The 72,089-nt window shown below is 45.0% G+C and overlaps 2 long non-coding RNA genes across 2 annotated transcripts; both read left to right on the forward strand.

The window, feature by feature from the left end:
• Nucleotides 1-11,555: 11,555 nt before the first annotated feature.
• Nucleotides 11,556-17,926, forward strand: LOC146784485 (uncharacterized). The gene is made up of 3 exons (XR_014970871.1): nt 11,556-11,999; nt 17,312-17,355; nt 17,439-17,926. It is a non-coding gene; the product is annotated as an uncharacterized LOC146784485 (long non-coding RNA).
• Nucleotides 17,927-22,420: 4,494 nt separating this feature from the next.
• LOC146784486 (uncharacterized) lies at nt 22,421-25,230 on the forward strand. The gene is made up of 3 exons (XR_014970907.1): nt 22,421-22,510; nt 22,603-22,646; nt 24,206-25,230. It is a non-coding gene; the product is annotated as an uncharacterized LOC146784486 (long non-coding RNA).
• The last annotated feature ends 46,859 nt before the right edge of the window (nt 25,231-72,089 follow it).

The raw sequence follows: 72,089 nt of genomic DNA on the forward strand, positions 1-72,089 counted from the left end.
CACCGCCGCAACAGCAGAAGGCTGTTAATCCACAGAATCAGGTGCCAAAACCGCCACTACCGCAAAGCAGGAACACCCAAAGATATAGCAAGGAAGCGGGATTCTACAATGAAGAACAGGTAAACAAATCGCAACGCGCGAGAGCTGTGTCACAATATTGGCTGCGGAATGACGAGAGGGAGTCAGAGGAGATTTATTGACGGTGCCGAAAAGAGGAAGAAGGGTGCGTACTTGGCGCAACTCTAGAAATAGATCAGACAGGGCCCTTTGGTGATGGGAAAGTTAATGATGAAAACATTACTTTTCTAGTAGACATTGGAGCTACGCGGTCTACTGTCAGATCAGCAGACGTGAAAAATCTTCCTCTTTTGGATGAAACAATTCAAGTAGTTGGTGTATCAAACATGCAGATTAGAACCTACCTTACCGAACCGGTAAAGGTTAAAATAGGGAAATTCTCAGTCATGCACCGATTTGTGGTGTGTGACACCAGTCCTGTGAATTTGTTAGGTAGGGATTTGTTGTGCAAAATGAATTGCAACATATTCTGTACACCAGACGGAATAGCTTTTGAAACACCAGATGAGGATGTTCTGTATAAAATGACCATAGCTAACAGAGAGAATGAGGTTGCTGGAACCTATGCCATATTCAATCCAGATGAATTGCCCCCAGAATTGAAACAGACAGTGAAGGCAGCAGTCTGGGATTTTACTGGAGAAGATATAGGCCTGATGAGAAATGTAGACTCAGTGAAAATCTCTGTAAAGGAAGGAGCAGTTTTCCCAAACGTTCCACAATACAGACTGACACCCGAAATAATTGCAGGAGTAACACCTTTAATTGAGAAAATGATCCAGCAAGGAGTGTTAAGAGAAATATTGAGCAGTCCATGTAACTCACCTATAATGGGACTGAAAAAGCCTAATGGGAAGTTCAGGATTGTACAAGATTTGAGAAAGATTAACCAGATTGTTGTGTCATGCTGTCCCATTGTTCCAAATCCATCAGTGATTCTGTATCAGATTCCCCATGATGCAGAATGGTACACAGTAATTGATTAATGTCATGCTTTCTTTTCCATTCCGTTGCATCATGACAGCCAGCCGATTTTTGCATTTCGGTTTGGAGAACATATTGTGGCATGGTGCCGAATCCCACAGGGGTACACAGAGAGCCCCTCCATTTTCAATCAGTTGCTAAAGAAATCTCTAGAAAGTCTTACCATGCCTGAGAATTCAGTTTTGGTCCAATATATTGACGACCTACTAGTGGCGTAAAAGACACGTGAGGCCTGTAAAATGGACACCATAGCTTTGCTGAATCATTTGGCAGATGGAGGACTAAAGGTATCTCCGACAAAATTGCAATACTGTAAAAAAGAAGTACAATATTTGGGTCATACTATTGAAAAAGGGCTGAGAAAAGTAACTATAGACAGGATCACAACCATTAGAGGAATGAGAGCTCCAATGACCCAAAGAGAGGTGAGAATGTTCCTCGGAATGGTTGGTTACTGTCATCAGTGGATAAGTAACTTTTCTCTGATTGCCAAACCAGTGGTAAAATTGACGAAAAGTGAGGTTAAAGACCCCCATGAACTGAACAAAGAAGAATTGGCAGCATTCAGACAGCTAAAGAACAGTCTTTGTGAAGACCCAGCTCTGGGAATGCCTGACTATGAGAAAGAGTTTGAGTTATACTGCAGTGAGAGAAACGTATGTGCACTCTCAGTATTAATACGGAAACATGGAAGGCAAAGGAGACCAGTGGCATATTTCTCGTCAATGTTAGATCCAGTGGCGGTAGATCTGCCAGGATGTCTGAAAGCAGTAGCTGCTACATGCTGAAGCCTAGAGCAGAGTGAAGGAATCGTGATGGGGTATCCAGTAAGAGTGTTTGTACCTCACAGTGTGGCGATCCTTTTAACAAGGAGTCGAACACAGTTCATGTCACATAGTCGGTTGACTAAGTATGAGAAGGTCATTCTAGGTGCAACCAATGTGAGTCTGGAAAGATGTGTGAATGTGAATCCAGCTACACTTTTGCCTGATGCAGAGAGAGTGGAGGTAAGAGATGATGTTGATCATGATTGTCTGGATTTGCTTGACTATTGCACGAAACCTCGACCTGACATAAGAGATCTGCCATTGCCAGAAAGGGATTATGTGTTTTTTGTGGATGGATCTTGTCTGAGAACAGATGAAGGAGTGTTGAGTGCAGCATATGCAGTATGCACAGTTTCAGCAGTTATAGAAGCATCACTTTTGAAAGGAGTTAAATCCGCTCAAGTAGCAGAAATAGTGGCATTGACAAAAGCATGCAAATTTGGGAGGAATGTGAGAGTGACTGTGATGACTGATAGCCAGTATGGCTTCGGAGTTGTCCACGACTTTGGCCAATTGTGGCTACAAAGAGGTTTCCTGACCTCAAGTGGAACTCCCATAAAGAATGCAGAAGTGGTTGGGAAATTGTTTGAGGCAATACAAATGCCCAAAGAACTGGCTGTGGTAAAATGTGCTGCTCATGTTCAAGGAAGTGAATACATCACTACAGGTTATCGCTTTGCAAATGACATGGCACAGTATTGTGCACGAAACCAGTATTCTATTAATCGGTCAAAGGAAAGGGAAATGTCTTCTTGCTCCTTAATGTTTACTAACGTTGTGGGAACATGGGATGAGGTGAGGCAGTTGCAGGATGAAGCAGGAGATGAAGAAATGAAGCAGTGGGTAAAAGCAGGTTGTGCACCAAGGGAGAAAGATCATGTGTGGGTCTATCGGGATGGAAGACCAGTAATGCCTGATAGCATGATGTCAACCATGGCACGGATGTATCATGGCCAAGGACATCTGGGAAGGGATGCCGTGATAAGGGCTTTTAAGCAGAGCTGGTACAATGCAAAATTCAGGTTAATAGCAGAGAGTCTCTGTCAAAGATGCCTGATATGTCAGCAGTACAATCCTGGAAGGAAAACCGTGGTGAGTCTGGGCACCATAGGCCGGGAGGGAGGACCTTTCACTAGGATGCAAATAGATTTCATTGAAATGCCACCTTGTAACAAGCTGAGGTATGTTCTGGTGGTGGTTTGTCTATTTTCCAGGTGGGTGGAGGCGTACCCAACGAGAAGAAATGATGGACTCACAGTAGCCAAGCTATTGTTAGGGGAATTTATCCCAAGATTCGGGTTCCCAGTGACCATTGAGTCAGACAGAGGAGGACATTTTTACAATGAGATCATGGGATTGATTTGTGAAGCATTAGACATACAACAGAAGCTACATTGTGCCTATCGACCAGAGGCTTCTGGTGTGGTTGAACAAATGAATGGTACAATCAAAAATAGAATAGGGAAAATGTGTTTAGCCACAGGAATGAAATGGCCTGATGTCTTGCCTCTAGTCTTGATGACCATCAGATCCACTCCAGACAGAACTACAGGTTTAATTCCGCACGAAATTATCATGGGACGCGCCATGAGACACACATTTGTTCCAGTCAACAAATTGATGACAATAACTGATGACATGATTTTGGATTATTGTAAAGGCCTGGCTGACGCAGTCCATTCTGTGTTTCACCAGGTTGGAGCGGATGCCACCACACTCGAAAAGAAACCAGCCCATGATTTGAGCCCAGGGGACTGGGTGAGAATAAAAGTCCACAGAAGACGGAATTGCTTGGTTCCAAGGTGGGGAAGGCCAAGGCAAGTCATCTTGATCACCACAACTGCCGTAAAGTGTGCTGGATTGAAAAATTGGATACATGCAAGTCACACTTTGAGAGTTCCAAATCCAGCAGATAGCATTGGGAAAGAATATTTCGATGATTCGGGATCAAGTGATGATTCAGGTGATGAGAATTCAAAGACAAAAGAAAATCCTGAAAGGGGGGAGAAGGAGCAGAGACTAGTTCAGACTCCAAGAGAAGAAATTCTGAGGAAAAGATTGCAGATTTCAGATGGATCAGATTCTGGAGGCGAACAGAACGCCAGTGGTGAGCACAGAAAGAAGAAAAGAATGTCCAGCCAGAAGTAACCTTTACACCAAATGAGAGAGTAGAAGAAGTTCCACCTGAGAAAAAACTGGAAGGAGAAGAAGGGATAGTCACAGAAAGAGAGGGACAGATTGCGGAAGACCCCCGAGGAGGTGTAGGGAAATGCAACACCCAGCTAGGTGAAGGGACAAGTAGTCAGCAGAAAAATTGTTTGCCGGAGACCCGAGGAGGGACAAAAGTAGGGCCAAAACAAGAGGTGGAAAAAGAGACTGTTGAAAAGGAAAAACCAAACGAGACAGAATCTGAAGACAGTGAGACTGAAATACCAGAGGGTCGAGTTCTAAGGAAGAGAACTTGGATTGAGGAAAGAAACAGTAAAGACGGCAAAACAAGAAGGAGTGCTAAAGGAGATCTTTGGCCAAACAAAATTAAGAGACTGAGATATCGATTGACACGAGTCAAACCCTCAGAAGCTGAACAAGTGAATGAAGTAACCAGTCAGCACAAAGAAAAGGAGGGAGAGACAGAAGTGTCTGAAGCGAACAAACGATCGAGAAAACCAAACCAGAAGTATAAGTCACCTGAATGAACGAACGTGGCACTGCCTGAACAAGGAGAAGAGGTAGATAGTCAAGGAAATCCAGAGGAGACTTTACTGAGAGTGGTGAAGGAAGAAGAAACAGCGGAAATCCTGAGAGTTATCCTATCCGATATCGGAGAAGAAGCGGAAGATCCGGAAATTCTGTATGTGGATGATGAGAAGGAAGTGAAAAACGACGAGAGGCCAAGCTGAGTAATTTCAAACAGGTCCTTGTAGAAAAAAGGATTGAATAAGAAATTGAAGTATTTGGATCACCTGATAAGGGCCTAGCTCTTGCAGGAAATTACAAGAAGTGGAATAGAAGAGGCTAAGTCAAAAGACACGGTTAATTTTAACAAGATGGCTAACATAGATGATAACAAGAGTAGATGTACCTTTATGAGAAGATGGTGCAAAGCATGTTGTTGTTGTACAGGACTATTAATGCTTCTTTGGAGCGTATTCGCTCTTTTGATCTCTTTCAAAGTAACCTTAGATACGCTAGAGGGACATACAGAGAATATGACTAATGTAATGAAGAGTTCACAAAAGGTAGTTCCATGTAGAACAAGCACTGAGCATATGCACAAGGATAGGTCAATGACTGATTTTTTCTAGCAATGTTTTTTCAAAATTATTGTATGAATATGTAAAAACAATGGACGTAAGGGATTGCTATGTATGCATGTAGTTACCTGCCTCTGTTTCAGAAGGGGTGACTTATCATCACCTCCCAGCAACTTGTGGAATAACATGTAGCGTTTTAACTAGTATATTTTATCAAGTAGGGAAATTAGAATATAATTTGTCTAATATAGATAATATTCTTGGACAATTGCCCATGAATAATGAATTGAATCCAGCTAAAACTGCTAATGTACTAGGTGAGATTTTTATAGAGACTAAAGAACTAACTTTAGAATATATTTTTAGAAACAATTTAACTTGCAGTTTGAAGACAGAGGAGAAAACATTTTTGGGTATGGTCAAGGAGAGGAGATTGAAATTACACCAGAATGCATAAGGACATAAAGAAGAGGAAAACCTTTGGGAAATAGATGGGAAAAAGGAGACACCGGGTGGAGTTAGACCAACAATAGCTATAGACTATACCCAGAAAGGCAAATTATGCATTATGAGGGAAAGATCCCAATATGATTATATCTATATAGGGACAAGTGAGTGTCATTATACATATTTTATTGCATCTGGATGGGGATTTAGAGGCGGAGAAGATCCAGTCTTTCCTGGATTGTACTACATTTGTGGGAACAAGGCTTATTACAGGTTGCCTGACCATTGGTATGGCACATGTTATGTTGGCCTGGTCTTTCCAAAGATCTTTCACATGGATAGAGTAGAAAATAGTGGATCACATAACATACTAATGCGTAGTAGAAGAGAAACTTGGTTAGAAATTGTAGGTGATATTTTTGGAGCCTTAATACCAGCAGTGGGAGTATCTTTGAATGCAAACAATATTTGGCAATTGTCAACCATAGTGGATCGCTTGTCAACAAGCACCGCTGGAGGATTTCTTTTGGTAAACACTGAAATGGTTGCCATGCGTGCTATGAATATGCAAAATCGACTTGCCCTTGATATCTTATTGGCAAAAGAGGGTGGAGTCTGTGGAATGCTGAAAGTCCAACAGTGTTGCACTTACATTCCTGATGAAAGCAAAGATCTAAAAGTATATATTAAAAATATTACAGAATTGCATGATGAAATAACACCACTGGAGGTTGAAAGTATCTGGGCTAGAATTAGTAATAAGATGGCTGCTATTAAAACTTTCTTAGGCAAATTAGGTAGTACTATATTAGGGAAAATATTATTTCCATTAACGTGTGTGATTTTCATATTATTAATACTTAGATTAGGATGTATGTGTTATAGACATAGAAGAAATAAAGAGACGGTTAAACAAGATATTTACAAAAAGAAAGAAAAGAAACAAGAAAGAGATTTTAATGAAATAGAATTGGAAGAATGGAAGGAGAGTATGTATGACAAAACCAAAAGAGAAGATGAAAAGGAAACAGAATTTTAATTGAGCAAGAAAACATTTCGAATTTCCATAAAAGGGGAAATAAAATTGATTTTTTGTGGGTATTGTTTGTGGTGATAAAATCACCAAAGGGGGGATTGATGGAGCGGGTAAAATGTTTTCTTTTTATACCCAATCCATTTATATAAGTTTATATTAAAATGATTAATAATTAATTTTAATAATTAATGTTTTTTTTGTTTGCTTTTTTTTTACTCATCTCATATGACCTCCGCAGCTATGGCACCATTCGATCCAGACCCTTCTTGTGCCGATAGCTTGATAAATTACTCTCAGCTGGTGTTCTTTATGAAGAATGAACCCATAACACCTTACTAGAGTACATTACTTCATCATTTGAACAATGAAGAAAGGCGCCTGCACTAACTTCATTCGTGTCCCTTGTGTGACCTGTCAGACCATGCCATGAAGACTACCCTGGGCGAGGCGCCAATGTCCCTGAACCTGAAGCAAAAAGGGAAAAAAGGGAACTGTCCAAACTCGAACTATTACCAACGAACTGATACATATTTGACCTGGGATTAGTCTTTCTCATACATCTACTTTGAGACATCTTCCACATGAGAAAATTTGAAAATGTTTCCTAATGTATTAAGATATATTTGAATTCAGCCAATCGTTGGCCTGGGAAATGAGAAAATGTAACTGTTATATGAAATTTTAGTATAAATATTAGTAGACTAGAGAGGGATGGGCTGCTGTTCTTCACTAGACGTCACTTTGTGCCGAAGCTATTGACGGAGAATCGATGATCAGAGATCTTTATGCTGACGGAAGAGGACGGAGACTTTAGAACTCTGATGAATATACTGAGGACCAGTTCTGACAGAGAACGACATTTAGCAAAGATAGGTAAATATGACAAAAGATAATATTACATTATCAGGATTTAACCTGCATTTTAATTAGATAAAGAAAATCATTATTTGAATTACATGTGTCGGGTGATTATTTCTTGAAATGTCTATTAAATCGTTAAGCAAGAGAAACAACTAAATGATCCGATTGACCTCCTGATAGAGGAATTGTTAGGGTGATTCAGGAAAAGTGGTTTCCTCTATCAAAGAATAGTTGTGGTTCGGAATTGATGTCTCTTTGTAGGCACGGATAGTTTGGGAGAATGAATGTTGGTGTTATGGGCCCCACCAGCGTGTGATGTGTGTATGTGCGTGTGACTGAGAAATCATTCTGTCCGTGGAAGCAAGGGGTAATTGAACAACCCGAACTGCACCACAACCACCCCTATGAATTAAAATCAGATCCAGATAGAGACATTTCTTTTATTTGGGTCTCTACGAACCCCCCGGTGCTCCAGATGCAAAAACTCTTCTTGTCACTATTGGTCCTGTGGTTCCCAGGGCCGGACTGGCCATAGCTTGCACCAGGTGTTTCTCCAGTAGGCCGCTAGGGTGTGGGCCAGTTTTGGGCCCCTGGGGGGCCGTTATTGTCACAGGGGGTCAGCAATATCGGCCCCTGTAACAAAATCGGCCGAAACCAGACCTCGCAAACTGCTTGGCTGCACTCCCCCTCACCCCAGGGGGGGGGGGGGAGGCGGCTGAGCAGTTTGCCAGGGCCGGTTTCTGTTCCCAGTCCGGCCCTGGTGGTTCCCATGTATAAACCAGCGTCATCTGGGGCTACAACCCATTCTTTGACAATACCTACTGGAGTAAATACTTCACCCAAAGTTCCTGCACCCCTGACCTAGGGAGTGATGTGAAGAACTCCTTTGGTTTTGACTAAGGTGATCCTGTTATATATTGCCTCTGCGTCTTCAATGTCAAGTGCATCAGGACTCATTCCTATAAAGGAGTTCGCCCCACTACCTAAAAATTTTCATATGTTAATTTGGAATTCACCACAACATATTTCGGCAAGAAGTTCAAGAGGGGGAATACAGTTTAACACACCTGGATGCAAAAATGGTGTTGATTCACAGGAAATAGGAAATCTGGTCAAATTCTTTAATGGGTCCCTGGAGGTTGTGAAATTTCAAAACCGAGAAGGGAAATCAAGCAACCAGAGAAAGCAGAGACCCATGGATGTGGTCAGATTAAGATTGGAATTAGATGAATTAATTTAAACCAATCTTGTTTTTTCAGCATAGACCCTTATCAAGAAAATGAGCTCATGTACACGTGCTAGGACGTTACACGACGTGCAGACCAGGCCCATGACAAACTTTCAGAGTTGGTGTGAGTGTATGAAATAGAGCTTAAGTAGACTAAATAGTTGCAAAAGAGTTATCACGTGTGTTTTGACACTGAAGTTGTAATGAGTATGAGAGTTTCAGGAATTAAACTGCAAATTCAGGAAACTGATAGGCAGCATATGGATCTTCCTGATTGAGAGCGAGTAGATCTATTATGTCTAATACCTCTAGAATGGTAATGATACATTATTTTTACTGGCAAAGACAAATTTATCATTTATATTTTTTAAATGCCACTTTTAGGGATATTTATAGGATTTCCCATGAGCTTGGCGTCAAACCCTTAAGGTTTTGGCGTAGGCTCTAGGTAACTCCTGAGTTAATAAATTACAGGTTGGAATTGGCAGAATTATTATGTATGCCCAAGATATGGAAAATACCCTGGCTTATGTATGTCAAGAGCGAATGTGGTAGGTTGGGCATTCCCGCTTTATGGGACGACCCTTTGAATAGTTCTAATGTGATCTCTCGCAAACACCTCTCCAGATTGTTTTATGATAGTAAGTTGGATTCTCTTCTCCATAATCAAGAGGTGGGCACTCTCACAGAATCCTTTTTAAAGATTAAACATGTATATAATTTTGAATTTTTTTTAGACGATATCTACCCCATTTTAGCCAGGAAACTGTATCTGCAATGGAGATATGGAACCCTACCGCTTAGAGCCTTTACGACTAGGTGGTCTACTTCTCTTCCAACTAATTGTCCCGGTTGCAATTGTGATAATGAAAATGAACTTCATGTTTTATTTTTTTGCCCGGCTTATAGTAAGCCTAGAAGGTATTGGCTCGTACCTTTGTGTAAAAATCTGGGGTTCACACACTGCATGCATGCATTCCGTATACTCAAATCAGATGTGACGAGATCTATTGTATTCGCTGTTTCAAAATTTCTGGCTGCTATGTGGTTCAAGCGACGAGTACTACTGAAATCTGCTGTTCCACATTTTTAACTGTTCTTAATATTATAACCAGTTTTGGGGCTTATTTTATATATGTTTTTCTTTTATGGCTACTATGGCGAAATAAAGATTTTACAGCAGCAGAGAGCGAGTAGATCTATTATGTCTAATACCTCTAGAATGGTAATGATACATTATTTTTACTGGCAAAGACAAATTTATCATTTATATTTTTTAAATGCCACTTTTAGGGATATTTATAGGATTTCAAGCTTGAAAGCAAAGGAAAGACTATCCGGAGCTCCCGCGTTTACTGTGAAGTAAGTCAGAAAATTGAATGCGCACAGATTCAATCAAAGAAACAGTCGAGATAACACGTAAATTAAACAAAACAGTCTGCCTTTCTGCCACAGACCTTCAAACTAGCATGGCGACTGCATTGCCTGTTAGCGAAGGAAATGACCGGGTATGAATACCGTGTCGAATTGCCAGTAAGTGGAGAGATACGATGGGGCAGATTTACGTTTCCTGGCGCATCCCTGCAAATCAGCAGGGATGCGCAAAGAAACGTGCGACACGCAATGCCATCGTTGCGCCACCACTGATGCGCCGAATTTACAATGCGGCGCACCATGGTGCAACGATAGGCAGATGCGTGTCACATCTGCCGGCGTAAGGTTGGCACAGTGCTGGAGTTGTGTCACGGGCGCGACGCAACTCCAGCACTATCTTTCACATGGTGTGTCACACCTTACGCCTGCTTCAAGCAGGCGCAAGGTTTTGACGCAGTGGGGTTGGAAAAGTGATTGAGTGAAATCTTGTAGATTTCACTCAGGCACTTTTCCAAGGCGTTCCTGCGCCGGAACGCCCACCCTGTGCCGGTACGCCCACATGAAACCTGACGCAGGTTTCATGTGGCGCAGGGCTTTACAACGTGACGCATCTCCCTAGATGCGTGACGTTGGAAATCCCCCCGCAGCATGGCGCTAGCTTTACACCGCCGCTGCGTCACAGAAGTGATGCAACGGCGGCGCAAAAGTGGCGCACGTGGCTTGTAAATCTGCCCCAATGTATCTTTATTAAGTGCAAACATGAAATGCCTAAGATATCAGGGAAAGTGACTAGAATATTTCTCCCCCTTTGTTACTTCAGATCGCAACACACAATTGCCTCATGTAGAGTCTAATGCCTTCCACATCTAGGGGCAGATTTACAAGCCCCTTGCGGCATGTTTGCGGCAATTTTCCCATGTTAAAAGTGACGCAGACGTGGCGCAAGGGGCTTGTATATCTGCCCCCTAATGCGGCAGCGGTCTCTGTGCAGCCTTCACGGCGAACTGAGTAAATGATAAATACGGAACAAGACTGCGAAAAGTAAGCTTCTCAAATTAAATCCAGCTAAAAACACCATTACGCTGTAACTTTACATAATACAGTAATGCTGCTTTTTTCTTTTTTGATTCACAGCAAACATCCTAAAGAGTAATAAAAAATGGCTCAAACCAACCACGAAACTTTGCATTAAACCAAGTCCAGGTACCTCATTTTTTTCGAAGAAAACAGTGTTTAAACTTTACAGAGAACGGAGTAAAAACACTGATGATATTTATATATTTCTTTTTTACAGATTACAACGTGTTATTGCCCTGAGGATAATTCCATGATAAATAAGGGAATTTGAAACGCGTCAGCACCTTACCATACAAATCCCATGATGGATATTGACTAGTTGTAGCCTAAAAGTCATTAAAGGGGGGGCGTGGCCTGGCGTCTGCCAAGATGGCCGTGTAGCAGGAGAGCTCTGCCGGGGCCGGGACGACAGCCTGAAATATCCTGTACTTATTCAAGAGTTGCAGCACTAAATTTGTCTGTACATTCGCAGGAAGCCTCCTGCTTTTATATGCGCTATCCCCAAGGAGCTGGGCCCTGGGAACGCCGAGATACACAATGACGAAGCCGGGAGAGCGGACATGCGCAGCATCCTCCGGGGCATGTGTGTGGTCTCCGGGCAGCACGTAGCGGCGATATCCAGGAGGTGGTAGTGCCGCCGCGCATATCCTGTGGGCACCAGAGCTAGGACCCTACTACTCTGATGCCGAGCTGCCATACCCGCCCGGTACAGATTTGGGAGCCAGTTGGTGTCGGGTGGGTGCGGACCGGCTGAGGGGGCGGCCAGGGAGTGATCGGTGATTGGGGTGGATTGGCCTCTGATATGAGCGGCGGACCCCCGGCGATGAGGAAAGGTGAGTGAGGGGTGGCCCTGTTGCTGTGGAGGTGTGGGGGGCCCACTCGCCACAGTGTAATCGCCTGTGTGTGTGGCCTGGGTGACGTTGCTGAACTTTGGCAGTGAGCGGCCGCACCCGCTCGAGGGCCTGGTATTCGCTGGGGTCCTGGATGGCCGTATATATCGTGGCGAGTATTGGCATTGGTGTTAGGCAGTCGGCCGGCCCCTCCTGATTGCTGTGGAACAAGGGTGGGGCGTGGGAGCCTCTCCCCGCCTGGATATTATTGACCCGGGCAGCGTGGGTATGACTGCCTGCATCTCTCAGTTGAGCACCACAGCTCTAGGCATTGAAAGTAGCTGGGATATTTTTTTCTAATAGACTTGGCTAAGTTCTCTGGGTCCCTGGTAGAGGGAGTGCGACCCCATACAGTGGACTGGGCCTACAGGATTGCAGAGCACGTCAGCAGCCTCCCCAACTGCGTCTGGCCACGGGGACTTGCTGTATAGGTGTGCCCCAGTATTGGACCATGGCCTTAACCTCTGGCTGGGGATTGCTTTGATCAACAGGGTGTTGGCCCCCTTCGAGAGACTGTGCACTGATGTGTCGTTTGGGGCCCACTGGCATAACGAAAATTGAGGGGTCCTCCCTGCAAGGAATGTGAAGGGGCCCCCTCCGAGCTCAATGAAGAGCTCTCCGGCAAGAGTGCGGTGCTGAGGTCCCTGGAGCTTGGGGCCCCCCGCTCCGAATGGGCTGCGGGGGCCTGTGTTACGCCCCTGTTGGGGCCCCTATATCCAGTGGAACCAGCTTGTCTGCTGTAAGGTCCTGTGGCTGAGCGGGATCCATTTGAGCGCTGGCCCATGGGACATACCCGTATTCTCGCCCTAGGTGCTCGCTTCTAGTTTAATAGCATTGATACTCCTGTGGGGCGCGTGGAGACTGCGACGACTCTTCTTCCAACCAGAGTATACGGGGCGGCCTACATGTGCGGCCAACGTCATTTGAAAGTGGCGGTGAGAGCCGGGCCGGGTTGGAGGCCTAGTGAGTACTGATTCTGCTGGTTCTGGGACTGCTACACAATGAAGCTGAAAGGGGCCCAATGGTCCAATCGAATAAGTTGGACAAGTATGCTGTCCCGAGGCAGCCACCCTTGGATGAGGCTGCTACGGGCGGTCCGGACGATGCTGCGGAACCATCTCTTAGCTCAATTATGGCTGCCATTCAAGTGCTGGGAACGACGCTAGAAATTAAATTTGACAAAGTCTCAATCGAAATGAATCTTCTCAGGGCCAATATGAGCAAAACTTCGGAGCGAGTCACAGTCACTGAGACGAATATTTCAGAGCTTCAATCTTCTACGCGTAAACTTGAGGAGAGAGTCCAACAGTTGGTTCATCAACACTGTCAGGTGGCTCTGAAGTTGGAGGATCAGGAAGGGCGGACCTGCCGGAACAACATCCATGTGATGGGGATCACGGAGGCCGTGGCATTGACCTTTTTCTTGAAGACTTAATATTGACCCTCTTAAAGCCCAAATGACTCTCCACCTTCTTCACAGTAGAAAGGGCTCACAGGGCCCCGGTGCCTCCTCCGAAGCCAGGGGTTCCCCCTAGAACAATCATTGCCAGGATCCTCAACTATAGGGATCGGGATGCCATCCTACAGGTGGCTCGACAACAGGGGGACCTCCCGTACGAAAACACAATGGTGCGGTTCTTCCCGGACTTTACTTTAAAAGTGCAACAGGAGCGACGTACCTTCGACAGAGTGAAGCGGGCCCTAACAGATAGGGGCATCAAGTATATGATGTTCTTTCCGGCTAAATTTAAGGTTATCGCTAATGGGAGGTCCTGGTTCTTTATGACTCCAACCGATGTGCAGGCTTGGCTGGATGAGGTGCGACCACAGAAAGACAGTCCACGAGTGGTGGACTGCTGGAGAGATACCCGGGAGCGCTCCTCCGGTTCTTCGTGTGTGCAAGAAGGATTGGACGTTCGGGATCAATGCTCCAGGCGCTCCAGATCAATGAGCCCAGTGTTTTCAGAGACTCACAGAAAATGATCCTGCTGCTAGAGAGGCCTGACTCTGGAACTCATTGCTGTTACACATAATGTATATTGCTGGGGATGGTAACTAGGTGTTCGCACTCTTCAAGGGGAGTGATTTTGTAGACCTTCTACTACACTGCAACACTTTCTCCTGGACTTGGGCTGGCATGGGGCCTCGCGGAGCCGTGTGTAGGCAACTCTCGGCAGCCTTTTTTTTTTTAGTTGACTGTTTTTTGGGCGACAGGGGCTCTGCTAGTTGGGGATGTGGGTAGTTTCAAGCATACGCAGCAGGGTAGCAGAAAGGGGGACAGGGCTGCAGGGGTGGGGGATATTTTTAGGGGTTATTTTCATTACATGTTTTGTTATTTGCCTAGCTACTGCTTCAGATGTAATGCTGCAACATTTATGTCAGATGACAATTTGCTGCGGGCGGGTGGTGCTGCGTGTGGGGGCATCCTGAATTGCTGGGTGGAGGGGGAGTTAGTACTGTCTGACTCTATGGCTGCATGACCCAGTAAGAAACTGACTATTCTTTCCTGGAATGTTAATGGTCTGGGGGACAAAATTAAAAGTACCATGGACCTTCAGTACTTGCACAGGCACTCCCCAGATATAGTCCTAATTCAGGAGACGCATCTCCGAGGCAATAGGTACTTGGCCCTGAATAGATATGGATATACACTACAGGCCCATGCTGGTTTTACGTCCGGGTCCAGGGGAGCGGCTGTACTCATCAAAAATGTGATCCCTCTAGTGATACAGCATACATGGTGTGACCCACTGGGGCAATATGCGGCCATATCAGGCATTTGTGAGGGTCAGGCGGTTAATATAAATTCAGTGTATATTTCCCCAAGATTGCACGACATAACTTTACCTGCCCTTAGCCAGCTTATGTTAGATTTCCCACCCGGACTGCTTATCATGGGGGGGACATGAATGACACTATGATGCCAGAACTAGATAGGGAGATTCTTCCCCCGGGAGTAAAGGAACCCCGTCTGTTGCTCTCTTTTGCTCGCGCTCTGGGTCTGGTGGAATTATGGAGATGCCACAACCCCGGCACTTAACAATATAATCATATGTCTGCGGCACTTAGCAGCGGAGCACGGCTGGACTATATTTTCACACACACTACTGCAGCAGGGCTTTTTCGGAATGGGCGTCATAGGGCGAGGGGTATCTCTGACCATTCTCCAGTGGAGGTACAATTACGGGGTCCAGTCAGTGATTGGTCTCTTCCCCCCCAGATTAGATCCCTTTATGTTCCGAGACCAGGAATTCCGGGAGCGTTTCGAGGAACGCATTGAATTATACCTTACCGAAAATGTTGGCTCCATTAGTTCCGCCGGTATTCTTTGGGAGGCCTATAAGGCGGTGGCAAGGGACTTTGTGCAGGTGGAACGCGGTGCGCAACGCAAAGAGAAACGGCACCAATTCGAAGATCTCAAACAAGACATACACTATAACCGAAGCCACGGGGAAGGTTAGTGTACTCAAGCATTCCCTCAAACTTAAATAATGATTCCCTACTTGACCTTGCCGAAAACACGTCTCGGGCTTCCGCGATTGCTACACAACGTAGTGTATATGATCTGGGGGATAAAGCCAACAAACTAATCGCTTGGTTGGAATGCAGGGACAGAAATCGCAACTGGGTGTCCGAGATTCTGTCTGAAGCTGGGATGCAGGGAGGCACTGGGGTGGCCCTGATGGAAATTTTTGACAAATATTTTGAAAACGTTTACCAATACCAATCCCTGAAGGGGGAATCAGAATGCAACGAATTTCTGCGAGACATCTCTCTGCCAACCTTAAGTTCTGAGGATAGGGAGGCGCTTGAATCTGATTTCCACTTGGAGGAGGTAGAGAGTACCATGTGAGATTTGCAATCTGGGAAGGCAGCGGGCCCGAATGGGCTCCCCAATGAAATGTTTAAATGTGTGGCGGGCAAGTTGGCTCCATACATGTTAGAAATGTTTAAGGAGGCTTCTGAGAGAGGACTTAAAGGCAGCCGGAGATTCCAGCCGACCTCCTCTCTCTAGATGCGAGGATGGCGTTTGATAGTATCGAATGGCCATACCTTTTTGCTGTGTTGGGGAAGATGGGCATTGGCCCACAACTGCAATAGTGGGTCCAATTGCTATATACCGCCCCGATGGCCAGGGTCCGGGTTAACGTGCTATTTCCAGAGCTTTTGCGTTGCATAGGGGGACAAGACAGGGATGTCCTCTGTCCTCGATGCTCTTTGCGCTGACACTTGAGCCTTTACAAAATAATGGGGTGATCCATACAAGTCCATGGACCTGAGTAATGCTCGGTTTAGAAAACAATGTTCCTAGACTAATTTCTTTAGGAAGGTGTTCATTAGGTCAAAATCTATGAACATGGTACTCCTTTCGGTCTCTATTTAATTTAGTCTCTAATTAAGTCCTTTTGCACCATTAGGTTGTTCCCCCATCCCCATCCTGAGGAAGACCCGCCTGCAGAGGATACAAACCACCCTCTATGCGCCAGGGTTGAAACGTCGACACTCTCACCTAGTGGGCCTGTACCCTACTTCACCCCATCCCTACCTCTTTACAGAAGATTATACTCTGTACAACATCAAGAACCAGAAAAGTACTTTTAAATCCATGAGAGACTGGCCCCATTGTAAAACTGGTGCTACTGTAAACCACGACCAGTTTACTAAGGATATTACCATGTGTAATTGATTTTTTTAACTACTCTCTGATTTCTCTCATCTGTTCTATTCTCACGAGCACAATCCTTTTTCCACACTCCCCCTGGAGCAACCCTCTTTTCTGTTTTGAAACGTTCTCTACAGTGATCTATTATAATAACTGTGAGATTAAACAGTCACTATTGAAGCTATTTATGGTACTTGTGTGTCTCCTTGAGGATATATTCAATTGAATTGAGAAACTCCTGAGGTACACTTATGATGTGACTTGAGTTCTATGTGTACCTTGTTCATAGATTTTGACTCAATGAACACCTTCCTAAGGAAATTAGTCTAGGACCATTGTTTTCTATACTGAGCATTACCCATGTCCATGGACTAGTATGGGTCACCCCAATATTTAGTAATGGTTCTCTTGAGCAGGTGCTTCCTGTGAGGGTGTATATAATTTGTGCACTAATTGTTATATGTTGTTTTACCTATTGTAATTCACCGCTGCAATAATGCAGGTAAGTATACGTTGCTCTACTGGGCTACAGAATTGTACACTTATATATATACAATTTAAGTTTTTAACCCATATCCTCAAACCCTTACAGACCGCCACCTGAGGGGCTGTAACCCTGACTTCGCCTTGATACAGGTGAGTGAGTATGCACACAAATACTGTAACTACTTTCGGTCTCTAATAATTTAGTCTCTAATTAAGTCCTTTTGCACCATTAGGTTGTCCCCCCCCCCTATCCCCGTCCTGAGGAAGACCCGCCTGCAGAGGATACAAACCACCCTCTATGCGCCAGAGTCGAAACGTCGACACTCTCCCCTAGTGGGCCTGTACCCTACTTCACCCCACCCCTACTTCTTTACAGAAGATTATACTCTGTACAACATCAAGAACCAGAGAAGTACTTTTGAATCCTTGAGACTCAGGCCCCATTGTAAAACTGGTGCTACTGTAAACCACGATAAGTTTACTAAGGACATTACTATTGTAATTGATTGTTTTAACTACTCTCTGATTTCCCTCATCTGTTCTATTCTCACGAGCACAATCCTTTTTCCACACTCCCCCTGGAGCAACCCTCTTTTCTGTTTTGAAACATTCTCTACAGTGATCTGTTATAATAACTGTGAGATTAAACAGTCACTATTGAAGCTATTTATGGTGCTTGTGTTTCTCCTTGTGGATATACTCAATTGAATTGAGAAACTACTGAGGTACACTTATGATGTGACTTGAGTTCTATCTGCACCATGTTCATAGATTTTGACATAATGAACACCTTCCTAAGGAAATTAGTCTAGGACCATTGTGTTCTATAACGAGCATTACCCAGGTCCATGGAATAGTATGGGTCTCCCCATTATTTTGTAATGGTTCTCTTGAGCAGGTACTTCCTGCAAGGGTGTATATAATTTGTGTACTAATTGTTATATGTTGTTTTACGTTTATGGTATTTATTGATTGCATTTACACTTGTTTGTCACATACACCACCTCAGAACCAACACTGGGTTTTGGGCTGATAAAGAAACTTCGTCCTATAGTTAGGAGTATATTGTTCTACTCTTACAAGCACAGGGCGGGGGAACCTTCCTGGGCGTATCATCCACTAGCATAGACGTGTCCCTTAATGAAAAGATCAATAAATTGGAGAGACTGGAAAAGAAGTTAATCAGGACAATACTACACGGCCATGCACTTGCGAAGTACCTACAGGCCAATGTCATTCCCGTGGGCCTGCAAGTGAGGAATGAGCCCGTGATTTTCGTACACAATCCACAATTTAAGGAGAAATTCATCTTTGTTTCTAACAATTGCTCCCGGCACTGGATGGTGCTGGGGATTGATACTGCGCTTGAGGAAGTTCAGCATTTAATGAAAGAAATAGCTGATTTAAAAAGGGAAATTCTTGACGACAAAGCTCTTAGTAATGCTAAGGAAGCCCTGGAAAGCCTAAAGACAACGATCAGGGTTTTTGATACGTACACGCAGAACAACAAACTTGAGAAATTAGAGAAGGACATAAAGTTCTATGATAAAAAGGCTACCTACTCCCATTTGCAAGATGGTTACTACGCACAAGAAACACAGGGTAGGATCTCCCCAAGGGGTAGTGGAGGGTATAGGAGATAAACCACCTTCTCAGACTCCTCTGCAGCCAGAGGATCTGACACTGAGCAAGAGAGACCGGGAACTAGTACCTCGGGACACAGTTACCAAGAACATCAGCCTTTTTTAGTAGAGGGACCATGGGTAAAACACAGGGGGAGAGGTCAACCCTGGGGACGGTACCCAGGGGATTGAGGGAACCTGCATGGAACAGAGTCAGGGGCTGAGTGAAGAAACAGGTACACTTCAGGCAGGAGACACATGGAGAAATCCAAACCAGACGACAACACTATAGATGGTAACTCCCCCACCAACCATCCTTGCCATCCCTCTCATCACTCTCCAACTATGTCCTAAAACCAGATGAGAGAACGATACTTGAGAAAGGCCTGTCTTTTGTACCCACTACCCTAGCCAACACTTTCAACCTCAAAATTGAACTACAGCAGTGTTTTGGAAAAATACGCCTTAAACACTACGTTAACAAAATTGCCTACAACCCCACTTACACAAGCACAGGACTACAACCACCTTCCACCTTTACCCCGCCTCCCCATCTCATGTCACATAACAACTTGGCATATGAACAGGTGGTCATGAGACATCAACACAAGCCTTTCACAAAAACAATACATTAAATACAATGTATCTAAACAAGAGCGCCTAGCATTAGAATCACTAAAGAAGAACCAGGAAACAGCGATAAAGCCTGCAGACGGGGGGGGGGGGCATCGTCATTCGGGATGTAGAGGACTACATGAAAGAGATCATCACACAATTGGGTGTAGAGGGCAACTATACCAAATTGAGGTCGGACCCCACAAAAGAAATCTCAGATAACATCAGACAGATTTACGGACGAGGGTTCTTATCTAAACATGAATTTGACTACTTGAACAATCAGCAAACTAGAATGCCTACCATATATACCCTCCCAAATGTACATAAACGTCTCACTGACCCGCCAGGGAGACCCATCATCTCTGGATGTGGGTCTGCTCTAGAACCACTCTGCAAATACATTGATGTCTTCTTCAAACCCATTGCAGAAAACACCACGGCATATTTAAGAGACACGATGCGGAAAATCAAATTGGTTGACAACCGCCTTTTCAATAGAGAGGACCAAATCTTAGTCACCATGGACATAGCGTCCTTATATACTAATATTCCCCAACAGGAGCCACTTGACACCATTAGAGTGGTTTTGGATAACCGCCCCAGACCGGTCCAGGTCCCTACAGACTTTATAATAAGACTTTTGGATATCGCCATGACAAAGAATTTCTTCAATTTCCATGGCAATTTCTTTGTACAAACGAAGGGTGTAGCGATGGGTGCCAGTTTTGCACCAAACCTGGCCATAATCTATATGGACCAGTATGAGAACACATACGTCCTTCATGAATGGAACCCCTACAAGGGTTGCATTGGCCTTTGGAGACGTTACATAGATGATGTCATGTTGATATGGAATGGTAGGGCACAGCAGCTCATTGAACTCCATACTTGGCTTAATAATCAATCACATGATATCCAGTTCACAGTGGAATTCAACAAAAAGGTGATTAACTTCCTGGACATTTCCATCAGGGAGGATGAAGGGAAATGACACACTACCTTATACAGGAACAGCAGTGAGAGAAACACACTCCTAGGGTACTCAAGTCATCATCCACGCAACCTCAGGGACAATTTACCTTTTGGCCAGTTCCTGAGGTTGTGTAGAAACTGTACCCGTAAGGACGATTACTTTGAGGAATCAGACAACCTCATAACACGCCTCTTAGAGAGGGGATACCCAAGGAGCCTCCTAAGAAAGGCGAGGGAACGGGCATGGTTTTGCCCTAGTAAATTCCTTCTTGAACCTAAACCTAAAAATACAGAAGAGCAGGAATGCCTCATGTGTGCGACTACATTCTGCACCAAAAGCAACGAAATAAAGAAAATTGTCAACAAGCACTGGCACTTAGTGGCCGATGAGATAGGGATCACTGAACCTCCCTTGCATGCCTTCAGGAAAGGTAAAAACGTGAGGGATTATGTGGTGAAATCATTATTACCCACCAAAACCAGGGAGAATCAAAGAACCCGCTGGGACATTCCACCCGTCAAAGCCCATTATAAGTGCGGACAGTGCAAGGCCTGTGCTATAACCAAAGAAATTCATCAGTGTATGTATAACAACCACACCCATACCATGCAGAGCCACACCAATTGTAACTCCATGGGAGTTATTTACGCCATAGCCTGCCCATGTGACTTTTTATACATGGGCAAAACTATACAAAAAGTAAAGGCTCGAATACTGCAACACTGTAGCCGAATACGCTGCAGAGTACAGGGTGCCCCCCTTGTATAACATTTCACATCCTTTGGACACTCGGCTGAGAGTCTTCAGTGGTGGGTGATTGAACAGGCCAAATCCAAACCTAGGGGGGGCAATTTTGCCAGCACACTCGGTATCCGTGAGTGCAAATGGATACACACTTTTGACACAGTATCTAGGGGTCTGAATGAATACGAGGAAATCGCCAGACAGGTGGCCACCTTAAATAATGGCTAAATCCCCGTACCTCTCTAAATAGGATTCCCTAGCCACTGTACATTTTCTCACCGCGTCATGTACATAATTTCTATGAAACCAGGTTTTTATTATTCTCACCCATGTATGATACACTGTAATTAATTATTAGGATTGTTTTCCCCCTACACATCACCTTGGTATGTTTTGTATAATATAATTACGTGATTATACGCTTCAATATTGTCATTTGTGTCGGTATCATTCATGTCATCTTTTTGTTTTGTTTAAATTGATTAATGTACGTTTGTTTTTGCAAATTGCACTTTAATTTTGTGATTTTCAATTGTGTTGGTATCATTTATCTCATATGTACGTTTTGTTTAAATTGGTAAAATGTACATTTATAATTTTTGTAAATTGCAATTCATGGTAGTAGCTGGTTGTCTCTCTACCTGACCATGTAGCAACTTTCAGTAAATCACATATGTTGTTCCAGCCTGCCTTGGTTAAAACCTTCATTGCCTGACATTTCTATTTCTTTACCCTTGAAAATTGCATTGATGTCCTTATCATTACTGTCAATGTTTAATGTTTCCTGCCTTAAGTTGGCTAAATGTTTGTGGATTTTCCATTACATTCTGTCTGTTTTATATTTTGTAATTCATGAAAGAAGCAGTCTGTTTTTCGAACTGATAATACAGCAGCAGGCCTTGACACAATTTTACATATACAATTAGACATTCTGACTGAATTATTTCATTTTGCTAGAAACAGTCTGTCTTCTTTAGACAGCTATGTAAATCACTGGCAGGCTTCCAGCTACGTGGCACAGTGAGGCTGCAAGTCAGCAACGTGCACGCTCTCCCGAGTAGCTTTTTTTCTCTATCTTTAGCTTGCTGACTCACTCGGAGCCCTTGACTTGAGGAGTACAACGCTGATCACCGGGACTGCGCCACTAACGCTTACAAAGGTAATCTCAGGTCTCCAATGCTGGTTTTTCATTACTGCTCATACCCATTAAATGGGAATTAATTAGACTTTCCTTATTTATTTTAGATGCCTTAATCCACCAGTGTTAGGATTCAATCGACATTGCTGTCCCAAATACTGCACATTAAATTTTCTATACCTATTTTAATTCACCGCTGCAATAATGCGGGTAAGTAGACGGTGGTCTCCTGGGCTACAGAATTGTGCACTTATATATATGTACAATTTAAGTTTTTAACCCGTATCCTCAAACCCTTACAGACCGCCACCAGAGGGGCTGTAACCCTGACTTCACCTTGATACAGGTCAGTGAGTAGGCACATAAATTCTGTAACTACTTTCGGTCTCTAATTCAAATAGTCTCTAATTAAGTCCTTTTGCACCATTAGTTTGCTCCCCCCCCTATCCCCGTCCTGAGGAAGACCCGCCTGCAGAGGATACAAACCACCCTCTATGCACCAGGGCCGAAACGTCAACACTTTCCCCTTATAGGCATTGACCTGCTTGAAGATGTCTGGAGATGTGGTGCTATGATACCTTTGCTACCTTTCATAGTTTGCGAGAGGGCTTCTAGATTATTGCCAGCTGCGCTCTGCACTACATTGCCACATAAAAGAAGGGACAGTGCTCCCAGAATAAACCCCATTGGAGGACAGGCTGCTCTTGGACCCCATGATTCAAAAGGAGGTGTCATTAACGTACAAAAAGCTGGTGAACAACACCCCAGATGGTTTGGGCTCCTTGCGGGAGGCCTGGGAAACTGATGTGGGCCTGCTAGAGGACGATGACTAGGCAGAGGCCCTCTAATGCCCTAGGGAAATTGCTGTCAGAGCGCGATTTAGATTGCTCCAACTCCGTATCCACTACAGGTCATATGCCTCAAGAATGGTGCAGGTGCATATTAAGGGAGGGAAAAAAGTAATTAAAGGGATATTGAACATTGATTTTATTCCCTTGGACTTAAAAGCTTAATCCACATGGTGAGCAACTCTCTAAAGAAAAAGAATTTGTGGTATAGAGAGTATTGCAAGGTCACCTTTTGTTGACGAAATTAAATACTTGTGTAATATTCATGATTAATGTGATTCAAGCGCTGTTTGATTTCAAATAATTAGTTAAAAATTGTTGCTTACTTGTGTAATATTAACAAATTTGGTGATTTCAGCACTGATTGATTTTTTTGCTCATTATATTGTTTGTTGTTAATAATTCTTTTTGAATTGAATAGTGTATCATTGAGTTGCAGGCTTGTATACAACATGTTAAAATGAATTTATAAACTGCCTAAAGAAGGGTAAAGAAATAACGGGGACCAAGTAAAGTAAAGACATTGGCCCGTAGTCCGCTTAAATAAAATAGCAGCAAGATAAAAAAGGTGGTCAGATGGTTTCTTTTTTGTAAATGTTTTAGAAATATAGCATTTTTCTGCTCTTAGCCCTATGTAGCTGCAGCCTGCCTCCAATATACATCTGGGGTGGATGACAGCTGGACTTTGTGCATTCCCTCTAGACACACACACACCAGGTGTGACTTGATGGGGGGTCTTCCTGGGAGGATGGGAGGGAGGAGGTGGAAACAGCCTCACACTTACACCTGAATTGGCTGTGTACTCCTCCACACAAAAGACTGCCTTTCCCCTCTGTAGGTAGTCTGGAGCCAGGACAGGATGGGAGGACCTCTGTGCACTTCAAAGCCCTTCTTTAAAGTCCCGCCCCACTTCAAAGGCACCACTGGGTGTAAGACCTAGACTACTGACCCTACCACTTCAATACACTTCTGGACCTGTGGATACTCTGTCAGGAAAAAGGAATGCTGTGCTGCTGAATAAATGCCAGTCTGAAAGAAGTGTTTTCTTGCTTTGCAGTCCTGCTGCCTGCTGCTCCCCTTGCCTGGGTGAGAAGGACTGAACCCACATCACTTGAACCCATATCCAAATTGACTCTAAGGGCTTGCTGGCTTGCCTCCCATTCTGAGGTCTCAGGGACATCAAGTGCTTCCAACCACCATGCAACAGCACCTGAACTCTGTCATCTGAAAGTCTTGCCCTTCCAAGTTATGCCAACCCAGTCCTAGATGCTTGGAAATGGGTTTTAAAGCGATGCTCCAGCAGAAATCCACGCATCGATGCCTTTGTGCTTTTTGGTACCGGTGCAGCTCCATTGACACCGATGCATCACCACTAATACAAGGATCGAGTGCATCGCATCAGTGACTATGCAGCGCATCACTTCCATTTCCGATTCATCTGCAACGTTGCGTGGCTCGGAGCCGACTCATTATCTCCATCTTGAGGATTTACAACGACTCATTGTCTCCTTTGCTCCTCACATCTTGCCTTGCTTGTCATCCATGCAAATAGGGTGCTTTACAACTGACCAAGGCTGGTCCCTGCATCCAACCAATGTACCGTCCTGGTTGGCCTATACTTTTGAATTTGACCCTGTCTAGTGCAACCAGATAACTAGGTCTTGGCGGAGTTCAAGGAGTTCAGCTCCGTGAAACTCATCGAAGTGGCGCAAAACTCTGCCGCACTCTGCGGAGTTCCGCAAGTGGCAGAGTTTAGCAAGTAGTACTGCTCGCACTATTTTTAGCACCGGGAGTCTCCCGCACTGTAAAATCAGTGTGAACAGCACTATGCGCAGCGCAAGACAGCGCAGCTTCGGTCTGCTGTTCGAGTAAATGTTCTAATCGAGCAGCAGCATACTCAACGTTAATGGCAAATTTCTCAATAGAAGTGGTCACGACCTAATTTGAGAGGTTGCAACCTGCCGCAACCACCCGCATTGAGAAATCTCACCAGTAAGAGTTCTAGTGCATGGTTTTCTCGTAAGCACTCGCAAACTTACAGTTCGTGAGTTGTTTGACAGAAAAAACTCCACTCCGCATCACTTTGTGGAGTTTTGCGGAACTTCCCGATCCCCGCGGAGCACGAAAAACTCAGCAAAATCCGCCAGTGGAGCAGAATTCTTTGCCGACCCCTATAGATAACTCAGTTGGTTCTTTATGCTTCCAAGCACTACATTTCAGTTTATTCTTTAAAAATGTATAGCTCATTGTTTTGTTATGTTAATTAAAATAACTCGATCTTTCTAACCAGGTGTGGTATCTTTTTGCGTGGTGTTTTCACTGTTTTACTTTTTGAAGTGTTGCACAAATACTTTACATATTGCCTCTTAAGTTAAGCACGACTGCTCTGTGCCAAGCTACCAGAGGGTGAGCACAGGTTCAATTAGAGTGTGTATCTGACTCACCCTGACTAGGATGGTGGTTCCTGCTTGGACAGGGTGCATAACTTTGCCAACCAGAAACCCAATTTCTAGCAAGCAGCATTTGATTTGTTGGCCGAACAAGTCTATTGATTAAACTTGCAACCATACAAGGCAAGGATTCATTTGAAAATTGCTTGCATGACCCATAAAGACATCCACTTCAACACTCCGAGATACTTTACACAACAACTTGAGCTATCTGGTGGTAGTAGAGCATCTAAAGGCGCTAGTTCCCTTCTGCTGAAACCACCAAAATTCTATAAAAAGAAAACATATAACCAAGCCTTCTCAGGTATTGCACCAAGAGTCTGGAACACCCTACCCCCGGAAATAAGACTGAACCCCTTAACTGCTTCATTCAAGAAAGAAATTAAAGGGATACTGACAGTGCTGGCTCGCCGATCACCAACTCGGCAATGCAGCGTGCGCAAGGTAAATAGTTTTATTTATTTGTTACTTACCTTACTCCTGTCTATCGTATGTCAGACTCCACTACCCTCCCACCCTGCCCCTCTCCTGCCCCGACACACCACCCCGCAGCACTCCCTCGGCAAGCCGCCACTGGATACTGATGAACAAAGTTCTGCTGTAGAAAACAGGAACTATTTGCCAGGACACAATTTGGCCCTAAGTCTGCACACATGCTTATATTTCACATGCCATGTTCCTATTTCTGGGTTTGTGTCCGTCGTGGACCTTGAGATGTTTTCTCTGGGGGATTCTCCCATTTCATGTTCTATCCTGATATTGATGTTGTTTTTCTACATGTCGCTTTTATCATTGTAAAGCACTCTGATACCCAAAGGGTCATGTTTGCATCATATAAAACTTTATAAATAAAATAAATAAATAAATACTGAGGTAAAATAGCTATTGCAGTGATGAATTGGATACGAAGCAGAAGCGATTGAAAGAACAGTTCATGTTGGAACAGATGAAGACGGCATAAAGAGGAGGTCAGAATAAGTTGTACATGGAAAATGTACGTGGAATGCAAGGAGCTCCTTACCAACAGGGAGGACCATTGATTCAAGGTGGAAATGGTGATACACAGGGTAGAGATTGTGGTGTTTTGATTGATCCGAGTATTGGAATTGATATTGCAACATGGAAGAGATCCAAACCCAGTCATTATTGTAAAAAGTTGGGGCATTGGAAGTAAGCATGCCATATGAAACCCAATAGGGGAATGAACAAAAATCAGTATCAGAATATGTGGTTTATGCTGACTCATGGTAACACAGCTCAGTTACAAAATATGTCTATGCCAAGAATGTAAAATCTCTAATATGTCACAAGTTCCAGTAATGCACATTTCTCATGCCCCTATGCCTCGGCAGAACATAAATGGTCCTAGGTTTAATAATAACCAGGGGCCCGATTACGATAACGGTGAGACCACCACCAACAGCCTGTCAGTGGTGGTCTCACCGCCATCGTTTGCATGTTTTCCACTCGCCATATTATAATGGCGGGCGAGAGGATGGCGGGTGGAAAGCCAGACCGCCAAGCATACGACGGGTTACTTGAGCCAGCCGGTGCAGTGGAGGACATTGCATTCCTTACAATGGTAGGGGTGCCTACCAGGCACCACCGTAGGGATTACGATGTCCCTTTCAACCTGCCTGTTCATGGTGGTTAACCTGCCATGAAAAGGCAGGTGGAAAGGGACATTGGGGGCCCCTAGCAAGCCCCCCTTTCCCACTGGCCCTTGATTTTGGGTGCACCTATGGTGCTCCCTACATATCTCTGCCACGTAGTGCAGGGATATGTAAAGGGTTAATTCTTTGCATTGCAGCGGGTGCTGCAGCCAGCAGCACCCACCACGATGCAAAGAATACACAGTGCGACCGCCTTGCAGGCGGTCGCATCATAATCCCTCTGACAGTACCACAAATCGGTTGGTCCAATTTATGATAGGGTGGCAGGCGGACGTAAGGCCGCCCGCCATCCTAATCGGGCCCCAGGTTCTGAAATTGAATTAGAATTCTTTCAAAAATCAAAACCTATTGCAACAGTTTCCCATGTTTGACACATTCTAGGGCCACGGCTCTGACCAATCACAATGACGGTGCCTGAGGGGGAAGGAAGATTGCATACTTCACACAGTGATAGAAATAGACCATAGTGGTTCATTCGTAGAAGTTGAGGTGAATGACCCCCCTGTGTCTTTTCTGATCAGCACAGGTGCTACCTGTTCCCAATGTTAGAATAGTGGAAGTTCCCAAACTGCCCTTTTCTGGAATAAAAATCCAAGCTGTAGGAGTTGCTAAGAAACAAATGACACACACTGTTATACAATACGTTCCAGTCCGAATAGGGTAATTTGAAGAAAGACAGCAGTTCGGAAAGCATGATTCCAGTCCAGTGAATCTCTTGGGACACGACTTGCTGTGTAAATTAAACTGCACCATCTATTGCATGACAATAGGTGTGGAATTTCAGACTCATGATGAAAATGACGATTTCAGGCTGGCCAGCCAAGGGACTGCTGTTGGACTGCACCCTGTGATGACCATAGAGGATTTACCACCGGATCTTAAGGACACAGTGAAGCATGAAGCCTGGGACTTTTCAGGAAAGGAGATAGGTCTCATAAAAGGAAAATAACCTGTCTGAGTAAGTGTCAAACCCAATGCTGAGTACCCTTGAACGCCTCAGTATAATCTAACGCCTGAAACAATAGCTGGGATTTCCTCAGCCAATATAGTCAATGATACAGCAAGATATTTTGGAAAAGATAATGGAAGTCCGTTTAACTCACCCATTATGGACCTGCAGAAACCGAGAGGTAAATACTGGATCGTGCAGGATCCGAGGAAGAATAATAATACTGTCATTCCTTGTTGTCCTGTGCTATCGAATCCAGCTGTGATAGTGCTTCAAATTCCATGTGAAGCTGAGTGACTCAATTTGGTCGAATTGTGTCAGGATTTCTCCATTATGGACAGTCAATACCTTTTCACCTTCTGGTTTCAGAACCGTGTTTTATCATGGTGCTGAGCCACCCAAAAGTATACAGAGAGCTCTTCAGTCTATAATCAGATTCTCAAGAAGAATCTTGAGTCCTTGGTAATGTCCTATAATTCTGCCTTGGTGCAGTATTTAGATGATCAATTGGTTGTGTCAGATATCCAGGAAGACTGTAAACAAGACACTATTGAGTTACTGAACCACTTGGCTCAGAATGGACACAAACTATCCCCAAGTAAGTTACAATATTGTAAAAAGGTAGTCTTGTACATAGGACACCATATTGAGAAAGGAGCGAGGCAGGTGTCACAAGAGAGAATATCTGTGATTCTAAAAATGAATACGCCAGCTACCCAAAGAGAAGTTTGAATATTTTTGAAAATGATGGGTTACTGAAGTGGCTACACAACCTTTTCCTAGTGACCAAGCCCATATAGAGCCTGATGCACAAGGATCTGCCTGACCAACTACCATAGGACAACAACTGTTTATCGGCATTCCTAGATTGGAGAGAAAGCCTCTGTTATGCCCCAGCACTGGGAATGCCTCATTACAATAAAGATGTTACACTTTTCTGCAGTGAGAAAGGGGACTGCACTATGTCAGTCCTTACACAAATGCATGGATGAAAACATGTGGCTTATTTTTCTGCTACTCCTGATCCTGTAGCCGCAGGACTGCACGGTTGACTTAAAGCTGTACAGGCAGTATGTGTCAGCATTGAAAGATGTGAAACGTATGTAATGGGACAACCTCTTACTGGGACGGTGCCCAATTCTGATGAGATTTTGTTGACCCGCACTCAGGCCTAGCATAAGACAAACTGCCGTTTGACTAAGAACAAATTATACTTGCCACAGAGAACATCACACTTAGGAGGTGTGCTTCGCTAAATCCTGCTACCTTGTTACCATTGCCCAAAAGTGAAAATGATGACGTGGAGGTAGAACATGACTGTCTAGATGTCACAGAACTATGCACCAAGCCAAGACCAGATATTCAAAATAAACGTCTGTCAGAGTCAGATTATTTGCTGTCTGTGGATGGCTCCTACCTGAGAGATGATGGGGGAACTATGAGAGTCACATATTTGATCTGTACTGTAGGAGGAGTAGGGGAAGGATTCTGGCTCTGGGGGCTTAGCCTCTGCACAAGTGACAGAAGTGGTCGCTCTTACCAGAGTCTGCTTTGTTTTAGAACAACTGAGAGTGACTATTTTTATTGATAGCCAGTATGGCTTCAGTGTGGTCCATGACTTTGGACAGTTGTGATCCCAAAGGGGTAAATTACATCATCAGGATCTCCCATCTGAAATGGAAAATATGTTATGAAACTGTTGCAAGCATTGAAATTGCCTAAAGAAGTTGCTGTTGTGAAGTGAGCGGCAATGACTATGTGACAATTGGCAATCAATATGTTGATAAGGTTGCATTGTATTGCACTCATGGGTCCCAAATATTTCATGGAAAGTATGTAAATTAATCTGAAAATGAGATCAACTTTAACTTTTTTGTTGACAGTTGCTGATACATGGGAAGAAGCTTAGAGACTGCAAGAGAAAGTACCAGACACAGAATAGCAGGTGTGGATCTGAGGATGTTGTGTCAAGATAGATGATGAAATTTTGGTAATAACTTATGGAAGTCCTATGTTTCCCAATAGCTTGCTGTCCCCGCTGGCTAGACATTTTCATGTTCCCACACATGTTAGGAGGGATGCCATAGTTAGGTTCTTTCAATAAAATTGCTTCAAGCCCCAATTCAGGTTGATGGCTGGGAGTTTGTGTCACAGGTGTGTGGTGTGCCACCAGATGAATGTTGAAGGGAGGTTTCAGTGATGATTAGTTGCATAGGGAGGTCAGGAGGTCCCTTCAACAGGGTGCAACTGAACTTTTTTGAGATGCCTGTGTGTAATGGGCTGAGATGTGTTCTTGTGGCTGTATGTATTTCCTCTCATTGGGTTGAAGTTTATCCAAAAAGGAGGAATGACAGTCTCACTGTAGGTAAGCTGTTATTGAGGGAACTGATCCCCTGGTTCGGTTCCCTTACTTCATTAAAGTCAAACCAAGGAACTTATTTTAACTATGTATGTTGAAAGTATTGTGTGCTGCATTGCAGGTGGAACAGAGACTGCACTGTAGTTTTCGGCATGATGCTTCTGTCATATTGGAGCAAGTCAATGGGACACTAAAATCCCAGTTAGCCAAAGTGTGTGCATCAACATCTTTGAAGTGGGTGGATGCTTTGCCTTTGGTGCAGATGAGTCTGCGCAGTATTCCTGATTGGAGAACAGGTGTTTCTCCCCAAGAGATCCTCATGGGCCTAGCAATGAAGTTGCCTGCAGTGCCTTCAAATACGCTTGTGAATATTACAGATGATATGATTCTTGACTACTGCAAAGGGCTGGCTGATGTGGTGCATTCTGTTTCTCAACAGGTGGGAGCTGCCACTGTTCTCCTGCAACAGCACAGTGCCATGACCTCAGTCCTGGTGACTGGGCCTTGATGTAGAAACACGTTCGGAAGACGTGCCTGGAACCTCACCTTTCGAGGTCATAGTAGTGACCAACACTGCAGTTAACTGTGGAGGTTTACCCAACTGGTAGCATGCCGGACACACACTGAGTGGAGTGCTCCCTTGATGATATATCAGTGCCTCTCCATTAAGAGCAAACTGCAAATGTAGAGTGCCAGATAGAACCAGATGGGGGTTCAAAGAACGGGTGGGAGAATCGAGGCTCGTTGACAGTCCAAGAACCTGCAGGAGGTCATCCTCTGCCTGATGAGTCGCATTGGAATCGAGAGCGATGAATGGCCTTGGTTAGTGGCACAGGTAGAGGTCAACTTTGATCCTGGCGAAGGGCCAAGTAGACTGACCATCCGAATTGGAAATGGAGATGAGTGACAAGAAAGGGAAGAGTGTGTGAGACCATGTTTGTCTATTGAACACATAGCACGTACTGTCACGGAAGAAACTGGAGTTAATGATTAAGTGGTAGTGAAGATGAATAACCCACAGTCAGGTGATCAAAAAGAGCATGGTTGCCTTGTCAAAGGTACTCAGCCCCTTAGTGGACCTATTTTGTAACCTATAACAGAGATAGTGTGTTATATGGTCTGGAGGATGACAGTGCAGTGCCAGTTGAACCTCTGTGAAAGCTGAATCTATTGTGGAATATTACTTTGAACTTATCCTATGTAGGTCTCGGCCGAAAATCCAGCTCCACTCGCAGAGGTGGAGGAATTTGGTAATTCACAGTTAAGTGTGTAACACAGAGTTCCTGCCAAATGTTGTCATTCGGCATGTGAAAGTATTATTCTCCTATTGGCACCATACGGTGTTGAATTGAACAACGCGTGGCTCCTGTAACACGAGTTTACGAGCGAGACTTCCCGGCTGCTAGCATGATTTCCATTCACCACATAGCCTTCCAGGGCCGTTTTGTGATGCTGGCAATCGTGTGCGGCTGCGGCTGCTTCTTGAGCCGAGTTTCTACTAAAAAAACAGCAAAATCAACTTGAAAATACCTGTTAAAGTTGATATTCTACTCGAAAGGTTTTTTTTGTGTTCGAAAAGCATTTTTATTATAATTTTCTCAACAGGAAGGAAGTGCACAGATACATCAACTTCTTCTTCCTGTCCAGAAAACCCCTCTCTTTGCTTTATCCATCTCCTAGTCATTGGATTTTGAGGTGAAAAGATCACTCTCTTTGTCCGCAATTCCTGCTGCATTTATACTATTGGATTTTATTAAGGACTTTGTTTTTGTGATCACAAGTAAGTAAAAAATCATTTGGACATGGGTGTTGTTTGGTAGAGGCATACATTATTATATATTTGTACTTTAAAAAAATGTAATTGTGATTGTAGTGGATGGCCTGGAGTTGCAGTAGAGCCCTAGTATTTTTTGCCTTTCATTTTTTAGCTTTTATTAGGGAAAAAGGTGGCACAGTTAAGAACATTTTCTCCATGTTTGTTAAATTTGAACAATATTATTTAGTTTACCATGTGGCCTAGTCTGCCACGGGCCATCCAGCCAGCACTAGTGATTGGGTATATGCACCAACTGTTTCTGTGGTATGTGCTGTTTTAAAACGTCAACCATTTAGCCCAGGGGAAACATTGGATTAAATTATGAACAATGTTTTTTTTTGTATTTCACTTTTTTTCTGCAAATTATTTTTCTATTTTGGTTGGGGACAATATATTTTGATGTCTCGGAAGGTTGTGCGTTGTTGTAAAATATTTATAGCTGGGTCAATCTTCGTTTTTGGCATTGCTGAATTAATGGTTGTATTTTCTTCTTTGTTTGCCATGCCTCCTTTGTCTGGCAAGTGTGTGTGTGTATGTGTGAGACTGTGTGTGTGTTTGCCTATAGGCCACCATTTTGTCTTTGCTCTCCATGCCATGTGGCCAGAGCTATTTTATGGAGTCATAGGCCTGCATGTGGCAGGCGGCCATTATTTGTAGTCAGCCAGTGTGCTTTACCTTAGGTCGTCATGTGTTTCATGTAGTCCATGCCTCCTTGCTTGTTGTTTGACTATGCAGCCGATGGCCATTTTGTATAGTCAGCCAGTGTACTTTTGCAATAGGCCTGGGTGTGTTCTTTGGTGTCCATGCCTCCTTGCTTGTTTTTTTAACCATGTGGCTGGCGGCTATTTTGTGTATCTAGCCAGAGTGCGTTTGCCAAGGGCCTGCAAGTGTTCTTTGTTGTCCATGCCTCCTTGATTGTTGTATGTGGCTGGTGCCATTTTGTGTAGTCAGCCAGTGTGTTTTTGCCATACACCTGTATGTGTTCTTTGCTGTCCATGCCCCCTTGCTTGTTGTTTGGTCATGTGGCTGGCGGTCATTTTTTGTAGCCAGCCAGTGTGCTCTTGCCATAGGCCTGCATGTCTTCTTTGTTGTCCATGCCTCCTTGCTTGTTGTTTGACCATGCGGCCGGCAGATATTTTCTGTCACCAGCCAGTGGGCTTTTGCTAGAGGCCTGCATGTGTTGTTTGTTGTCCATGCCTCCTTGCCTGTTGTTGTTTGACCATGTGACTGGTGGCTATTTTGTGTAGTTAGCCGGTGTGCTTTTGCCGCAGGTCTACATGTGTTCTTTGTTGTTCATGCCTCCTTGCTTGTTGGTAGGTGTTTGAACTTGTTGCCAGTGTGCTAAATCTTTTTTTTCCAGTTGTCAAAGCCATTTCTAGGGACATTGAAGAGAGCTATGCCTTTTTGTTTTTTGCTCATTGTTTTACTTTTACCATGATATCAGTTTAATGTGCTTGAAGATCATTGTAGTATGTATGTACAGTGTTTATATAATACTTTATGCATTTTTTCCATTTTGCCCTGCACCTCCTGGCCTCCCAAAGGATTTCTCATAGTCCCAAGTGAGTCACCAGCTATTACTTTGTAATATTGTTCAGTTGTTTCCTGCCCTGCTCCCTTTGCATGCCATAGGTCTCTTTGTCCGTAGGCGTACACCAACATTCACCTTTTTAATGATTATTCAATTTTTCCCTTTCCTGCACCCCTGCCTGCTAACGGTCTCTTAGACCAGAGGCACACACCAGCATTCACCTTTACAGGAATATTATATTTCTTCCTGGTCTGCACCCTCGGCCTACTGTAGGCCTCCTGACAATAGGTGTACACCAGCATTCACCTTTTTAAGGATTTTTTTATTTTTCCCTGGCCTGCACCCCCTGCCTGCCATAGGTCCCTTAGGCCACAGGCACACACCAGCATTCACCTTTTTAAGGTTTATCCCATTTCTCCCTGGCCTGCACCCCCTGCCTGCCATAAGTCTATTAGACCATAAGCGCACACCATCCTCCCCCTTTTTAAGGATTATTACATTTTTTCCTGCTCCTACCTACTTGCCACAGGTGTCTCATCTTAAAGGCACATAGAGCAAACCTTTAAATCTGTATATTGTTGTTATCCTGATTGCAATACGATGTTCTGTTTTGGATTGAAATGGTCAATGGATACACTATTTTTTTTAATTATTTGGGATAACCACACTAAATTATATTTTCTGTATGAAAAATTCAAACTGCCGAAATGTCACTGAATGTTGTTCTTGTTTGTTTGGTTCATTGTGCACAAGAGACATCACCCACACAGCTGCCAGACAGTGGGCCAGCACAAAGTTAAACCACACCACCTCAGTCCTCCTCTGCCTGCTTCTCCTCCTGCAGCTAGGTGCTAAATGACAGAGGTTGAAGATGTCTCCAAAGAAAGGTGTTCCCGCCAAGAAAGTGGTCAGTGAGGAAGAGAAGAAGAGGTAGATTGCCACCACTGGCATGCCACCATCCACCTTTTTCAGGATACGTAGTGTGCCTGCCGCTCCGTCCTCTGGGCATCAAGCTGGGATCAGCACTCCCACAGTGACAGCATCACCCCAACCTAAGTCCAAGGCCATGACTATCACCAAGGCAGCCACTGCAGTCATGGCAATGAGCAGTGAGTCTGACTTGGATTTCTCTCAGCTGCAAAGTACCCAATTGTGGCAGAAAACTGAGCAAAGTGGACAACAGGAGCAACACACTGCAACAGTTCTTCCTGAAGTAGAGTAGAACAGGAGGTTGAGCTTCCTGTTGACCAAGATGTAGTCCTTGAGGAACCATTGGTTTCCTGATCTCCAGCAAGAAAATGAAAGGGTACTCCACCATCTTCTCCAAGCCCCCATTTCAATGATTTGGACATGGACTCAACCCCTGCCACCAAGAGAGACAAGGGTAAAGGAAAGTTCCTGAAAACCTTAGAAACTTAGAATTATGGAAAGGGACAGTAATGAGGCCGAACCAGTAATTGTCAGTATGGAAGCCTGCTCAGAGGACACCAAGATTGCTCCCATTCAACCTGCTCAGAAGAATGTAGCACTCATTCCACCACCACCAACTTCCATATTTGTAAGCCCCAGCTGAGACTTGCATCCACCACTACCTCGGTCGAAGAAGTACGCACTGCAGAGTAACAATCGACATAGCCACCTACATCCAGTTCTTCAGGCATTGGCAGTGTCACACCAAAAACGTTCTCCTTCCCATTTTGGGACTTCTTTAAGATTAGCAAGCAGGAGAATAACATTGCAATATGCTCCATTTGCCTTGCTAGTGTTTAATGAGGTAAAGCTGGTTCACACTATGGTACTGGAGGTCAACCACCCATATGATAAAACATCATGCAATCCCGTGGGAGGAGCACCTTAAAAATTAGCTGGTGGTGCTGATGAGGGAGAGGAATCAGCTCTGATCGCAGGGCTAGGAACTGATGAGGAAGAAGAGGATGACAGCCTTACACAAAACAGTCCTGTCCCCCACAGTGTGCCAGTCTCACCCGCATGAGCAACCTCCAAATGGCACAAGACCCAGATGCAGACACCACTGCATACAATGATGATTCCCCCCAAGAGGCACTTTGAGTCTACAACCTCCTGGTTGCCCCAGGAGGTCGCCTGCATCAGTGGCATCACAAAAGAAAAGGATCCAAGCTACTATTGTGGGCATGTTTAGGCAGGAGGGGACCTATGAACGCAACCACCCAATGAAGCATTTGTACAATGAGGAGTGGGGTAAAATGTTGAATGGACCTCCTCCCTTTTTCTTTTGTGGAAGGAGTGGGATTTTTAGAATTTGCGGTGGCCATCTGGCCAAAATGGAAGTTTCCCAGCTAGATCTATTTTGCCAGAGTTTCTGTTTCTGTTCCAGCACTCCATCACAATGTACTGCAATTAGTTGGATAGGTATTGCAGCTCAGTGCTGTTCACGCTGGTTATCTGATGACAGGTATGGGGTCCAGTTGTCAAGCATCTGATTTTATGTGTATTACAGCATACTGGATCACTTTTGTGGGCGTTAGGCAACAACTATCTGCATATCTCAGCACTAAAGAAACTTATACGGGTGTTTGGTAGCATGCAACAGTAGTGATGTTTGCCATGGAGAAATCCGAGACAGCTGTAAACATCTTGGAAGACTTTAACAGCAAGGAGCTTGAATAGCTGTGACCCAGAGGTCTCAGAATTGGATTTGTTGCCAGAGACAATGGCAGTTATATAGTCAAGCCCCTGACAGATGGTGGCTGTTTCAGGGTCCTGTGTTTGGAGCTTTGCATCAACCTGATTGTGCAGGACATTCTAAAAAAAAAAGACGTAGTCAGCAACATACTGGCCTCCTGCAGAAAAATCTGCTTTCATTTCAGTCATTCTTTTAAAGCCCAGAAGCAGTTGAGGATCATTCAGCGTGCTAATAGAGTTACTGTTACAGCCCAAACACAGAAGGTGCCAAAACGTTGGAACTCAACCTAATAAATATTGTTATGTCTGTATGAGCAGTACAGACATATCACTGACTATGTTCTTCAAAGAGGAGGGGACGCAACTGGAAAAAGCATGACCATGGAGATAAACAAATGGGCCCAATCGAATGCCTGACACAAATGTTACTTTCTTTTGAGGTTTTCACATGGAAAGTCAGCAAGGAGGACAGTAAGATGAGCCAAGCTATCCCGTTGTTGCATCTGCTACCGCACCAGTTAAAAAACATATTGCAAAGGTTCTCCGGTGTGAAAGGAGAAGTTTACTAGCTGGTTGAAAGCATAATCCTTCACTTGGCTGTTAATCCAAGGTTGCAAAGAGAGATCGTGTCCTCTGAAGAATACATAGGTAGCACAATACTTGATCCACAGTGCAAACAAATGCTAGCCACTTTCATTCCTTTTTCAGAAGTAGATGTTTCATTATGCAAGATGTGGATTGTTGAGCAGGTGAGATACCTGTAAGAATGGCTGGAAGTTAGAGGCCCCAGCAGAAGTTCTGGCATGCATCCTTCAACCTCCAGAGAGGGCAGTACAGTTGCCTCACAGCAGCCAACACCAGCAACACTAGCAACAACACCAGCAAAATAAGAACCTGACCCAACCTCTGCAATGGCTTGGTTTCAAGTGGCAGGGGTTAAGTCACATGCAGAGGAGAAGGCAACAGAGGTTGAACAAGTGGTGGCACCAGTAGCCATTCAGGGGATGGTCCAAGACTACCTGGATGACCCAAAAGAGGGCTACAAGCATCAAAACCCATTGGCCTATTGGCATGGTGAAGATGTGCTAATGGCCAGAGCTCAGCAGGCTGGCAATAAAGTATCTGTCTTGTCCAGTAGCCAGTGTCTCTACTGAGCATATGTTCAGTGAAGCTGGGGCAGTTGTCACACTCAGAAGGACCAGTCTCTCACCTCAAAGCGTGGAGAGATTGACCCTGATTAAAATGAACCAACACTTCATACCACAAGATAAAATTGTTCCTGAAACAGCACAAGAGGAGAATGAGGGTGACTACTCAGATACAAGTGCGTTAGCTGACCAACTTATGGGTGAACGCTCTGAGTTTGAGGACAAACTCTGCTACCTTGACTGAGTTGGCTACTATAGAACATTCACATTATCGTTAGACTGCATGGCAAAAAAAATGTATATAGTTAGAGGAACATTTATATATTTGGTGCCTGACATATGCAGCCCACCATTTATTAACATATGTGGCCAGATTTGAGTTGAATCAGCATGCACAGAAGATGACTTCACATTTGCTTAAAGGACATGAACACATTGCCTCCCTCTGTCTCATCATTATCCTTTTTTTTTCATTGCTTAGCTGGGCTGCCCCAATAAAGATCATTAATTTACAAGACTGCCATTGTATTGCCTCCATGGGAAAGGAGGCGATACAATAGACAAGTGTGTACCACCATGCTTGGATTGAAACAGGTAACTATTGCAACAATGAGTGATATATTATTGAGTGAGTGGTGATAAATGCTGTGGTGGTAAACAGTGAAGGTGTTGTTCAATTAATATTTGTAAATTTGATTTCAATGATTTGCAATGTTTTGGGGCAGACGGGTAATTCTACATGAAGTAGATTGGCCCTTTCACACTTAGCTAGATTTACTTGCATGGTCCACTCCTTGCTGTACTTTTTTTAGGCATGGGCGGTACACCCCACTCCGCTTGCGGAGTTTATGCAATTTGGGCAGTTCATGCTCTGCAGAGGACTTCTGCTATTTGGGCATAAAGTGAAGGTTTTTTTTCCGTTTGCGTACTCGAGTCTTGTTTTGGCTCTGCACCACAAGTGCCAAGAGTCTTTGGCCACCTACAAGCACACATGACACTTCTCACACTGCTAGCAAGTTCCTGCAAGACTTTGCATTCACTCGCATGGCTTCCGGCCACAACGGAGCCAATCTAGTATTCTTAGTGCTGATCGCAAAAGGAACCGTCAAGCAGCTTTTCTGCTGGAGATGCAGTTGAGAGACATTTGGGGTGGATTTTCTTCTCAAACTGGCCAGTGGAGTTGTTTTCTATGGGCGAGAAGCTTTTTTAAAAACTTTTTTCTCAAACAGGAAGGAAGTGCCCCGAGACTCCAACTTCGTATTCTTGTCCAGCAGGCTCCTCCCGGTGTTTTGTTCCATTCCTGGTAATTTTTAGGTCTCGCCTGACCCAGCGCATGCGCTGGTCTGGCGAGACTTATTGAGAGGGCTCAAAAACGTGCTACCAGGCCAGCCTAGAGCTACAGTGCTTGTGCACGGGCACGAGCGCCGCGATTACTTTCACTTTCACTTTCGCGGCCGCTTTGATGTTTGATCGCGATCGCGATCCCTTTCGCGGCCGCACGGCCACTTGTTTAATAATCCGATGACAAACAGGCAGGAAGTAAAGAGGAAGGCGGAAGTGCCACGCGCGTTGCCAGAGCCTTGTCCAGTGCAGGCTCATTCATGTTGAAGAGGCTCCTTGGAAAAGATGGATCCCTTGCAGCGCGCAGTGCACGGTCGACTGTATCCATTCTCCCCCGCTGTGGCAGCCCCGAAGTCCAAGTGACGCTTAATGAACATGTATCATGCAGCGAAAGGTGTCCTTTTGCCTTTTACTGCAGCAGTCAGCTGTTGTTGTCTTCCCACTGGCAAGCTGAATTTAATTAGCTATCAGAATTGATGCTAACGCTGGGGCATCGGCACTTAGCGCGCATGTTGGCCAGTGCCATATTTCATGTTGAATTAGGACTATTGATCTTCTGGGTGTAAACAATATTGCATACTTCAGATGCTTTGCGTGGAGTCTAGCAACGGAAAGGACAGACACATGGAGAACCAAAAGCAGCCCAGGCAAAAATGATCAAAGCAGAGTCACTCCCTTCCTTTCCTCGCGCTATGTATCTCTTTCCAACCATCCTGTCTCTCTCTCTCTCCTACTCTCCTCTCTCTTTTTCCACTCTGATCACTTTCTCTCTACCTTTTTCCTCCCTCCTTAATCTCTCTCCCTTCCTTTCCTGCGCTATATCTGTCTTTCCAACCATCCTCTCTCTCGCCTCTGTATTCCCTCTCTGATACCAATACCTGATATCTTCGGGTCTATTTCGCGCTATAAAAAACAAAAAAAAATTCATTTTACCTCACAGTCTGCGCCCACTGCTTCACTCTTCGCCAAGCGACCTTTTCATCTTCGTACAACCCTTCAAGCGCCTGAAAGCCCCTTGCCTAAAAGTTTTGGCACAACTAAACATAACTGAGGCAAACACAAAAGCATCTTTGACTGTAAAGTTTACATACTGACTCCAAGAATCACGATAAATGATTTTTTTAGAATCGTGACGTGCACTTGAAGTGGTGCATAATATTCCAGTATGTCGGAATTGCACATTAATATTTCTTGTTTTCATTGTACTTTGCTTTGTGGTTTCTCATCGTCAGTTCCTTCAGATGTCAATCTCCCTCTGCATAGAAGGGGCACCCCTTTTTTGTTGAGGTACTTTTCTTCCAGTCGTACCACCTACGCACTCAGGGGATGTATTTATTTGTGTCTGTGGAGTTGATTCAAGGAATCCGCGTAAAATAAGACCTTCGCGTTAGCATTACAGAGCTGTTATAGTTAGAAACTTCCAGCACCACGTGGCATACACAAACCAACCCCGAGGCCACCTCTCTGCCCCTCTGTGAGCTCAGTGGCGTCTGCTCAAGTCTCCTGTCCACTGCTCGATCTGTCTGCTTTGGGTGGGCCTGGACTCTGTAAGTTAACATGACAGAATCCTACTTAATCACATGCACTAGGGCTGGGTCACTGGGTGGTGTGTTCTACGGCCACTATTGTGATGTTCCTTTTTATCAAAATGCACTATAGGCAAAATCCTTATTTCCGAAAGATGCTAGCCTTATGTTAGACATTCTGCTATATTCCTAAATCTCAAATTATATAGCATAATAATTTTTACCGCTGTAGACCGTGTTTTAAATAACTATTGTCATCATCAAGACAGCAGCATGTCGTGTAGACCGAATGAAGCTTATATCAAGAGGAAGGAACATAAAGGGCCGTCATTTCGGTTCAGGCTTTTTCCGGATTGTTTGAGTGGCAAGTAAACCTTTGATGACCTATATGCAAAGAGTAGCTGAGTTTTCGTGTCCCCTGTTTGTTGATTCCGTGACAATATTCAAATATAGCCTCGTTTATACGTTGTATTTTGGGAATGCACAGTTTCTTCGAATACAAATTTTCAACCAGTGTGTCTTAATTCTCCATAGAGCTGAAGAAATGGATAGTAAGGGCACTTAATGTTACATTCAGCGTTCATCACAGACCCGTTTGATCAAATACAGTGCAACTTTTACGTGGTCTACTCTACCTTACTGGAAATACTGTGTTACTCGTCACCTTTTAGTACAATGCAGGCAGGCGGTCCAACCAACATTGGGATTTGAATGTCTGGCAGGGTAGGATCCTGTGAAGGCTGGCTTGCACCCTCCAAAGGGTGACATGTGACATACACAGAACTCATGGGAGCACAGAAGTGGAATAGACTTATGTCGGTGAAGAAGGTTGTGGTTGTGACCGAAAAGCTGGGGGAGGCCTTATGCAGTCTGTCTCATAAACACCCATGAAAAGAAGTTAGCGAAGGGACAACTAGTAGTCATGAGACTGTGATCTATTCCATAATTTCCAGGTCTGGACAGCTTTGCACTGTTTTAAGAAGTATCTGTTGTAGATCACACACGAAGGGCCACAAAAAACACTTTACAAGTCGGAAAACGTTTCTGACTCGTAAAATAGGGTTTGTACATAATAAATAGCAATTTTATAATCACAATCCCAGTGATTTTGCAAATCATAGGGTTTGCAATTGCAAAATCCTCTACTACATCTGTCCCATTGTTCCATAGGTTGGGCCGTAGCTTGAAATGCATAGAGAGTAAAGCTGTAACTCTCCCACTGATAATGATGTATACCTCCGCAGACTGGGCTGGTCATCTCCCTATCAAATAAAATAGGTGCATGTTCTCAGAGCATGGCAGTGCCTGTCCATTTAAAAGCCCTTTTCCTGGTTGAATAATAAGAATTAAAGAGGAGCCCAAAAGAAACCTAATATTTTCCAAATTGGCAAAAAGTGTGACATCGTTTGTTTTGTAGTGTCATCAGACAGATTGAACTACCTAAATAATTTGAGTCTTTACAAAGGCAACCCAGGCAGGTTTTAGCAATTCAATCAGATGGTGTTGGGGCAGAAAAGGTTTCCCTATATAACTCTGAAGACTGAGTATGCTTCCCTTTCTTGAGTTCTCCTTTGCAAGTTCGGTAGGTGTTTTTACTTTTTCGCAGCAGCACACGACACTTATGCATTTACGTTGAGGGCTTCCTGTAACACAGTATGTGGCAGGGTGCATGGCTCTATGGTCTGGAAATGTACACCTTGTAGGCCCTTTAAGTACTGATCGTGACTAGCTCACCTCATCAGAGAGCTGAGACCTAACAGTGGTGGCAACAACAGCTTATAGTGGAAGGACAGGCCTTTTTACCTGTAACCTGCCAGGAAAAGACCTCTGCAGGCCTCTCCTGTATCTTTAAATTGTTTGCCAGTCCTGTGCAATTGGGTCTTTCACTCCATACATGTGGGACATGGATGGCTCATGTGTATATATAAATTATTGGTTTGTGTGTTGCACATGAATCATGTTTGTTTCATGTGGCAGTGGCTACTCTTGCTTATTTTCTGATTTCTCGAAACCAAAGTGGTAGGTAAACTGGGAGTTGAAACACTTTGGAATGATACATTCTTCTGATATCCGTAATGGCATAACATTTTATATGTCCTCGACATATCTGGTTTGTTCTGTGTGTACAGGAGCCTCTCTGTCCTCTGCACAGCCTTCAATTAAATGTAGCCGCGTCACCACACCTCTCAAACTCTTACTCCTACACATGTGACCCTTTTCCACCTCTGCATATCACAAGACGTTCCATTTGGTTTTTACTTTCAACAGGAATGGTTGGTTACCTAGCATCATTGTTACTCATTTTATTTGTGGAGGTAATGAAGGTGGAGTGTTTCTTCACTAGCCATCATGCATAAACGTGTCTATGTTATAAGCATTAAGATGGCAAATTTCCCGCCTTAGTATGGCGGTGTAGTATCTCCAGCTGTCAAAGTATACTTTTTTCACACAGCTTTGTGCTTTCTCCCTGACTGGATTAATCACAAATTGGCATCTGTGAAATATACTTAATAAACACAGACCGGCATCTCTCAAATATTTTGAACAGTCACAGCCTCACATCTCGTTATGATGTTCAAAGTCACGGATTGGCATTTCTCAACCATGTTTATCAGCACATATGAGCATGTTTCAAAGACATACAGCAATCCGAAACAAGCATTGGCATAGCCAATAGGTCTCGCCTTTAGGACCTTATAAGTGTTTAGCCATGCAACAGTTGCATAACTAAATACTTATAAGGTCCTAAAAGCGAGACCTATTGGCTATGCCAATGCTTGTTTATTGGGATTTGGAGCTGCAAGGATCAGTCTTATGCTGTATATATACCATTGGATTTAAGGACTTTATATTTGAGATTTCACAAGTAAGTGAACAACTGGTGTATAAGGGTGTTGTTTGTTTGAGTGGCAGGGGAGGTGGGAGCTGACAGATGCCTGGAGAACGCAGCACCCAGAGACGAGGGATTACTCCTATTATTCCCCACTACACGACTTGCATGTTAGGTTGGACGCTTTTTTGTGCTCTCCGACAGTGCTTCAAACTGTGGCACACACGGAATATTTAACCCGCACGATATCTGATAACAACCCTTTATTAATGACCCTGGAGTGGATGGTTGAGACCCCGCGGGTCCCACTGTGGCAGCTGAGGCCGGACACCTTAGAGGACCCGCCTTTCCGAGCGGCCTTGCGGGAACGGATTGTACACTATTTTACTGAGAACGAGGGCTCCACGGCGGCCAGGGCGATAGAGTGGGACGCATTCAAGGTGGTGGTTCGAGGCCATTGTATCGGGAAGTACGCTGGCGTGCGCAAGACGCTGCTAGGAGATCTGGACAAGGCAGAAGGGACATTGCGCAAAGCGGAAATAGCGCGGCCGGGTCGTCCTGAGCTACAGGAAGCAGTGTGCGAGGCTAGAGAGGCGGTAGCGGTCGAAGTGGAGCGGCTCCGGAGCTTTGATTACAAAGCATTTATGGTGCGGGCGCACGCTGAGGGGGACAAGGCAGGCACACTATTGGCTTGGCTGGCCAATCCCACCAAGCATAGCCAACCGATTCTGGCCATTAAAAGGAGGGGAGGGGGCACGGTCACTACTCAGGGGGACATATTGGACAGCTTTTGCTCCTACTACGGGACACTTTACGAGAGCGCACTAGAAGGGCGAGGCGAAGAAGCGGAGGCCTTTCTGAAGGGGCTACAGCTGCCTCACATAGAGCGGGAGGAGGCGGAGGCACTGGGCAGCGAAATAGACCTAGTGGAAATCAAAGGGGCAGTGGCACGCATGGCGCGGAACAAGACCCCGGGCTTGGACGGATTGCCCATCGAATTTTATAGTCGGTACCTGGACCTGCTGGCTCCACGGCTTCAGGAGGTATATAGAGAGGCCAAGCATAGGGGGAGACTGCCGAGCTCCATGCGTGAGGCGCTGATGATCCCGCTGTTGAAGCCGGGCCGGGAGGGCTCGGACCTAGCGGCCTACAGGCCGCTGTCAATGTTGACAACGGACTATAAAATCCTAAGCACCATCTTAGCGAGCAGGTTGCTACAGCATATGCCGCGGCTGATTCACGGAGACCAGTCGGGGTTTATCCCCTGCACGAAATACCACCGCCAATATCCGCCGCCTGATCCGCTTGTTAGGGGATCCGCTGGAGGGAGCCCGCGCGCCGCTCGTGTTGTCGGTCGATATAGAAAAGGCCTTTGACAGCCTGGAGTGGGATTACCTATACAGAGTAATGCGTGGCTTTGGTCTCGGAGAGGGGTACATAGGATGGACGAAGGTCCTTTATGCCTCGGCGAGGGCGAGAGTACGGATCGGCGCTCTTGTCTCTGACCAGTACCGGGTGGGCCGCGGCACCAGACAGGGGTGCGCGCTTTCCCCATTGCTGTTCGCGTTGGCAATAGAGCCCCTCGCGATAGAGGCCAGGACAGGCCGATGCTACAGGGGGCTGGTCTACAGGGGGACTCCGCAATTCATTTCCCTCTATGCTGATGACCTGCTTATGTTCTTGGACAACGCGGCTGACGCACTGACTGGCGCGCGGGGGCTTCTAGCGAAATTCGGCAAGTTCTCGGGACTGCGGGTCAACTGGTCCAAGACCTGCTTGTTCCCGTTGCGCCCTGGCGGCCCAAAACCGGACGTCCACCCGGTGCTCCAGTGGGAGCCTCACTGCCTCAAATATTTAGGGGTCCATATATACCACTCCGCCCCCGATATACTGGAGGGTAATGTGGGTCGCTGTATAAGAGCGCTGAAGGGCAGTATGGCCTTTTGGGCCACTCTCCCACTCTCGGTGACGGGACGCGTCTCGTTACTGAAAATGATCGCCTTGCCGCGCCTATTATATTACTTTCGCACGCTTCCGGTGTGGATACCGAGTCCGGTTTTCAGGCAGCTGCGCTCCTTGTTGGTATTGTTCCTTTGGGGCTCGGGTCGACGCAGGATTGCGTTGGCAACTCTGACCAGGCCGAAAGACGAGGGAGGCCTGGCAGTCCCGGACTTCGAATTCTATTACCTGGCGGCGCAGCTTCAGATCTTTACGCAAGAGGTAGCCAGAGTGTACCGGGGCCCGGAGCAGGACAGGGAGGGGGGCACTCCCCGCCATGTGTTGGCATATATTACACTGCAGCAGCGTCTGGTCCTTAGGGACTTGACTATGGAGGAACAGACGTTCCGACACTGCTGGAATCGATCGCAGCGTAGGGCGGGGGGGCGGCGCCCATATGCGCCGGAGATCCCGTTGGGTATGGTGACAGCGCTCCCGCACGGGGGAGATTGGTCGAGCCTACAAGTATGGGAGGAGGCGGGTCTCCAAATGCTGGGCGATTTATACGAGGAGGGAGAATTGCTCCCTTATCAAGCGCTGCGGGAGCGGTTCGATCTTCCGCGGGGGGACTACCTGCTGCACGCGGCGGTGACTGGGGCGATGCGAGAGTACTGGGGGGAGGGGCTCCGCGAGCCTCCTACGTCCGCGGCGTGTCAATACGCTATGATGTCGGCGGGCACCCGCAAGGCTGTCACCTGTCTCTACTCCAGAATGCTGAGCGAAACATTACAACCGCTGACAGCCCTGAAAGACAAATGGGAAGAAGATCTCCAAACAGTGATTCCCGATGCTACGTGGGCGGGCCTGGTTAGAAGGGCCAGAAAGAGTACGAGAAATGCCCGCTTCCAACTGATCCACTTCTATGTCCTCCACAGGGCTTACCTTACTCCGGGCAAAATTCGGAAATATTTCGGGGCGGAGGAGGCGGCGTGCCCTAGGTGCGGCACGATTGGAGCGGAGCTCGGCCACATGCTGTGGGATTGCCCCCGCCTGAGTGATTATTGGAAGGCTGTGTGCGAGATGCTGACTGAGGTGACAGACAGGGAGTTGCACTGTAGTAAAGCAGTTTGCGTTCTGCACTGGTTCCCACACACTCCCAAGAACAAAACCACGAGTAAATTTATAGATATGGGTCTCCTCTTAGCAAAAAGGGAAGTGACGAGACTGTGGAAATCAAAGTTGGGCCCCACGCATAAGAGATGGCTTAAGGAGCTGCAGAGGTGGGCGGCGAGCGAAAGCACACTTAGGTACCAGCTAGCGAGCCGTAGGGAGGATGATAAGGCATTGGAGGCGGCCACAGCGTGGGAGGTGATGGTGCAGGCCCTGGGCAACAGTGAGACTGAAGACGGAGGGGTCCCATCGGACGGGGAGGGCAGCCCCCGGGCTACTCCAGTCGCACACACACAGTAGATAGGTAAATACGATACAAAAGTACCCAAACTCATTTATTCGAGCCTCCGCCTGGCATCGATGATAGCACTGTTGGGGTGGGGAGGGAGGGCGAGGGCACTCGGGGTTCGGATTAGGGGATGGGTTTAGTTGGGGAGAAGGGGGGGGGAGAAAACATTTCAAAGCAGAACGTGGACGTCCTGGAAGTAAGCTAAAGTCATTAGCCGCTGAGATCGTTCGGGGACACTGTCCATCCTGTTGACGCTGCCCGGCCTCCGGGATGTGGGCTAATAAGCTGTGTACGAAGATATCCTGGCCTGCCGGAAATTTGGCACAGGGGATTGAGGCGCAGACCCGTAATGTATGTACAGTGATGATCCTGTGATTCTGCAATAAAAACGGTTTAAAAAAAAAAAAAAAAAGGGTGTTGTTTGTTTGACTGGGGGCATGCACCTGGATTTATTTGTACTTTTACTAAAAAAAATATATATTTATTGTGGCGGGTGGCCTGCAGTTACAGTAGGGGCCTCGTTATTTTTTGGCGTGTAATTTAATTTTTCTTCTTTTGTAAAGTAAAAATGTTGCACAGTTTAATGCATTTTCCATGTTTTTTAAATAAAATTGCAATATTGATTTAATTCACTATGAAGCCTGGTCTGCCAGTGGACCTTCCAGCCAGTAGGCCCTATACTGTTCATGGGTGCATGTGGTGTCTGTTGTATTTAAAAATCATTTAGGCCATGGATGGGATTGAATTAAAATACAAAATGTGATTTTTTAGTGGTATTTCACATTTCCTTTTTCCTGCAAACAGTGTATAGGTTGGTAATGCCTTTAAATGATGTGTGTTGTTGTAAAGGTTTTTAGCTGTGTTAATGTTCGTTTTTGGCATTGCTGAATTAATGCTGTGTTCTCTGTGTTACCGTCTCCTTTGTCTGGCTAGTGTGTGAGTGTGTGTGTCATATGCCATCATTTTTCTTTGTTTCCCATGCCATGTGACCAGGAGCCATTTTGTATAGTCAGTGTCCATAGGCCTGCATGTGTTCTGCATTTTCCAGGCCTCCAGGCCTCCTGCTTGCTGTCATGGCCATGTGGCTAGCAGCCATTTTGTGTAGCCAGCCAGTGATCTTTTTCCATAAGCCTGCATGTAGTCTTTGTTGTGGCCATGCCTTCTTGCTGGTTATTGTTGTTCTGACCAGGTGGCTGGTGGCCATTTTGTATAGCCTGACAGTGTGCTTTTACCATAGCCCTGCATGTGTTCTTTGTTGTGGCCATGACTCTTTGCTGGTTGTTGTTGTTTTGGCCATATGGCTGGTGGCCATTTTGTGTACTCAGCCATTGTGCTTATGCCATAGGCCTGCATGTCTTCTTTTTTGTGGCCATGCCTCCTTGCTTGCTCAGTGTTAGTTGTTGATGACCATGTAGCACTGGCTGGCAGCCATTTTGTGCATTCAGCCAGTGTGGCCTTTTGCCATAGGCTTGCATGGATGGTTGAGAATATTAGCAGTTTAATAAATTAAATATCAACACGCTGCTCGAGCACACACACACGACAGTATATTAGCTTATTGCAATCACAATATGGCACATAATGCAAAAGACAATTTTTCTTGGTCTTTAATTTCTTCTTATTAGTTGTCCAGCCAACACATGCTCGGGCAGCGTGTTGATACTAAAACAGATCCATCTGGATCATATTGAAGGGGTTTGGGTGGTTCCCCCTCTCTTGGAGCACTATGCTTAGATATATCTGGCCTGGATGCATCCATAAAGAGTGAACACCTTTTCCACACAGTGTATTTTCACCCATCTCGTAGTAAATAATACATTAAATATGTTTGTGGATAATTTCAATTATCTTTAATTTTTTAATGTTGATTTTTTGAATGTTAATTTATATACTTTTACAATTTTTTTGTTTTATTTTCGTATACTTCTTTACATTTTTAATTTTAATTGTTAAAAAAACTGAATTTTTTTATGTGAATATTTTTACAATTTAAAAAAAATCTGCATTTTTCTAACATCTGCCATCAACCCCATGTCTGCTGTAGGAGCACTGCACAACAGTATTCATTGTCCAAGGATTATTCCATTGTCACCTTCCCCTTCCTGAGAGCCACGTCCCAACGTGAGGCATATAAAGCAAACAGTTACTTTTGTATATTGTTGTTGCTCTTTCGGATCCTTCCTGAGTGTACTGTACACCACAAATGTTTAAGTTGGTGTAGTTTTACGAAAGGATAGCTAGACTGTATTGCTAATTATTTAAAATAACTTAAGTAACCACACTAAATGATATTGTTTGTTTGTACTACTAATTGAACTGCAACAATGCCACGTTTCACTGATGCTCTTCTTGCTTGTTTGCTTTTAGGCGCACAAGAGACATCACCCACAGTACTCCCAGACAGAAGGCCTGTGCACGACGTGACGTGTGACTGACTTTGTAACATGGGCATCTCTTCAGCTTGTGAAGCTAAGTGCCTCTGCCAACTGACAGCTTCAAGATGGCCACAATGAAATGTGCTGCCAAGAAAGTGCCTGTGAGGAGGAGAAGAAGCAGATTTCCACCACTGGAATGCTGACCACAACCTTTTTCTGCAAACTTGTGCTTGCCGCACCGGCTTCTACTGAGCAAGATGAGAGCAGCATTCCTGCATCATCAGCACAACCCCCCAACCTAAGCCCAGCACCATGTCTGTTGGTGAGGCAGCCAGTGCAATCATGTTGCCGACGACGAGTAGTGATGTTGAATTGGATTTGTCCCTTTGGCAAAGTAGTACACAATAATTTCAGGAAACAGAGCAAAGTGGGCAGCAGCCGCAGTCCGCAATAGTACATTTGACTGATGTTGGAGCAGAACAGGAGGTTGAGCTTGCTTCCAAGCACGAAGTTGAACCTCCTATTTTAGAATCATTGGCTCTCAGATCTCCAGCAAGGAAAAGGAAGAGTGCTATTGCACAATCTTCTCCAAGCACCACCTCTGATAAAGATGATAGGGACATGAAGTGGACCCCGGTAGAGTCCAGGAGACAGCAGGAGAGGGAAGGAAAAAGAAAAGTTCACGAAAGACTTGGACTTATGGAAGAGGATATGAGGAGGATGATGACGATGAGGTAGTCATGGTGGAAGGTGACAAAGAGGAATCGGACATTGCTATTCAACCTGCTCTGAGGAATGTGGCACAGGTAGCACTGCCACTAGCGACCATATTTCCAAAGACCCAGCAGAGATTTGCACCAACCCCTTCCTCAGGAGAAGCAGAGAGACAATCGATAACATGCCAACTTACCTCCAGTTCTTCTTCAGGCATTGGCAGTGGCACAGTAAAAAAGTACTCCTACCCTGTTTGGGACTTTTTATGGTTAGCAAAGAGGGGGAGCACATTGCCATACGAATGTTCATCAAGGTAAGCCTGGTACACATTATGGTACTGGAGGCCAGATGGCTTATATGAAAAACACTACACAATCAAGTGGGAGGAGCACCTCAAAACAATTGCCGAGCATGGTGGTGAGACGAGCCGGGGAACATCAGCTACAAGTCCAATCATGGTGGAAGGTGATGATGAGAAAAAAAGAGGGTGACATCTTCCCGGAAAGCAGCCCTCTCCCCAGCAGTGCGCCAGCAGATTCACCCACCTACATCTTCACAATGGCAAAAGATTTGGAGTGAGACGAAGACACCACAGAATACAGTGATTGCCTAACCACGATGCACATTAAGTCCACCACTACCATCTACAGCTCAAAAGGCGCCTGTGTCAGTGCCCCAAAAAAAAAGAAAATTCAGGCTACTATTAAAGGCATGTTTAGGTAGGAGGGGCTCTAGGAGCAGATTCACCCAACCACATGGTTGTACAATGGGAAGCAGGCAAAAATGTTAGCGCTGGGCCTCCTCCCTTTTTCTTTTGTGGAAGGAGTGAGATTCTTGGAATTTGTGGCAGCCATATGCCCAAAATGGGAGGTAACAAGTAGGACCTATTTTGTCAGAGTTACTGTTCCAGCGCTGCATCACGATATGCTGCAGTTGGTTGGACAAGCTTTGCAGCAAAGTGTTGTTCACACTATCCACCTGATGACAGACATGTGGAATGATGTCAGGTGGCTGATTACATGTGCATCACTGCACACTCGATCTCTTTTGGAGTGTAAAGCAAAAGATATCTTCAGGTCTTGACCCTGAAGAAAGTTTTAAAAGTGTTCGGGGGTGTGCAACAGTGGGCATGTTCACCATGTAGAAATCACATACAGCTGTAAATATCTTGGAGAAATTTAATAGCAAGGTGTATGAATGGTTGCACCCCAGAGGTCTCAGAATTGGATTTGTCGCTAATGACAATGGCAGTGACATAGTCAAGGCCATGTCAGGCTGAGGCCATTTCAGGGTCCTGTGTTTGGCTCATTGCATCAACCTGGTGGTGCAAGACTTTAGCAAAAAGGAAGACTCAGGGGCATATTTACAAGGCCCTATTCCACAACATAAATTTTTGGGACATTGTGGTGGCAGTAGGGGCTTCACCTTATTTACAAGGCAGCGTTAATCCACTTAATGTGGCTTAAAGCTGCCTGGTAAATAAGGCACCCTTTCACACTATACTGTGAAAGAGAAGCGCAATAGGTGTTGCGGTGGGCGTTCTGCCACAACACCCATTGATTGTGACGCTGCCCCATATTTACAAAGGTGGCATAAATAGGGGGCAGGGCCAAAATTAAGACCAGGGAATACCTGGTCTTAAGCTGGCGAAATGAGCATAAATGTTTAATTTCTCCTTGCTTCCATGTGTGCTGCAAAAGCCATTGATTGTTTATGTGCAGGAAGGTGACCCTTCCTGCAAATAAACAATCATTTAAAAAAATGACGTTTTGCAACTTCTATGTGTGCTGCATTAAGCAGCACACATAGAAATTACAAAACACCATTTAAAGATTGTTTATGTGCAGGTGGGGACACCTTCTTGCACAAAAACAATCTTCCCCAGAAATGCAGGTCCTCTTGCACTATAGTGCAAGGGTGGCTGCATTGGCGCTAGGCAGCTAAATTTAGCGCCAGAGCAGGGGGAAACACAGGACTGCACAATATTGTTTAAAATATGGTGCAGCCCTGCGTTTCAGAAGTGGAGGAGCGTGGTGTTAAGCCATGTTAATATGCCCCATAGTCAGCAACATACTGACTACCTGCAAAAGAATCAACACTCATTTCAGCCATTCGTTTAAAGCCTGGAAGCAGCTGCGGATTATTCAGCGTTATAATAGAACACCAGTTAAAGCCCAGATACAGGAGGTACCAACACGTTGGAACTCGACCTTTTACATTTAGCAGCATCTGTTTGAGAATTATAAACAGATCACTGACTATGTCATTAAAATAGGAGGGGATGCAGTTGGGAAAGCTATCAAGGGCAAAAGAAACAGGCTAGATACAAGTATTCAATGTTCAAAGAAACCAATAATCTAACACGACAACATATAGGCAATCAGAAGGCATTGTGCATAGATATTATCAAAAATCTTTTTATTTAATTGACATTTTATCACTTTTTTGAAGATATCTGTTTCATTAAAATCTACAATGCATCAAACAATTTATAACATATGAAACATGATCATGTTTTGAAAAGGGTCATACAATACAGTACAATGTCAACCGCCGACCCTCCTTTCTGTCCATGATTCACCTGGACCCTGTTTCAAATAATGACAAAGTATTGTACTACATGTAACATTGTACTGTATTGTAGGACCCTTTTAAAAATATGATCATGTTTCATATGTTATAAATTGTCCTGTTGTCCTGTTATTGGTTCCCTTGAACATTGAATACTTGTATCTAGCTTGTTTCTTTTCCCCTTCATATTGTTTTCCCTACAGCTAGCAAGTGTATTTGTTGCGTGTAGGGGTCCCCTTTCTTTCCCATTCTTTCCCAAATCGTTGGGAAAGCTATGACCATGGATGCGGACAAATGGGCCCTAGTCAAATGCCTGACACAGATGCTACTCCCTTTTGAGGTTTTCACACGGGTAGTTAGCAAGGAGGACAGTAGGATTGGTCAAGCTATCCTGTTGTTGCATCTATTACAGAACCAGGTAAAGAAGGTGTCTGAAAGGTTCAACCCCACAGGTCTGAATAGACCTGGTTGAGACCTTTATCCTTTGCATGGCTTGTAATACAAGACTGCAACATGACATCATTGTGTCCAAGTAGTACATCTGTGCCACACTACTTGTCCACAGTTCAAAAAACATTCTGCCCACTTTCATTACTTTTTCTGAAGGGGATGTTTTAAAATACAAGAAGTGGATTGTAGAGCAAGCCAGAGACTTGGAAGAAGAACGGCTGGAATTTGAATCCCACCTCGCAGTTCTGGGGTGCCGCCTTCAACTTCCAGAGAAGTCAGTCTTGTCTCACAGCAGCCAACAGCACCATCAACCAGAGCACCAGCAAGAACCAGCAACAGACGGACCAGACCCAACCTCTGCAAGACTAGTGCAGAAGCGATGGCAAAACAGGTTGAGCAGGTGGCAGCACCAATGACCATCCACAGGATGTTCCAGGAGTAACTGGATGATCCGAAAGAGGTCTATGTGGGTCAAAATCCATTGCTGTATAGGTCTGGAAAGATGCGCCAATGGTCAGACCTCAGCAGACTGGCAATAAAGTCAAGTCAACTCAAAAGATACTTTATTCGGCTACTGAAAGCAATAAAAACAGACATTTAATGAGAAATACAGTAATTAAAAGATCCCACATATATGATTAAAACTCCAAAGCATGCAGGTCACTAGGCGAAAACCAACAATACAAACAGATACACATTTAAACCATATTTTTGAAAACTGTTACTAAATGTTATAATAGACATAAAATACATTGGGTAAAATGTACGAGTAGTAAAACATTGACTCGATGGACTAGGGAGTTGGCATAACGTACACGAGGTGACATGTAAAGTTCCCGGAACACAAATAAAGGATACATCCTGGCTACTACAAAGACAACCTCTTCCTAAATCTTATGGCCCCTGTTAAAAAGATCGTGACCCCAGAACAAACTATGGTAGAAGAAAGCATTTGAAGATATAGTAATGTAGGCCTTACTTGGGCAAATTGACAATTTCTGAGCAGCATAAGAATAAACGTTTTGCGAAGGAAGTCATAAACACCACAGAAAAAATAAAGTGTAGAGTATCCTGCTTAGAAAAAGTGTCACAAAGGCAGGGCTTTAGTGATCCAGATTTTGCATAGCCTTTAGGAATGGTATGCTTTAGTGACAAGCAGCAAGTATGGCTGTACCTGTGGGCCTAGGCTCAGTGTAACATACCTTCTCACAGTGATCTTAACTAACTCGTTACCTCCCCTAAGCCCCTGCCTTTTAGCCAGAAACTGTTGTTTAATGTCTCTAATGGCTACTGAGCCTAGGGGCCCACGGTTGACATACAACCGGGACAGCCCAGCCATTTCATTTGCTCCATGATATAATTTAGCCAGGGGATACGTAGGGCCCCTCATGTGCAATGTAGTCTGTAATGAAAAGTTGATTTAATTTTGAAGTGGGACAAGCCCAGATTCTCAGCTAGCACATAAACTGGGCAACGGCAATCAGGTCTGAGATGTACCCTATGCCCAGTTCTTTGTGTAGACTGCCAATAAAGTATCTGGCTTGTCCTGTCCCCAGTGTGTTTGTTGAACATGTGTTCAGTGCAGCTGGTGCGGTGGTTACAGTGAGAAGGACCAGTTGCTCGCTTCCAAGCGTGGAGAGATTGACTATGATAAAAATTAACCAACATTTTATATCACACAATTACACCGTTCCAGAAACAGCAGCACAGGAGGAGGGTGTTTGATCAGTTTTAGCTGACCAACTTCTGGGTGAACCACCTGAGTTTCAGGACGAAATCTACTTCCCGGACAAAGTATGCCAGTATAGAACTTTTTAATTTTTTCATGTTGAACTTAGTTCTTTCTTCACAAAAAAACGAAAAAATAAAAAGAACAGCTAGAGGAACATAATTATTTTTGTGTCAGATTTATGCTGCCCTACCTTTTTTATTAGTCACATATATTGCTGGATTGAAGTTGGACCAGTGTGCATTGAAGAAGCCTCCACAATTCCTTCTTGATATTAGGGATAATACCTGCCCCCCTCGCATGCCTTTTGCCTATCCCTTTTTGTATTACTTAGCAGTAGAAGTTCTGATCCAGAAGATCATTTATCATCTACAAGACTGCCTGCCAATACCAAATTTCAATGTGTTGCCTGCATTAAAGTTGATTGAATGCCTAATACCTAAACTACCCATGCTTGGATTGGAAGAGATAACATCAACTATTGCAACGGTGAGTGACTGATTGAGTAAGTGATGATGATGATTGATGATTCATGTGGTGGCAGACAGTGAGGGAGTGTGTTGAACTGAAATGTGGGAACTTGCTTGAGATGATTGATTTGCAATGTCTGGGGCCTGACTGATGGTGGATCATTTTTTCCCTGGAGGTGATGGGCCTTCACAAATTTACTAAGGCAAAAATGGATTACTCTTATTATCCTTCTATTTTTTTATCATCTAAGATGGCTACCCCAGACAATCATTTGATTTACAAGACTGCCAAATTCCAATCTGTTGCTTGCATTAAAGGGGAGATAGTGTGCCTAGCACCATGCTTGGAGTGGAATATGTAACCATTGCACCAGAAAAAGATCAAATTATTGAGTGACTGTGAGTTATGATTGATGTGAAGACTGACAGGGAGGGTGTGTGGAACTGTAATACAGGAGATTTCTTGAGATGATTATTGATTTGCAATGTTTGGGGCTTGAGTGATGGTCGAATATTTTATTCCCTGAAGGTGATCGGCCCTTTCACACTTAGCCAGATTTAATTGCAGGGTCCTCTCCTTTTTTTCTGATTCTTCAGAGAACAAAACAGTCACTTTAGTTAACAAACAAAAACCGATGCAAACTACTGTAATTCTGTTCTTCTACTTGTTCTTCAACAGCACTGCCCCACAAGGCTATCTTGCTCGGGTTATCATGATGATGACAAGTCTGTAAAGGAGTTATTTGGAGTCAGGAGGAGGATCATGGAATAACTCCAGGTGGGAGCTGCAGGACTACCTCATCAACCACTAGAAGCAATAAGTTATTGAGTATCGACTTCCGTTCAAAGGTCTAGTACTCAGCTATGTGGAATAGAGAGAGGTGCATTTGTGAAATGCTGCTGTATGTGTATGTGTGTGCATTGGACTTGTAGCAAAAGTGAAACTCTGAGTCCCCCTCTTGTTTTTTTTTTGCTCTGCCTCTGAGTCTTCTTGATACACTCCTCATGAAGCTTACCTTCCTTCGGTTCTTCTCCTTGACTCTACAATATAGTGTCTCTGTAACAATCCGAAGGACTTCTTCTAGTCTCCTGCATGAACAAAAGGCAAAAGCTAGCTGAGCTTAACAACACTCCTGCTCACTTACCTGACCAGTCCAGACAGGCATCAAAGAGTGGACATTCCTGAGGAGAATGCAGATGCACAACCTAATTTTGCAATACAGTCTCATTTTTTCAGCAACCATATTAAGAGAACTGGGTGGGTTCACTCCCCAACCTAAAAGACAGAGCATTTAGATATCTGATAACATGGGTCTCAGGGCAGAAGGACTGTTTGCAATGAATGTATCTATACTCTGTCATACTCATTCCTTTGTTTCCTTCTAACAACAATTTGATGGCACATGATGTGCTGCTGCTCATTGCCCAGGTAAATGTTGTCCTTGTGTTGTAGTGTTTGTCTTTGCCAAACCGTACCTCAAATCTCCTACCCAGTCCATTAATCAAATCCCCCGGGCTGTGTGAGTCATTGAGGCGTGGCTTCATTTACACCATCATTGGATCACACACTTGGTGGGGCAGATGTGGTGAAAGCAACACCAACGTACTGCAGGATCTTCTAAGCAATAGTCAACACCAGCCCATTACCCACATGTGCATTAAAATGATCCATATTTTAGATATAGAATGAAGAACATCAGTCGTCAGCATCATCATTCAGGCCTTGTGATGCATAACCGTAAATGCCTGACCTAAGCTTGTCCACTCCAGACTTTGAATCCATTTTTTATAACTTGAGGATTTCACAAATAATGCTACTAGCTCCACAGTAGCCAAAATGTACTAGTATTACTATTTTTTGTATTTTATCACTATCAGGCATTCGTGTCATGTAGTACTCAGGTGGTATCAATTCTTTGTAAATCTTTGATAAATTTATAACCCACTAATTCAGTCATTCTATTACCATTTAGTTGCCTACGATGAATAATCAATCAATCATTCAGATTAATCCTACAGTTAGAGTTCACCTGGGAGGAACTGGAAGTGGGACCTCGCTTGTGAAGTTGTGATGCCTTCCCTGTTGTTGCTTCATCTATATTCAGGTAAGGCAACTAAACTGGATTAGATTTAACTAGCTGCTACTGTTGTTTATCTAGGTTGTTGTACACAATATAGGTCATCATTCCCCCTAATGGTCAAGATAGTTAGAGAAGTATAACTATACAACTAAGCGATACGCTTTCTCTTAAGTTATAAGCACATAATAAACAGTCTGCATAAAACTACTTGAAGGTAGCAGTGCAAAGTAAAAGTTAAAGAAACTACTTCAGGCATAAATTTAGATTGAATAAAAAAGTCTTCCCCTTTATTTATTTACAAAGAAACCCACCCTCTCCAACCAAACAATGTGCCTACCCTTCTCCCCAAACAATTCTGACCCAAGCCCCAAAACTCAAATTGTCCAAGGAAAAAGTCACTTCAGTCCCAATTCTCTTTCCCCCTCTCCACCCAGCCCCAACAAACAACAAGTTCCTCCCACTAAAACAAAAAAATTAATAAAGAGCTAGAAGAGGGCATTATGGATATCAGCCAGGAGCTGGTCCAGGCTCTGCTCCATTGTGGTGAGCTGGCCCTCAATGATGTTCAGCCGATGAAGGATGCAGGGCAGCAATGACCTATTGTCAGTGTTGTAGGGGCTGGCAGCTGTTGGCTGGCAGCAGCGATGGGATATCCGTGAGGCTGGAGGCTGAGGGGGACTGGCTGCAGTGAGGCCTGGCTGTTGTGCTGTCATTTCCTCCTCCTCCTCTTCCAGGAACACCAGCTGCCGGTATTCTAGCTTGATACGCTCCTGCCTCTGGTGGGTGATCCGGCTGGACCAGCAAGAGCAGCTATATGGAAAAAAACAAAAAAGACAAATTGTAAATGATGCTCTGGGCATACAATTGTTTTAAATTACTGAGGGACACTAGCAATACATTGCTGGTCCCCTAGGGCCATTGGAATGTATTTGATGTGATTAGGATTAAGGCCAATTTTATGTTTAATACCCACACATGCCAAACATAAAACAGCACTGACTGTGTGTCAGAAAAGTATTAACAGGCAGAATAACATCACTGAATTAAAAAAACTGTGATTTGATTATTTTTTCTTCTAAAGGCTTTTCAAGTAACTATGAACAGAGTCAAACACTTTTGAGCTGAAAAAATTAAATACCTCTTATTAATGAGTATGGCATTATGCACTATATGGAGTACAAGTTGTCCTAAAATAATGAAGCCACGTTCATTGCTAGCCAGTGTGTCGGATAGTTTGCTACTGTCTCCAGCTATAGTTGACAATTATGTATTTTTAATACCAATGGGCCTGCTCTTCGCTAAATGCATTTCGCTTTCTATCCTATCTCCAAAGAGACAGATGAATAATAAATAAGATACTACGTCACACACCTCACAAATGAAATGCAGGGAGCGACCCTTGACCCTGGTCCCCACTCCGCTGCTCATCTTGTGCCACCGCTGCTAGTGCCTTGCTACTACTGTCATCCCCTGGTACACTGTTGGTTATTTTTGGTGTTATCGTGCCTCTTGTCTCCTTTTTTACGTTTTTTTTTACTATTTCACGGTTTTTTCCTCCCCCTGGTAAACTGCTGTAAACCCTGCTGTGTGTTTTTACGTGCTTCTCTCGATTTTTTCACCCTTTCCCGCTGTGCCCACTCCCGCCGCTTTTTCCCGCCGCTGTCTCCCCTGCGGCCCCGTCCCCTCAGCTCCCATTCGCCGCCCCGCTCCCACCTCCCTAACCCCCTTATATGGAGGCCGCGCAGCGGTAGGGCGAGCGACCCTTGACCCTGGACCCCGGTTCTGGGTAGGACGCTCCCCACTCCGCTGCTCATCTTGTGCCACCACTGCTAGTGCCTTGCTACTACTGTCGCCCCCTGTTACACTGTTGGTTATTTTTGGTGGTATCGTGCCTCTCATCTCCTTTTTTACCATTTTTTTTACTGTTTCACTGTTTCCCAGTGTATTCCTCCCCCTAGTAAACTGCTGTAAACCCTGCTGTGTGTTTTACGTGCTTCTCTCAATTTTTTCACCCTTTCCCGCTGTGCCCACTCCTGCCGCTTTTTCCCGCCGATGACTCCCCTGTGGCCCCGCCCCCTCAGCTCCCTTTCACCGCCCCGCTCCCACCTCCCAGCTACTCCTCCCCCCCTAACCACCTTATATGGAGGCCACGCAGTGGCTGTACAGCGGCCGCACGCAGCTGGCGTGCCAAAGGCCTGCTCAAAACCCGCTCCACCCGCAAACACGCCATGGAACTCTGGGACCTACTGGACTCCAACACCCCAGACGTAGCCTTCCTGACAGAGACCTGGCTGAACCCCTCCTCAGCACCCAACATCGCCATAGCCATTCCGGAAGGCTACAAGATCACCCGCAAGGACCGCACCAACGGAATAGGAAGGGAATTGCCATCGTCCACAGAAACACTCTCAAAATCTCGACAGACGCCGACGACACCCTCAGCACCGCCAAACACCTGAACTTCCAGATCCACACCGACCCCAACACCACCCTCAGAGGCACCCTCATCTACAGACTCCCCGGACCCCGACCGCAGTACAGCGACTCCATCGCCGACTTCGTCAGCACACACATCCTCGCCTCCATGGACCACATCTTCCTCGGGGACCTGAACTTCGATCTCGGGAACAACAACGACACCAACTCCTCCACCCTGATCGACAACCTCGGCAACCTTGGACTCAGACAACTTGTCACAACTCCCACTCACTCCGCCGGCCACATGCTTGACCCCATCTTCTCAGCAAGCACCCACATCTTCATCGACCACACCACCGAACTCCACTGGACCGACCACTGCTGCATCCACTTCACCTTTCGGAAACCCACCACACACCACCGCACCCAGCAGATGCCTCGCCGCAGCTAGGGCAAGGTCACCGAGGATCAGCTAACCACCACCCTCACCCAGAGCCCACCCGCAGACCTGACCGACCCGACGCCGCAGCCCGCAGCCTAAGACAATGGATCAACGACTGCACCAACACCCTTGCCCCACTCAAGAAGCCCCCCAACACCCACACCAGCAAGAGAGCCAGCTGGTTCACCGAAGACCTCCAGGCCTCCAAGCGAACCTGCCGAAAACTAGGAAAAAACTGGACCCGCGAACGAACACCGGAAAGCTACACAGCCCACAGGAACGCCACCCACCGACACCACCAACTCATCAGATCTACTAAAAGGACCGCCTTCAGAGACCGCATAGACAACAACCCACACAACAGCAAAGAGCTATTCAGCATCGTGAAGTAAATCTCCAACCCCAGCTCCAACACCAACGACATCCCAGCATTACAAGACCTGTGTGACTCGCTGGCCACCTTCTTCCATCGCAAGATCGCAGACATCCACAACAGCTTCAGCGCCGTCACCACCCCAGCAACCACTGACACCCCCGCTGCCACGATAACCACCCGCACCAACCACCTGCTTGCCTGGACCAACATCAATGACGACGACACCATCAAGAACATGAACACCGTCCACTCCGGATCCCCGGAAGACCCCTGCCCACACCACATCTTCAACAAAGTCAGCAGCACCATCGCACCCCACCTCTGAAAAACCATCAACATCTCCTTCGAGACAGCGACCTTCCTGGAGAGCTGGAAGCACGCAGAGATCAACGTCTTACTAAAGAAACCCAAGGCGGACCCCAAGGACCACAAGAACTTCCGACCCATCTCCCTGCTCCCGTTCCCGGTGAAGGTCATCGAAAAGGCCGTCAACAAACAACTGACCAGCTTCATCCTGGACCCGTCCCAGTCCCGGTTCCGCAGCAACCACAGCACCGAAACTACCCTCATCACCACCAAAGACGACATCAGGATCCTGCTCGACAACAGAGAAACCGCGGCCCTCATCCTCCTAGACCTGTCAGCCGCTTTCGACACAGTCTGCCACCGCACACTAAGAGCATGCCTCCACGACGTCGGAATCCAAGAGAAGGCCCTGGACTGGACCACCTCCTTCCTCTCCGGTAGAACCCAGAGTGTCCGCGTCCCCCCCTTCCGTTCCGAAGCCACCGAGATCATCTGCGGTGTACCCCAAGGCTCATCCCTCAGCCCAACGTTGTTCAATGTCTACATGGCACCGCTCGCCCACGTCGCCCAACGGCACGACCCAAACATCATCTACGCTGATGACACCCAGCTGATCCTCTCGCTCACCAAGGACCCCCACACCGCCAAAACCAACCTCCACGAAGGAATGAAGGCCGTCGCCGACTGGATGAGGAACATCCGACTGAAGATGATCTCAGATAAGACAGAGGTCCTCATCCTCGGCTCCACCCCCTCGGCCTGGGACGACTCCTGGTGGCCATCGGCACTAGGAGCACCCCCTACACCCACCCACCATGCACGAAACCTAGGGGTCATCCTCGACTCCACACTCTCCATGACGAAGCAGGTCAACGCTGTCTCTTCGTCCTGCTTCAACACCCTCCGCATGCTTCACAGGATCTTCAAGTGGATACCTACCGAAACTAGAAGGACGGTCACCCAGGCCCTCGTCACCAGTAGACTGGACTACGGCAACGCACTCTATGCAGGAGCCCTGGCCAAACTCCTGAAACGGCTCCAACGCATCCAGAACGCCTCCGCACGCCTGATCCTTGACATAACCCACCGCAACCACATCACACTCCACCTGAGAGACCTGCACTGGCTCCCCATCAACAAGAGGATAACCTTCAAGCTCCTCACCCACGCACACAAGGCACTCCACGACACAAGACCAGCATACCTCAACTGCTGACTCAGCCTCTACACCCCCGCCCGCCAGCTCCGCTCCACAGACTGCGCCCTCGTCACCGTCCAACGCATCCAAAGAGTGACCGCCAGCGGCAGATCATTCTCCCACCTCGCCGCCAAGACGTGGAACACCCTCCCCATCCACCTACGGCAGACCGAAGACCTCCTAACCTTCAGGAGACTCCTCAAGACCTGGCTCTTCGAACAGTAGCAGCATTCCCCCATGCGCCTTTAGACCCTCACGGGTATGTAGTGCGCTTTACAAATGCTATGATTGATTGATTGATATATTATCCTGTCTGCCGTAAATTGAGAAAAATTAATCTAATGGACTGCACTACAGGAAAGTAATGGGCTATATAGATCTTTTTGGGCACATTCGTCACTGTGTATCCCATACACCAAGCTTGACATAAAATCATGCAATTACTCCCACTTTACTCTGTGTCCTCGCCCACCGCCACACATTTTCAACAAATTCATTCACTTGGCAGTAAGCAACAAAAAAAACTTGATTTACTGTACTGCAAGGGGTAGAGTAGTGATTAAACCGGTACGGTAGAGATTTTTGTATATATAATAGAGGGGCCACTACACTGATCATCGATTCGTCATCTTTTGCTTATTCAGTCACTATACATTTCGAATGGGAAAAATCTGAACAAGTGTAAAATAAATCTGTTATGGGAGACCATGAAATATGTTCTGGAACCATTTCACTTCACATGGTTATAGAATTAAATCTGGCACATGCCAAGAATGGATTTTCCAATTTGGTAAGCTGGCACGGAAGAACTTAGGGAAAAAAAAAGAGTGAAGTACTAAGAGGTGACTTAGTGAGTGAAGGGAAACAGCAAGCCTTGTGTGTTCGGTTTGCAATGCATTGAAAACATTGTAAATACCGCATTAACTAAATCAGACACACGTTACACAGTCAACACTGCAGTCATGAATTGACCCATACTGCACCGTGGTCATAGTTGGCAAAAATGCCATGGGCAGAGAGGGAGGATGTTGACTGATGGGTGGGATTCAGCTGGCTCACTTAACAAATACAGCAAGTCAAGGGAGTATAACAAACATTAAAAAATAACCCCCACTTAGATCCATAGCTTTGAATGATAACCCTACATAAACCTAGTAAGCAAAGTAGGGGAGCAGAATGTGCCTCATGAGAAAAGCTGTCTTGCTTATTCTGCTGAACATTCAATATATTCATTCATCCTTTCATTTGAATTTACCATAGCCACCATAATTAAGCTTTCCTTTCTCTCATTCAGAGTTTCACCAAAATTTCCAATTCATCCATTCAATAGCCAACCTATCTTCAAACAATCCTTTTGCCCATGCATCCTTTTAGTCACCAATGCACCCTTTCACCTACCCACCCTTTCACTCATATACCATTTCCTTTCTTTCAACCTGTCATGTCTCCCTCAAGCCATCAATGCTCATTATGTGAGCTTTTGCTGAGTTGCAGATGGAAGAGCCATAATAATAACTCAACCACCGCTGTGGCAAGTAAAGCTGGGGGGTTCACTTCATGGTCATATGTTAATGATGCCATGGGAATAGCTAGTGAGCATATTAACTTCAAGAAATTATGTGACCTACCAGTGCCCATCCCTGCTGCTGCTTCTCTCCCTCCAACTGACCCGTCTCCTCTTGCAGCAGCACTGGAGCCGGCATCACTGATGTTCTGTATGGCCAGAATAAAACATTACACATAATTTAGATGCCAGATAAGCAACCCCAAACACAACTGTAAAACAGCACTACAGTTCAGTTAGCACTGTATCTTCCAAATATCATTTTCTGCAATTTATTGGTTGGTTTACAAAGTTAGACAAGCCAGGTGTGAAATAATGGTCAATGAAAGACATATGTTGTTGGTTGGAAAATGCAATTGAGTGGGACCTCATTCTTTTTTTCCATCCATGCTGCACTGTCACGGAAATCTTCTGGTATACTGTAACTATAAATGAATGTGACAGCAGCACACTACATTCGGGGTTTGGGGGTGGTCCATGATGACCATGGCCACTGTCTCATAAACTCAACTGTGTTAGAGTTACACATAAGCAGGAAAAGGAAAGCCTTCTCAACAAACATACATGGTGAGTTTTGTTTATAATACTAGCTTACTTGGGTCTTCACATGAGATGGCACCAACATTCCAATACCCCAAGATTCTACCCTCAAAAGTCCACAACAATCATAAAAGGACTTATGTGGATCAGCAGAGCCCTCAGCAGCGGCGCTGGTGGTCGGCACCGGCTGACCAGCTTTTCCCAGACCCTCACAAACATCCCTCTTCTTGCATTTGGGTGCTGATGAATGAAGTTAAGAAGATTAAAAAAATAGATTAGTGATTCAGTTAATAATATCCACAAATGTATTTATGACAAGCAAACGCAGTCACATTGTACTTCTCTAAAACAAATCGCCTATAGTACTACTAGTTTTGACTCGAGTCTATCGACTGTCGTTGAGTTGCCCGTAAATCCCTATTCCAAATTTCCTTAACCTCTTCCATGCGTCGGACGGCTCCTGGCTGTTCGACGTCATGGTTGTTGTGTGCGGAGGACGGCCGGGGGCTGTCCATTCCGCGCACGCGTGGAATTCTTCCGTACTGCGGGGGACTTCCAGCCGCGTCGAAGCGGTTAGCAAAAACTACATTTGGAACTAATGCATTGCAGTGATTGATCTTTGATTCTATTCCCGTTTCTCCACGCCCCCTTGATGGACCAACTCAGTCTACCTTTTTTGCAATGCATAGATGCATACTACACCGCTGTGAAATAAATACATTGGAACTGTATGAGATACATAAACAGAGTCACAGAGAGAATACACTACTCACTGATTCACTGTAGTGACAAGAGAACAGTCTGCAATGGCTTCTTCATTAATCAGCCAAAGCGAGCGCCAGTGAAGAGTAAAATTAGGTCGCTCTGAGCACCTGCTTAGCAGAAATTATAAACTGGATCACACAATAATAACATACAAGCATAAACTAAACTTAACTTGCCTCCGAGTGTGATCAGCAGGCTGTTCAGAAAAAAATGGTAGCATTGTAGAACACAAACACAAACAATATTTAATATACTCACCGAGCTCCAGAATCTCGATGACTAGCAGGTTGAGCAGGTCCTGTTCGCATTCCAGAATGTCTGCCAAGTGGTGCACCAGCTGCTGGGCAGTACGCCAAACTATCCCCAAGTGCTGCTGATGCTCCCATGGGGAGTGTGTGCTACCGTGCTTGCCGCGTGCTACCTGCATAGAGGAAAGGTAGCGCTGCCAAAAAAAACTAGTGCTGCCTCCTCCTTCTCTCTAAAGATTGAACAGGGCTGCACACATGGACGGTGGTGCTGTCCACAAAGAAGTCGTCCCTCTGCCATGGCACTAGATGGGGTATAAAAAGAAGGGAATGAAGGGAAAGGAAAGAAGAAAGAAATAAGGAAGTAAGAGGAAATAAAGTAAAAAAGTCCCAAAAGCACGAAAGAAATTTCCCAAAAATTGAAAATTCACAAAGACAAACACTATTATAAAAAAAAAAAAAAATTAGAGGTAGAGCAGAATCAATCACTCAATCAATACATAGCTTTATTCCGAAGTATGATAACAACCATAAAAGCACATACAACATTATGTCAGAATATATGATGCATAAAACAAAAACAACAATAGTTATAAAGTTAAAACATAACAATATGTGTAAAAATAATTTTAGGACAACATAGACCTACGAGCTCCCACAGCTCATTTTAAAAAGGCCCTAACATGCAAAACAATTTCATCATTAGGTAGGGTCATTAAAAGTCTAAGGGGGGGGGCTGCATTGTCCAGCACTTTGAAAATACATTTTTAGAACCAGAATTAAAAGCAATCCTGTATACCTTACATCAAATTTACAAAAGAAGATAAAATGGAGCATTGATTGGCCTGAAACATTATCACAGGGACATGGTACAGCCTCTACAATGTGGACAAATCCATGGGGAAAGCACAACAGGAATTTCATTGTGTCCGATCTAAAACAAAATAGCAAAGATCGCTCCAATCTATTATGTGCAAGCCAAATGTAATCGGAAGAACAATCAGATTCACATAATCCGATATATGCAGACACATTTAGCTTCACCAACGTATCCCTTGGACCCTGTGAATGTTTATAATCATAAAGCGCATGTGCTACTATATTTTTGTCTGTATGAAAATACGATGATGGTTCAGTGAAAGCAGTTTCCATTACAATTTTACGATATTCATCTTTAACCCTTTCGATGCTTGTGACGGAGCGGTTCCGTCATGCGTGTCGGTCGCACTGTGCGGATGACGGAACCGCTCCGTCACGGCCCAACCCGCGTACGAACCCTTCAGCACAGCGCGGTAATCCGCGCCGCGCTTAAGGGGTTAACATAGGGCAGCCAGGGAATAAGAAAACCCTTATCCAGAGAGAGACAATCCAAAATGATGTCTTGTATTAGCCCGGCCTCAGCATTTCTCCAGCTTGCAAGCCACAGCAATACGTGATGAACCCTAATACGGTCAGCTGAATAAGGAAGACTAAGCTCTTTATGGAAAATATAGTGTGAAGCAGAAAAAGGGAACAAACAAAACTTTTCTACAAAATCTGTTTTCCTTGCTCTTTATAGCCTTGCAATTCGAAAAGCTCCAAACCTCAGCACCGTACATGGTGATGGGTACACATTGCGCCTTATAAATCTGCAAGAGAGGCTTAACCCTCCACAGGTTGGGGGAGGCTACACAAGGAGCCATTAGCCATTGCAAATGTTATGCTACGATGAATAATGTTAATTGTCCAAGACCCTCCAGCTGAAAAAATCACTCCAAGATATGGAAAAGTGATGGTGTGGCTCAAATGCTAAGAACCAATTAACATATTTGGTATAGAAACAGCCTGCGGTTCACATGACATAATGTGAGATTTTGTAAAATGTGTTTGCAAATCAAGTAGGGCCATAAAATCCACAAAAGCCTGCATCGGGTGACGCAGTGCCCTGGGCGGACGCTCCATGAGCACTGCGTCATCTGCATATAATAGTGTCAGTAGTGGCTTCCCCCTAAGTTTTGGAACACCTTGTGTTGACTGCCCCACAAACTGGTAGATCAGTAATAATGGAGGAGGATTAGAGAGATTAAAGAAAGAGAAGATTTAGGCCCAGCGCCATAACAGAGGGCAGAAAAACAAGATTGCCACTCCATTCGGACCGCGAGGTTGCATTCGTTCATGATTTAGAATACGAGAACACACTTGAGAACCACGTACTGCCATTCACATGCTACTTGAAGTGAGAGGATGCACCCCGCATTCCCATCGCAATGTGAACAAGCACACCAGCAAACTCTGCCAGCAAGCGGAACTCCAGTTAGCGCAGCAGAGTTTTTTTTCGACTTCTGAGGGGTCTGCTTAGCAGAACTCTGTGAACTCCACCCAGGCCAGTTAGTTTAGGTAACAAATACAATCTACATGAAATGCTCAACTTCTTTTGCGCTACTTGTTCATCAACAGTGGTGCGCTACAGGTCTATCTCTCTCAATCTCCTTTGGGTTAAGAGGACTCGGAGTCGGGACTCTGAGTCAGAATCAGGACTCATGGCAGGACTACCTCTATAGCCGGAAGAAGGAAGTTATCTACTTCAAGTTCAAAGGGAAACCAACTTGACTCAAAGAGGACTACTCATCCCTGTGGACTGGAAAGAGGTGCGTTGATTTGGGAAATGCTGAGTAGTGTGCTGGCTCAAACGTCAAACTCCTCTAATGAAGGGGTTATGGTTGGAGGGGATGTAATTGGAGATAGACATGTCACATGATAGATGCACTTGGCCAAATTGTATGAAGGTTGTGAGATTCATCAGCCAGGTACATGCAGCTACTTGTCTGGAATTGGTTGTAAAATTGCTCTTGCTTCCCAGTTAATCACACATGAGTCATTATGCTAATGCACTGCCACAGCCTATGCACTTGCTCTGCCTCTTGGCCTACTCCTCATGAAGCTTACCTTGTCCTTGACTCTACAATATTGACATTTACTTTTTTATAATCAATAGGCCTTTATTTCTTGTGTGCGAAAGTTCCAACTCTCCTGCTCACCTTACCAGACCGATTCAGCCATGCACCAAGACAGACATTCCAAGATGAATGCAGATGCACCACCCAATTTGGCATTTATATTCAGTATCATTTTTCTTTTCACAATCATAATTTTTAGAACTGTGTGGGTTCACTCTTCCCTAATGTGTATGTTTCAAACCTAGATGACAGAACAACTAGATAATTGGATCTCTAGAGTTGAAGGACTGTTTGCAATGCATTAACTGAACTATGACATTCCTTCATTTCCTTCCACAACAGATTTGATGGTTTGCTGCTCATCGACCTGATAAATATTGTTGTTGTGCAGTGTTTGTCTTTGTCACACCTTTCCTCAACTCCATTTTCCCATCCATTCATCAAACCTCTAACCCTCTTCCCTCAGGCTGTGCAATATATTGAGGTGTAACTTACAAATGTACACTATAAATTGATTACACACTTGGTGGGGCAGATGTGGTGAAAGCAACACCAACTCACTGTGGGAACTTCTTAAGACTCGCAAAGTCACTACTCAGAAAGTTACTGATGGAAAAGTTAGTAGTCGTAAACTCACACTGCAAGAGTCGGTAAAGTAACATCAAAAGTGTGACTTTAACTTTGTGAATCAGTCCCTCTCTGTGTTGTCTTACCTGGTAGTGCAAGAACACTATTAATACCACCACCATTAATAAGTAGGCCCTTTTGGGAAACATTGCAATAATGCTTGGGAAGATTGTGAGAAATACCATTGCTTTGTCAATTCAGGTAAGAAGTGAAATTGAAGAACTAGTGGATGACTAGTGAAGTTGTCCTTTGGAAGGAGAGATAAAAAAATATTAAATGTTTGTGCATGATTGCAGACCCCTTACTGGGAAGATAGTTATAGAGGGTGGGACAAGAACAGTTACTCCACTAACTACCATATTTATTTTACTCATTTGTATGGCGCAGCGAATCATCCCCAGAGGGATCTCTCAGCGCCTGAGAGAGGGACACCAAATGGGCAGTAGTGTCTAAAACAGCCAGGTTTGAGTAGCTTCTTGAACCGTGCGAAAGTAGAGCAGGCACGAATCTCCTCCGGGAGCCTATTCCAATGCTGAGGGGCAAGATGAGAAAAAACCCGGCCACCTATCTTGACCTTTCTGATTCTCTGAGTACAGAGTAGAGAACAATTACTAAATCTTAACTGCCACGTTGGTCGGTACGATTCAAGTTTTTTCTTTAAGTAAGCTGCATACTGTATCATTTATTGGAGGCTGGGTGCTACAAAAATGTATCAAGTGATACAGAAGTAAATAAATCACTATTCTGTTCCTGGACAGTCCCAGTATAGTGGCGGGTATAATTAATCACTGGACAGCAGGAAAAGGTAAGAATGCATACATGGCGATGAGCTTCAGGTAAGGAAAATCTATGATGAAAAGTTGTTGTATAATATGTGACAATTTCAGAGGGCACCTCTGTGTGGCACTCTCATGTCCACAGTAACTTTCAACAATGCTATACTATGCCAACTAGCAAATGAATGACAGATAATGATGATGGCAAAAAAAAGTAGAGTTCATTTATTTTAAGACCCACCCTCTCCACCCACAACAGGCCCACCGGCTTCCCCAAGCCAAAAATGTCCCAAAAAGTTGAAAGTCCAATGTACAAAACCCTTTCCCCACCATCTCGAGCCACAACATACCCTCCCACTAAAACAAAAAACTCAATAAAAAAAGAGCATTGAGGGCATTCAGTAAGCTGGCCAAGTTCTGCTGCCCATGCCTGACCAGTGCCATCTTGTGCTCCAGCTGGGCCGTCTCACGTCTGCGGTGCACCAGCTCTCATTGAACATAGTGGGGGAGGCTTGGTGTTAAGTCCAAGGAGGATGTGAGGCTGGTGGTGGCACGGGCGACAGCGGACCCTGGCTGCAGTTGGCAGTGGTGGCATGGCCGAGTAGGAGGCGGGCCTCGCTGTCGGCCTCTCTGAACTTGAAGGCTGTGCCTCCTGTTCTTCTTTCTACTGGGCCTACAGCCAGCAATATTCTGCAGCCACTGCCTCCAACTTCTGCTTCCGCAACCGGGTGCTATCGCCTGCCGTGTTGGGGCTCGTGCCAGTTGCTGCGTGTAACCAGCTCCAGCAGCAAGAGAAGCTATATCAAGAAAGTAAGAAGAACAAAATAGAAAAACCATGAACTGTGAAGCGCTCATTTCAAACACTTGTTTATACTGTGTATAGTGGCACAGTCCCGTGGCAGGTCATTGCTATTTTCCTAGGGCCATTGGAATTTAATTTGAATGTGATGATTGATGATATAGTAGTCACACAGCCTGGGCAAAGTTTTTCCTGCCCTTGCAATAAATCATAGCTAGGTAATCAATGATAGCACTGACTGACACGCATGAGAAATGTGCATGCACGGGCGCACGCGCATGCGCAGTTTCCCCAGAGACGGAGATGAAGAGGAGGAGAGCAGCCCGGGGACACCGCAGCCAAGGTAAGTGTTTTTTATTTACTTTAGAAGTAGTTTTATTTCAGTTTTAAGCAACTGTTAATAGGGGGGTGGGAGGCGGGTGGCGTAGCGGAGCTCCACGGTGTTCCGCGGAGTTTGTTCTCAACTTCGTGGCCCTCCGCGTTGCCCCGCTATGCCCACTACGCATGGGGTTAGGAATTACACCAAATTTGACAGAAAGGTAGATGTTGTTAAACAGATTGTGCTTTTTTTATATTCGGTGAAATCTGTTCAGTAGTTTTTGATAAATTAAAACCTAACAATATAGTGATATCATGGGCCGCAAATATATCATGGTGACTTTGTGATGGTTGCTGACATTTTCTGATGATTCCACTGTAAATCACAAATGCCCTCACCAACGAAAATGTTCTGATGGCTGGACGCAATTGAAACAGAAAGTTGTAGCTGCCATTTTATCAATCGGGAACAGTTCCCAGGGCTGAAAATGTCTGTGAAAACTAACATAAGAGTAAAGGTGGAAGTACTCTGACCTCATGTTTGAGAAATGAGAGTGTTAGTGATGCATGTTATGCGGCCAAAATAGATTTTTTTCAAACACGCAACACATTCGTGACGACACTGAGACCGACAGCACTGCTTTCCATGTACCATCTTGGGGAAGTCGTGACTATCCTGGCAACATTACGAATATTGGTGGAAATATTAAAAATATATATATTTGTGCGCACTCACCGATCACTGTCACAGACTCATGTACGCACTCTTAATGAGTTTGAGATGTCTAAGATACTTACACACCCATTCACATACCCACTCACACACTTATACATCCCACATACACAGTTGGATACTCATGTATCGACCTAACATACCCATTCAGGTACTCATGCACCCACTTATGGACTCACTCAGAGAGTGATGCACCCATGTACAGACCCACCCAGAGACTCACGCACCTACTTATTGACCCACTCATAGACTTATGCTTACAGTCTCATACCCACTTAGAGACTCTTATACCTACTCAGAGTCTGGGCACTCATGCACCCACTCACAGACCCACTGAAATACTCATGCACGCACCTACAGACTCACTCAGAGAGTCACACACCCATGTACAGACCCACTGAGAGACTCACACACCCACTTACAGACCCACTCACACACTCATGTATGTACTTACAGACTCACTGAGACACTCACACACCCACTAACAGACCCACTGAGAGTCATTTACTTACTCATAGATCCACTCAGATACGCATACACCCCCTCACACACCCATACCATCACTCACACACTAAGTCACAGATGATCTTAGAGACTTATGCACTCAGCTACTCACTAATACACTAAGAGACTCTCACTCACAGATCCATTGAGACACACATACACCCACTCAGAGAGCCACTCAGACACTCATAAACCCACTCCCAGACCCATTCAGATACACACACATCCACACAGTTACTCACACACCCATATAGTCACTCACACACACACTCAGAAACTCCCTTAGAGACTTATAAACCCAGTCACACATTCACTCAGAG

Source organism: Triturus cristatus, chromosome 11, assembly GCF_964204655.1.
Source record: "Triturus cristatus chromosome 11, aTriCri1.1, whole genome shotgun sequence".
Classification (NCBI taxonomy): domain Eukaryota; kingdom Metazoa; phylum Chordata; class Amphibia; order Caudata; family Salamandridae; genus Triturus; species Triturus cristatus.